The following is a 72,089-nucleotide window of genomic DNA, read 5'->3' as shown; positions in this document are numbered from 1 at the left end:
CTAACCAGTTGCTGCCACAGTTTCCTGGATCCTTTATTTACAATAAAGACATGAATTTCCTGGGCCACTGAGTGAGGATAATGTATTTCTCATGGCAACAGCACAGTCAGAATCTTAACATTTGTGTCTGTTTCCTGGCCACTATTTGCAGAGGTTGCCATGTAGAGGACCAGGTGATCGTTGCTTTATAGATGAGAAATTCTGAGCTTAGGGAACTCAAGTCTTTTTTTTTTTTTTTCTTTTCTTTATGGGCAGTAAGCCTGTCTTTTGATCCAGAGGCAGACATTATCTTTTTTTTTTTTTTGAAGATTTACTTATTTTACTTATTTATTTGATAGCCAGCACAAAGAGGGGGAGCGGCAGGCAGAGGGAGAGGGAGAAGCAGACTCCCTGCTGAGTAGGGAGCCGGACTTGGGGCTCGATCCCAGGACCCCAGGATCACGACCTGAACAGAAGGCAGATGCTTAACCAACTGAGCCACCCAGGCTCCCCAAGACATTATCTTTTTTTGTATTGTATAGCAAAATATAACCATCCTTTACTTAGAGGGGGAAACTCTATCTTCCAAGGCTGTTTGTTCTATATGAGTCTATATGTGTTCTCTATGTTCGTTCAGCACAGAGATCGTTGGAAACAAAAGCAGTCACTGCCTCTATTTGCAAGAACACAGGAAGTTCGAGGGGGAATTTAGTGCTCGTCATCCTGGTTTTGTCTATGATGAATAAAGCTGCCGTGGACTTTAGCATACACATTTTGTGTGGACATATGTTTGTATTTATCTTGGTGAGATAGCTGGGAGTGGAATTGAGTCGAGTGGTCAGGATATGTTTGACTTTATAAGAAAATGCCAGGTTATTTTCCAAAGTATCATTTTGCATTGCTAACAGCAGTGTTTGTGATTTCCATTTGCCCCACATCCTCACCAGCGCTTGCTATTTAAAACTTTTAGCTCTTCTAGCTCTTTAACCTCTTTTAGCTCTGGGTTGGGGTTTTATACTGTGAATTTTAACATATATTTTTCCAATGACTAATGTTGAATATTTTTCACATGCTTTTTTCCCCATCTATCTCTCTTTTGGGTGAAGTGTCTGTTCAATTATTTTGTTAAAATTGTGAATTGTTGGTCTTATTATTGACTTTTGAGAACTCTTTATATGCTCTGGACATACTTTCTTCATTGGATATTTTTGGGAGATAATTCTCTTTAGAATTCTCATGTTTCTGCAGATTTTATGAGCAGAGACACTGACGCCTATTATTCCAGACTCTGTTTTTAAACGTTGTTGTAAAGCAAAAAAACCTTGGAAAGTTGATATAGTGTCTTCCTTTGGGGAAGGGAAAATTTGTTTGCTAAGGTAACAAAGAGTATCTCCCAGGTTTGCTTGCTGCTGTTGAAAAAAAAAAAATGGGCTTTTCTAAGCTTGGAATGACTGAGGTGTGATGCAGACCCTCTCCACGTGCAGCATTCCCTGGGACCCAGCTGCATGTCACTCCTGTAAGTTTTGCTGTGCAGGAGTCTTAGGTCTTCTGCTAGCATCCGGGAAACCATGGCAGGCTAATGTGTCGGTTTGCTAGTATAAAATTTCAGACCCTTCATAGCTCTTGACAGATACAGGTTTTCCCAAACATTTTTCTCTCCATCTATGGCTTGCACTTACATTTTCTTAACAGTGGCTTTTAAATATTTAAATTTTGATGAAATAGAATTTCTTCTTTTTTTTTTCTATTATAGTTCTTGCTTCTTGTGCCCTGTAAGAATAAATCTTTGTCTAACTCAGGGACAGAAAGAACTTTTTCCTCTGTTTTCTTCTAGAAGTTTTGTAATTTTAGGCTTTACATGTAGGCCTATGAGTTACTTTAAGTTAATTTTTATGTATGTTGTGAGGTTTATTATTATTTTTGCATAGGGATTTTCAGTTGGTCGAGAACCATTTGTTGAAAAGATTATCCCCTTTTTATTGAATCCCTGACATCTTTATAAAAAAGCGAATTGGCCACATATGACCTGCCTGTATTTATGTATTTTTTCTTCTGTTCCATTCATCTGTATGTATATATTTAAGTCATACTCTCTTGATTATTGAAGCTTTATAATAAAGTCTTGAAATCAGATAGCGTAAATTCTATAGCTTTGATCTTTTTGAAAAATATATGTTCTAGATCATTTGCATTTCTATAGAAATTTGAGAATCTGCTTCATAGTTTCTACAAAAAAAGGTTTCTGTGGTTTTTGTTGGGATTGTGTTGAATCTTTAGATCTACTTGAAGAAATGACATGTTCACAATACTGAATCTTTTGCTTTATTAACACAATATATTTCTTAATTTCTTTAGGTCTTTAATTTCTCTCAGCAATGTTTTATATTTGCCACTTACGTATCTTATAAATATTTAAGGTTTTCCTTGAAGAAGTTTTCTTTTCTTAGTTTGCTGAGAGTTTTTAGAATGCAGGGTTGTTAAATTTAGTCAAGGCCCTTTTTTGTATTTATTGAATTAATTTTATGGTCTTTTCTTTTTGTAGAACACATATAGACTCATATAGAACATATAGACGATGCCTCAGTGTCTGCGCCTTTTTAACAGGTACACAAAAATGTCAGAAGTCTACTGGCAGACTTCCCTCTACATTTTGTGGCCAGATTAAATCATCTGACTATTCCTAGTTGCAAGGGAGGCTGGGAAATGAAGGAACAAAATTGAATCAGTCTAATCATAATCTATCACCTGAGTCTGGGCACATTTCGACCCTAGGGAATCAAGTGTAGGAGCTAAATATTGGGTAGCAACTAACATTGTCTGTCACGTAGGGTCATACTTTTATCCTTTATTACTATGATTTAAGGAGTGCTCTTCTATAAAATACAGCAGTGTATTTATTCACCAAGAAAGAGTTACCCTGGGGGCACCTGGGTGGCTCAGTTGGTTAAGCATCTACCTTTGGCTCAGGTCATGATGTTGGGGTCCTGGGATCGAGCCCCACATCAGACTTCCTGCTCAGTGGGGAGTCTGCTTCTGCTTCTCCCCCTCTCTCTGTGCTCTCTCTCTCTCTTGCAAAGAAAGAATTACCCCGTACTCTAAAATTCTTTACAAATGACAAAATGCCTCTGTGAAATATCTTTATTTATTGGCTTTCTGTTTCTTCTACATTCACGGAGGAAAATCTCACTAATTTGTCAAAGATTTGATTACAGATCCAGAATAGAAAGGAAATAAAACCTATCCCTCAAAATATAGAAATACAGATTTTCATAAAACTTTCATGAAAGCAAAAAATACTCTGAAATTTAAGCTGTACAGTAGCACAGGAAATATTGGTGCTTTCACTTGCTTGATTTTAGAATCTTTGACAGTGAGCAGATACCAAGGGTTGGGGTCAGTCTGTGTTTCATCATTTAATCATCAGGATACTGAAGTAAGTCTTTGGAAATAAATTTAACAGATATATAGTAAACATCCACTTTGTTTCAGGAACATAGCACAATGGAGATAAAAGAGATGCAAATTAAATTCTTTCTTCAACCTTACAACAAAATGACATGAATTTCTTAGTAATACAGGGTACAGAGTATTCAAAGGCTAACCAGTAAGTAGGAAATTTTTGTTACCAAGACTACCAACTTTGATATGAAGCTACAAGTATAGGGCTAGTCGGTCAGTTTTAAACAAAATAGATAAAATTAACAAACATCACATCAAAAACACTGTTTTTCTATATTTGGGAATATAAAGATAGAACAAATACTAGGTGATAGTATTTTCCTGCTTTCAAGCGAATAATTTGGGTATTGTAAAGCCATATTTAAGTTACATAGGCAAAAGAAATAATGTTACATTTAAGAGATATGTTCACATAGGAGTTATATTCTCTGTTCATTCTAGAGGCATATGATTGAAGAAAAATAGTGTCTAGGCTCATATACATTTATTTTGAAAATATGATGATCTGAGCCCCATGCTAAAGCACATGCCTGAAAGCTCTTCTTCTCTCCATTTTAGAGATGTGGAAACTGAGTCTCAAGTGTCAGTCACTTGCCCGACTACTTACAGGTGATAGTCATGATGGCGGTTCTGGCAGCCCTAAGGGGTGGGGGATAAACTTTCTAAGTTCATTTTGTACAATTAGAATAGTAGGGCTCAACCCTAGCTCACAATGAGTCACCTAGGAAGATTTAAAAAAATATTAGAGCCTGGCCCCCACCCTATACCAATTAATCCAAATGTCTAGTGTTGGGAGCCCAGGCATCAGTGTTGTTTTAAAACAAAAAACAAAACAAAACAAAACAAAACAAAACAAAACCTCTTCAGGTGATTCTGTTGTGCAGCTGAAGTAGAGAACCACGGATTGTGCTATGGAGTTTAAGGTCGGAGTAATTGAGCTGTTGAATCAGGGTGATCCATAGTCAGCTGGTTCTCAAACATTTCACTCATGTGGTATTTCCTGACCTGAATGTGAATATAGACAAGTTCCTGGGTCTTATTGGAAGTATTCTTGTCATGAAGCATTACCTTTTCTAGCCATTCTTCTTTCTATTTTCAAATGACTCACGCTGAACAGTATACTTATTTCATGTTGCAACATAGTCCTTCACATGGTTGTCCCAATGCCCCATTTATCTTTGTGGTCTTGGGCACAGCTTGGAAACTGAGAACAATGCAAATCATTTAGACATTGAAAATATGATTTCTGGTAATGCTTCAGGAAGTATTTTAAAGTTAATTTTCATGTCCACAGTGCCCTAGACTCCTTTGTGAAATAGATTAAAAACTGGTTATTGGCAAGGAGAGAGGAAAACTAGGGGAAAGGGACTTGGGCTAACGCTGAGCTCTGTGTGATTAGTCTTGATTTAAATGCTGGAAATGACAATTGTGTCACTTATGGCTTTTCTAATTCTGAATCTTTCCTGGAATATTTATTTTAACACTATCTGGGTAAAGACTTGTAGGGGAGTTTAACTCATTCTTTTTAAACGAACCAAGAGTCTAGTTTTCTTTCTTCCTTCCCCTTTTTTCCTCCCTCCCTCCCTCCCCCTCTCTCTCCCTTTCTTTTTCTTTTCTCTTCTCTTCTCTTCTCTTCTCTTCTCTTCTCTTCTCTTCTCTTCTCTTCTCTTCTCTTCTCTCTCTTTTTCTCCCCTCCCTGCGCGCGCTCTCTCTCTCTCTCTCTCTCTCTCGTACACACACACACTCTTCCTTTTAGGTAAAATGGGGAAAAAGGCAGAGAGTAATTCTGTTAGATATAGTCTGACTTAGGATAAATTGTCCAAATATTATGGTCATTTCCAGACTGTCTTTACTCAAATCTTAGGTAGACTGCTTTTCATGATCTTCAGTTCATCACCCCTGGTCCTCACTAGTTTGAGATTTTGTGTGCGTATATGTGTTTTTAAAATTGCACACCACACTCCCCTCTCCTGCCAAGAGCAATGTTGTTTAGCTAAAATGACTTATTTGAATACCAAACATACTTTTTACCAGGCATGGGACTTTGGATAAACTTCTTAATTCCTCTGAGACTGAGTTCATTCATCTCTAAAATGAAGGTAATGTTATCTGTAGCTTACCATGGCTGCAGGAATGAAAATGAGACAATTTATGTAAAGCAGCTAGTACCAAGTTTGGGGCATGGTATTTCCTTAATAAATGTAATTTATTCTCTCTTCATTCCCCTTCCATCAAAATATATTTTCAGGAAGAACCTGATGCCATTCATTTATACATAAATGAGGATATTTTTCATTTCCTACAGTATTGCATAGAGTCATTTTTTTCATTTCCTGGAGTATTTTATAGAAGTAGACTTATAATAATAATGAATGAATGAATAAATAAATAAATAGTTACCATGCTTACTATGTACTTTGCTATAAGAGTTTTTAGTGAAATGACTTGCCCTCTATATAGAAATTTAATACCAGTGAGTGGGGAAAGGTTACTTGTGTGTGCGGCTGGTTGGAGAAGTCGTTCTGTGTAGGCAGCTTTCTACTCCATATACAAGCAAGATGTACCCCAAGTCCCATTCAGTGATGTGTTTGTGCAGGCAGCAGTTAGTGACCATCACAGGATGACCTATCATCAGAGTTCTTTCCCAGCTAACTCAGGGTAAGATTAATAATGAAAATCAGGATCTATAGGATGCAGGCTCTGGGAAAGAAATTAGGCTGCACTTCTATGAAGATTGTTAAAAAGTAAGGATAATCAGAAAAATGGAATATAACAATCTTCAGCCATTGGGCGCCCTGATAGATGTACAACAACACAGGCTGGAGGATGTGGGAAAATGTGTGCAAAGGAGCCTGAAGCTGTCATTGAAATATTTCTCGAAGACATTCCTGCTGGGGTACTTGTCAGAAGTGCCCGAAGTCTATTGTTCTGGAGACATGAAACCCTTTATTCAAGGACCTGTAGAGAGAATGCAGACAAGGCTTTAGATTCTGCACTCTCCTCCTCTTGAGGGCATACCTTATTTACAAAAGGAGATTTAGATTACACGATCCCATAAAACTTGGCATAGAGAAATCAAAAGCAAATATTTATCCTACAAGGATGGGTTAGCAGTGTTAAGGTAGTGAGACTTACCTTGCACAACCTAAAAGAAGTTTATTGAGTTGTTAATGGAATGATGTTATCTGTGATTAACAAATGTTAAACGGCTGTCAGATTTCTGGTAAATATTTAACAACACTTGTGAATCAGACAACAGAAATGGAATAAATTCCTCCCCCCTTCCCTTCCCCACCCTCTACCCCACCCCCCCAGCCCAAAGCCACATTTTTCTTTTGGCTCAAAGTCAGTTATAATAAGATGTTATTCATAATAAGATTTTTGTCCCATGGAATTGGTTTCTTTGTTACTGTGTATCCTCCCAAGTTTTCGGGTCAGCACAATGAGAAAAGTGACACAACCTCAAAGGACCCTCAGGTAAGTTTGCTCCATTTTGTTGATTCCTATAAAGAAATAGAATATCTAGTTTTTACTGAGAATACCCGAAATAATGCTTTAATCCTGATTTGGACTATGGAAAACTAGAAGTCTTTTTGTTTCTTCCTTTTTCTCTCTCTATAATATGTGCGTGTGTGTGTGTGTTTGTGTGTGTGTGTGTGTGTGTGTGTATATATATATATATATATGTATATATATATATATATATATATATATGTCTGTGTGTGTTTGTATACATTTTCAAAAAATATTTGCAACTTTACTGAGCTTCCTGAACACCTAGACAAAGCTTCCCTAAACACATGACTGTGTTGTACTGAAACGTCTCTTGGTGTCGATTCTACCTGATTGGTTTCAGCTCTTTAATAGCCTGCAGGTGGTGATAGTTGATGTCACAGAGGTCCAGAATACTGGCACATGACTTCAAACAAGAGATCAAAGCAGATTTCCAGAGAAGTTCCAAGTGTGTTCTGTAACTGCTGGCAAAAATTATCACACATTCATGATTCATTAACTGTATCTACACCACATAAAACAGAGTAGAGATTTCGTACTTGCCTAGTCATTAATTTGTTACCCACCTACATTGACAGAACACATTAATTAGATTAATTGGTTAATTGACAGATGTCTACTTTGCTTTTTGTTTTATAGATGGTCCTAGTATGTAGATGCCAAAAGTGTTGTTCTATCCATGTGCACAATTCTTAGGGTGACTTTTGGTTTGTCTAAACATTGCCTGGGAATTGTTTATCATGGATGATTTAGTACCCCTGAAGCATGTATACTATTAATTTCTGCTTAAGAATCTCCAACAAAGCAAACATTTACACAAAGAGGGTGATTCCTTTCTAGCTGCAGGGATAGACCAAGCCAGCGGTACCAAAATAGATATGACTGTGTCTGGGTCCCCAAGACTTTAATCACTTTTAATGACTGTACAAGTTGTGTCAGGAAGAAGGAAGATGTGATGTCCCCCTGCGGTTATGCAATATATCTTGCTTTTTATTTACATGGCTACAATAGAGGGGTTGTACTGTGGCTTTTCCCCTAAGTCCATTTATCAGCTCTTAGTAGAAAGCCATATTTGGTGTATTTAAAAACATTGAGGATAGGGCAAGGCGAAGGAAGAGGAAGGATGTTTGGACAAAAGAAAGTTTCCCACAGGAATTACCAAGAATTCATTCCAGGGAGGAAGTCTTTCTCATTTGCTTCTTGCTCATGGAAATCTTTTTACCTGCATTGCCAAGTTCTTGATACTGATATCTGGGAGGTATTAAGCAATACAGAAAATGTATTCATCAGCTGTGATTCATCTTAATTATGAAAGAGCAGAGAAATCAAAGTTATTTCCCTCTCTTGAAGGTTCAGGATGTGTAATGCTTAATGGCCTGTTCCCTACTTAGAGCAACACATTCATCAAATATGGTATACTAATTGATAAATCACACACTAGAGCCAAACATATTCTGAGAAATTAAGACTCCCTCTTGACACTCTAACTTGGCTTTGAATTTGAGCCAGATAAACACCAGTTTTTATTTAAATGCCACATTGGGAAAGTAAGTAGAAATATACAGGGAATAAGTGATCTCTTCGTCTCTCACAGATATCACTGGATTTAGGGCAAGAAGCCTTGTGCATTTGGGGCCCCACTGTAAAATTAATGCCCTTCTGTAGGGCTCTTGACTCAGTGAGTTTGAATTCGATGCTGGGGGTATGTTCTAATGGCTCTGGCTGTTGCAAGGAAACAACGGAGAGGCATGGAGTCTGCCTTCCAGAGGCAGCTCCTGGTCCAGTGTGAGGAGCGCCCTTGCTGCATAGAATTAAACCTACGCCCTAACACCTCAGAGACCACTACACTTGAACTGTTAGAACCAAACCTTAAGAGCCAGGATGGATATAATACACATGATCTGCAGCCATGTTATTTATTTTGGTAACTATGAATCATCAGTGATAGAAATACTCTTTTTTAACCTCTTTGAAATCTGAAGAAAGACCTGACTAACAGCTGATTCATGTCGCTAATGGAACACTTCAAACAAGTTACCTAATGAAGACAATGTATTGCGTGGTTTTCTATAGGAAAAACAAAACATCTGGTACTTTTCAATTAATAAACTAAATTTAAAAGCAGAGTTTTCTTTTTTAAAATTTAAATTCAATTAGTCAACATACAGTACATCATTAGTTTCAGATGTAGTGTTCAGTAATTCATCAGTTGCGTACAACACCCAGTGCTCATCACATCATGTGCACTCCTTACTGGCCATCCCCCCACACACCTCCCTTTCTGCAACCCTCAGTTTGTTCCCCAGAGTTAAGAGTCTCTCATGGCTTGTCTCCCTCTGATTTCTTCCCATTCAGTTTTCTCTCCCATCCCTTATGATCCTCTGCCCTGTTTCTTTATTCCACATATGAGTGAAACCATATGATAATTGTCTTTCTCTGATTGACTTATTTCACTTAGCATAATACCTTCCAGTTCCATTCATGTCAATGTAAATGGTTAAGTATTCATCCTTCCTGATGGCTGAGTAACTGTCCATTGTATATATATATATATATATATATATATACCACATCTTCTTTATCCATTCATGTCGAGGGACATCTTGGCTACTTCCACAGTTTGGCTATTGTGGAAACTGCTAGAAGTAGAGTTTTCTTTCTCTCCAAATCCTTAAAGTTGGGAGGATATTAATCTCATTTCTTTGTGGGAATATAAGATTTTAACTATCTTTATAGATAGCTTTTTGATATATTTATAGAAGTTTTCTAAACAGATATTTCCAACTCTTGTAAATATAAAAGCCACACTCAGTTGTCTCATATGTCTTTAGAGTTGCCTGTCCCTTGTTTACCACCTCATTTTTCCTACAGGGTCTGGCTGACATTTGTGTGCTGAAACCCATGAAAACCAGACCCTGGTTAAGAGGAGCTAGACCATGTGAACAGTTACCATGTGACAGTAGACCATGCTTGCCATGAATGGGAAGCAAAAATTTAGGGATTGTGGCAATACATTTGATGAAGCCAATTAAATCTGGAAATCAATGAATAATGTATCTATTGAGTAATTCAGGTTTTTTTTAGCATGAGCATCTACTATGTGCCAAGCACAGTTCTATACTATCTCTTAGTGCTCTTGACCTCATACACTATAATATACCCTGAGTCTTTCCTTTATCACCTATATTGACAACAGCATAGTCTAATGAAAGTAGGAGGACTTTAAGGCAAGAATTCTAAGTTTATATTTGAGCACTGGTCCTCTCTTTTGTGACTCTTTGCTATTCAGGTTACCTGATTCTCAGAGTCCTGATTTATAACATAAGAATAGAAATCTCATATTTAAAATAGTTGGCAAGCTCAGTAACTTTTCCTGGATTTCTCATTTGTATATGAGGAGAGAAAGGGAAATGGAAGTAGTAAAAAAGAGGTTTAAAAAAATGGAGGTAAGTCTAGAAAATACTGTCTATGAGGGGAAATGAAAGACTGATTATGACAAGTGCAGCTTTGAACCGAGGTGAGATGTCTCACCTGGGAAAGGACTCCGAAAGCAGGCTGCTAAATGAGCCAGTTGTAGCCCAGCACTGGGGTCCAGACTTTCCTGCCAGTGTGTGTGGTCTGATTGATAATAAAGGGGCCATTCTGATTCTGTTTGCCAGAACAATCTGTTACAGGACAGAGCTCATCCTTTGCGTATCTGGAACAGTAGGCCTATACTCTTGGCAAGAGGACAGGTTGTTGGTACAGAACACTGCCCTATGCCGAGTTGGGAGTTTAATATCTAGGGTTTGTGGGACCTGAATCATAGTTGGGAAGTATGTTGCAAAGTGCTCTTGGGCATGGCCTTTCCTTTCTGCCAAGGCCGCACGAGTTCATATAAAACTGAGAGAAATAGAAGGCACTAGGTAGGCAGGTTCTTGGAAGGGGAAGAGATCACTTGTTAAATACTTTTTGTTTTTCCAGTTTTTATCTCTTGTCATGTGACATAATGCTTCTTAATTTGTTTTGAAAAGTGGACATACTCTACTTGGCTGGAACAGAGTTAGCACTGATCTGGCAGGAGTCCAGCCAAGGAGAACAATAGCAGTGTGTCAAGTCAGGGCACTGTTGGCTAAAGCAGAGTGAGTGTGGAAGTCTCTGGGATCTACGGAGGTGGGTAGGGCACAGAATCTCTAATGTCAGAGTGCCTGCTTCATAAATGGAGTTAAATAATGACCCCAGCACAGAATCTGTTTATATTCTACTGCTTTGTTATGGCCTTTAGGGATGGATGCCGACAGGCAGCCTGCAGCCAGAAAGTTAAATATCTACAGGTGCAATTTAACCTGGATCACCAAAACACTAAAGTTGCTTCAGTTGGCAGGCCAGGGAGGAGTGGAGACTATGGGGAAGGAGATGGTCCGGATGAAGAGAAGAAATGCATGAAGTGTGTAATCCATGCAGAGGAAATTGAAAATTGATTATGTTCGGATGGTTCATGAAATGTTGATTAATTCCAACAATGATAGTAGCCAGTTGCAAGAATGATGTCCTTCAGCACATGCTAAAAACTAGTTCCCATGCACTGTGCTAAAAACTAGTTGAACTAGTTTCACCTGGAGGGGTGGGCTTAGAACAGTAGATTATCTGGGAGAACAGCAGGGAAGGGAGAGTACACAGGCAAAGATAGAGTTAGGTGGGTAGACCAGTGGATGAAGAATAAGGAAATTCTTTTCTTATTTTTTCTAATTTTAGTGAAATAGGAAACCAGGTCATCAACTGATGGTGAGAGGGGAAAGGATCATGGGAAGTATGACCAGGAAGTGAGTGGCAGAGAGAACAAGATCACTGGAGGTGAGGTGGTCAAGGAACTGCAAAGCCATGGTAACAGAAAGATTTCTACAGGGATATGAAGATCACAAGAACTGTGTAAAGACCGGTGATGGAGAGAGAGACAGACAGGAGCTAAACTCTTTAAGAGATGAGGGGTAGTCCGAAGGATCTCTGCAGATGATTGCAACAAGGAGAAATACTGGGTGCTACAATCCCAGGCATGACTTAGATTGCTGAAAGCTTTTTCTTGAGATGGAAAGAACAATGATTTGGAGGCAACAGTAAAAGCAGGGACTACAACTACTGTACTTACTGATTGGGTGGCACAAGGGTTTGGAGATAAAACAGCAAGAGGGTGAGAAGGCTGTAGGGGAAACAGTGACATCAAGGAAATCCAGATTTCAGATGCAGCAAGGAGGTGCAGGGAACATTGCCATAGGAAGTTGAGGATACATGGGGATTTTGCTGATGACAGATGGGAGTGTCCGAGAACAGAGAAGAACAAGGAAGATGAGTATGAGCAAGGAAGAAGTGGGTCAAATTAGGGAAAAAACAAAGCCATATGGAAATGACAATCTGGATGATGAGGGATGACCTGGAATTTAATTTCATTTTATTTGTAATTTTTTAAATTTAAGTATAGTTGACACACAATGTTACATTAGTTTCATGTGTACAGCATAGTGGTTCCACATCTCCTTACCTTATGCTCTGCTCACCACAAGTGTAGGACTATATTCCCTCTGCTGTGCCCTTTATTTCGGTGACTTATTTATTCGTACCTGGAAGCCTGTATCTCCCACTCTCCTTCACCCATTTTGCCCATCCCCCCCTCCCCTCTTGCAACCATCAGTTTGTTCTCTGTATTTATATGACTTGGGCATTTTAGAAGAGTAAAAATAGAAGAATAAGAATATTCTTATGAACATATTTTTTGGGGGGAATCTAAAGGCTATAAAATTTAGCTTAATCATCATCATCATCAGACTGGTTCAGTTCTTAGCACTTTAGATACATCCTGTATTAGATTTGTTCTGTTAGTATAGGGTCTGTCTTCTGGAACATGTTCATTAATATGGATTTGCTAGGCTTGAAATAATCTCAGAGGCCTTTTAGTTCATTCCTCTGTGTGTGTGTATGTGTGTGTGTGTGTATGCATGTTTGGTCAGTTTGATGGAGTTATACATACACTAACAACTGACATTGACTCTTTTTAGTACATTATTTTATGAGCTATGACAAATGTATGTAGTACCAAATTAAGATTTAGAACAGTTCTAAGAGCTCCCAAATTTACTTCTGCTTATAGTCATTCTTGTTGTGTATGTTAGTAGTTTGTACCTTTTTCTTTTTGAGTGTTATTCCATTATATGGATTTAACACAGTTTATTTGTGAATTTACCAGGGGAACAACATTTGGGGTATTTTCTTTGTTTTTGGTGATTATGAATAAAGCCACTATAAATATTTGTGTATACATTTTTGTGGGAACATGAATTTTTATTTTTCTTGGGTAAAAAATGAAAAAGATTGATGGATCATGTGGTAAATGTATGTTTAACTCAAAAGAAACTGCAAAACCAGTTTGCAAAGTGGCTGTATCGTTTTGCATTCCTTCCAGCAATGCATGAGCTTTTATTTTTTCTCATTCTTGTCAGTGTGGATATTGTCAGTTTTGTGGGTTTTTTAATTTTTGTGTTTTATTCAATCAAATGGGGGTATAGTGTTATCACATTGTTTTAATTTGTACTTTCCTAACGAGTAGTGATGTGGAGCATCTTTTCATGTGCTTATTTGCCATTTATTTGTATGTCTTCTTTGTTCAAATATTTGCCTACTTTTTAAAATTGCTTTTGTATTGTTACTGAGTTTTGAGAATTCTTTACATATTCTAGATACAGGTTCTTTACCTAACTTCTCTGTCAAAATGTTTTATCAAGTTGTATTTTCATTTTCTTAACAGTGTATTTTGAAGAACACAGGTTTATATTTTAGATAAATTTCTGTTTATCAATTTCTTTTTTAACGGTTTGGCTTTTGGTTTTGTATTTGGCGGATCACTGCCTAACCCACCTCACAAATACTTTTTGCTGTTTTCTTCTAGGTATTTTACTGTTCACAGTTTTACATTGAATTCTATAATCCATTTTAAGTTAATTTTTGTGTGTAGTGCAAGATAAGGGTCAGGAATTACTATTTTTTAATATACTGACATCCGATTTTTCTAGCACCATCTGTTGAAAAGACAAATCTTTCTTATGTGAATTCTTTTTGCATCTTTAGTGAAAAATTAATTGGCCATATTTGTGTAGGCAAAATTCTGGACTCTATTTTATTCCTTTGATATAATTAATACCACACTTTTTTGATAGTACTGCATTATAGAAAGTCCTGAAATCAGGCAGTGTGAGCACTCCAACAGTATTTGGTCTTCCATTACATGAATATGGTATATATCTCCATTTATTTAGGTCTTACTTCATTTCCTTCATCAGATCTTGTAATTTTTAGCATATAGATAGTGATCATCTTTTGTTAGATTTAGACACCATAATTTTATGCTTTTTGGAGCTATTCTAAATATACTTCAGAAAATATTTTACTATAATAATTTAATTTCCAGTTGTTTATTGTAAATAGATGAAAATGAAATTGAATTTACTTATTGGCCTGGATCTATGACACTCTACTAGAGTTTTTGTAGACTCTTACCGGATTTTCTTTGTTGTCTGCAAATAGTAGCCTTATTTATTTTTTTTCTTTTCCAATTCTTACACCTTTCATTCATTTATTTTTCCTTATTTCACTAACTACAACTTCCAGTATGGTGTTAAATAGAAGTGGTGAGAGTAGTTACCTTTGACTTTTTCATGAACTTAGGGGGAAACCATTCAGTCTTTCTATATTAATTATCATTTAGCTGTACTCTTCTCATGAGTGTACTTTGTCAGCCTGAGGAAATTCTCTTTTATTCCTAGATGTCTCAGAATTTTCATGATTAATGGATGATTAACTTTATCAAATTATTTTTCTGCATCAATTGAGATAGTTGTATGGTTTTCTTCATAAGTCTTTTCATGTAATGAATCACACTGATTGATTTTCTAATGTTGAACCAGCTTTGTGTTCCCAGAACCACCACACTTGGTCATGATATATTATCATAGTTTGTATATAGTGCTGGACTTTATTTGCTAAGATTTTGTTGAGGATTTTTACATCTACGTTGATGATAGATATTGGTTTGTAGTTTTCGACTCATTTCAATTTCTTCATCTGCTTTTGGTATCAAGATAATGCCGGGCTCATAACATGAGTTAGAAAGTGTGCCCTTCTTCTCTAGTGTTTGGGAGATTTGGGGTATGATTCATATTATTTCTTCCTTAAGTATTTGGCAGAACTGATTGCCAATCAGTTCATCTGGTCCTAGAGTTTTTCTTGCTGGAAACTTTTAACTACAAATTTAATTTCTGTAAGAGACGTATAATTATTTAGATTGTCTGTTCTTGAGTAAATGTTGGCAGTTGGTCTTTCAAGGAATTTGTCCCTTCCTTTTGAGTTGTTGGATTACTGATATTTATATATCCTCCCTACCTTGGTATCACTTTCTCCCTCTCCCCCCTGTCTTTGGTCAATCTGCTTAGAGGTTTATTAATTTTATTCATCTTTTTAAAAACCTAGTCTCATTGATTCTTTCTGTTATTTTCCTTTAGATATTTAATTGATTTTTCTCTTCTCATTTTTATAATTTTCTTCTACTTGCTTTGGGTTTAATTTGTCCTCTTTCTGGTTTCTTTTTTTTTTTTTTAAGGATTTTATTTATTTATTTGAGACAGAGGGATACAGAGAGCATGAGCAGGGGGAGAGGCAAAGGGAGAGGAGGAGCAGACTCCCTGATGAGCCAGGAGCCTGACTTGGGGCTCCATCCCAGGACCTGGTATCATGACCTGAGCCAAAGGCAGACATTTAACCATCTGAGCCAGCCAGGTTCCCCTCTTTCTGGTTTCTTAAACTAAAAGCTAGATAACGGATTTGAGCCCTTTTTTTCTTTTCTAATATAAATATTTAATGCTGTAAATTCTCTTATGTTCTCTTTGACCCATGAGTTATTTATAATATTTATGTCTATTTGATTTCCAAATGTGTGGGAGAATTTTCAATATCTTTTCATTACTGATTTCTAGATTATTTTAGTATCATAGAACAGACTCTATATGATTTTAATTATTATTAATTGGTTGGGATTTGTTTCATGAGCCCAAATGTGGTCTATTTTGTTGAATATTACTTGTGAACTTGAAAAGAATGGATATTGTGCTGTGGTTGGATGCTTTGTTTTATAAACACTAATTTCTTCAGGCTGGTTGCTAGTTTTTGTTCAGGTCCCATATTCTCACTGATTTTCTTGCTACGCATTTTATCAATGACAGAGACAGAGGAACATTTAAATTTCCAGCTCTAATTGTGGATTTGTCCATTTCTGCTCTTAGGTCTATCAGTTTTTGCACTTGCATTTGGAATCTTTGTTGTTAGGCACATATACTTTTAGGATTGTAATGTCACTCTTTAACCCTAGAAATCCATTTTGTCTGACATTAACAGAGTCACTATGTCTTTCTTTTGGTTTGTGTCTGTATGGTGTATCTTTTCCATACTTTTGTTTTTAACCTATTTGAGTCTTTAAATTTAAACTGCTTTTATTGTAATCAGCATGTATTTACATCTTGCTTTTTTTCTCCTTTAAGAATCTGATTTTTATTTAGCTTGTTTTGACTGTTTTCCTTTAGTATAATTATTAGTGTGGCTGGATTAAAATCTACCATCTTGCTTGTTTCCTTTTTCATTTTTTCTTTGTTCCTTTTTTCTTCTTTTTCTGTATGTTTTTTGATTATTATTATTATTATTATTTTTTTTAGGAAGAGAGAGAGTGTGTGCACCTGCACACAAGCAGGGCGGGGAGGGGGTGTTGCACAGAGGGGCAGAGGAAGAAGGAGAGAGAGAATCTTAAGCATGCCCGACGCCCAGTGTGGAGACTGAAGCAGGGCTCAGTATCATGACCCTGAGTATTTTAAAAATTTCCATTTTACTTATCTCCATTATTGAATTACTATTTTTACTACTATTTAAAAATGTTTTTATCTCATGCCATAGCATTGGCAATATACATCTCTAATTAACTGCAGTCTATAGTCATATAATGTTATACCTCTTAATGTATAGGTTTGAGAACCTTACCAACAACAGTATACTTTGACTTCCATCCTCCCAGTCTTTGAGTTATTGTTGCCATAGATTTTACTTTTATATATTTTATAAACACACAATAAATTTGTACTATTTTTGCTTTACACAGTCAACTTTCTTTTATGGCATTAAAGATAAGAAGAATCTTTTGTATTTACTTTCATTTTAACCACTTCACAGAGATCTTTAGTTCTTGATATAAATCTAAATTTCTGTCTTACCGTCTTTCTGCCTGGAGAACCCCTTTTTACATTTGATAATGTTTTGTGTACTGGTAATTAATTTGCTCATCTTCATCTGAAAAATTCTTTAATTTGGCTTCATTTTTGAAGGATATTTTCATTGTGTATAAAATTCTTATTTGCAATTTTTTTTCTTTCAACCAATCTTGTTCTCATACTTTCAGATGAGAAATCTGTTGGCAGTTTTACCTTTGTTCCTCTATACGTAATGTGGCCTTTTCATTCTCGTTATATGATTTTTCTTTTTCTTTTGGGTTTTTAACACCTGTGTATATGGCCGGGTTTTTTTTTTTTTTTAATTGTGTTTATTTTGCTTGGAAACCTCTGAGATTCTGGGATCTGCACATTGGATATCCTTCATTATTTTTGGAAAATTCTAGTGAGATAACTAGTACCATGCTTGGAAATGGGCTTATCTGTGTTCTGCTAGGCTGTTATGGTAGGGTGGTAGGTCAACCTACTCAAAAGTGAGCTTGGTTTGAGTTTGGTTGTTGCTATGGGTTCGTTGACTGTATCCCTGGCTACAAATTCCTCTTGCATTACCTTGTGTTTAGGGTGGGGTCCCATTTGCCTGTGAATTGTTCTTAATGTTACTGTTCCATCCTTAGCAGTAGACCTTCTCTGTGTACCTAGACTTCAGAGAAAGTTTCTCTTCATTCTTGACACTCCCACAGTGGTAGACTGCTGTTGATGTTTATTTGGTTCTTGCTACCCTTGGCAAGAAAGGTGTTCTTTGTTTTAATAGTGGAGAATCACAGAGTCATAGAGAAGAATAGCTGAGATGGTATAAATTCTCCTTACATCTGCAATTTCCAGGGGTTCTGTATCTTCATATGGCCCACTCTTGGATTTTAGGAATTTATTAAAAATTTTAACTGGATATTTCTTATCCACTTGTATGGTAGTCCTGGCATTCTTCTATTATCACTAGTAAGCCCATGCTTATATTTCCTCTCTCCTTAAATATATCCATCTCTTCTTAGGCTTTAGACTAGCTGGATACCATATAAACCTACTTCTCTAGGCTCAAGAAAAATCAAGATTTATAGTTTATCCAGCTTCTTCTAGTTGATGGAATAGAAGTGACACTCTCCACATTTCTACATCTGAGGCAGAAGCCAAAGGTCAGTATAAGCTTTTAAGTAAAAGATTTTTTTAGCATTTTTCACTTGCATTCATACTAGAAGGGATATTGAAATATTTTGATCTTGATTATTTTGATATTTATACTGATAAAAAATACAGTTTGGCTTATGAAATTCTGAGCCCAGCCTGTACAGTTTCAAAAACTGTACATTCTACAAAAGGTGATTACACAGGAAAGAACCACATCCTTATACAATGACTTGTCTCCATAGCCACTGGGGTAATCTTCCCCTATTTACTGCCAAATTATGGGCATAATGAGTCACAGGCGCATTTCTAAATATATCAACAGCCCTGCAAAGTGTTTTAGGGGCACATCCATCAATTATGGTCATGAGAAAGGTCATAATAGTACAGGCTTTCATCATAATTCAGCTTTCCCTACCCAGTTTGCCTTGAGTGTGTTGAAATACTGTGATTGTTCAGTTAGAAGCAGTGTTCATTTTTGAGGAGGACTTACTGGAAATGAGCAAAATATCTGAGAGAGGCCATCCCATTTAAAGGCCTACTTCCTCATTCAAAAGCTTTTTGTGTAATAAAAGTTTCTCAAAAACTCTTCTGTGAGATTCACCAACCTCATTCCTTCTGAGCCACTGATTAGAATCCACAACTTCAACTGAAGAAAAGATTAGCTGTATAGTTGGATGCCAGCCATTTTCACTGAATTCCCCTCTTATATATTCCTGTTAATAACAAAAGCATTGTTAATAACACTGCTGTGTTCCTTCTTCCCACCATGGTGGGTATTTCTGTATCTTTGACATCATTGGGCAATCTGTAAAGTCCATTGACATTTTAATGTGATTACAAAATAGGATGGAACCTTATAGAAAGCTACCCCAAAAATTAACCTTGGAACAATTATCCAGGCAATTTCCCACAGCCTATGTAAATAAACTCAGGTAACAGGAATCAGGAAATCAGAAAACATTTCACAATTAAATATGAAAAGATCATCTAGAGCCAGTACTCTTAACTCAGCATTTTTTCGTTTTATTGTCTTCTGGGTAAACTGTAATGTAAAGCAGTTCATACTTTGCTTTGCTGACTTTTAGTCCAAACTCATATGGATTTGTCAAACCTCAAGAAATTATTCATCAGAATGGTTAATTTCAATAACCTGTTTCCATGTTTTGCTCATGTTATGGCCTATCAATTTCCCCCTGAAGATGGAGGGTCATATTTTCCATGGACTGTTTAGATAGAGAAAGAATTCCAAAAAGAAGTCAGTCTGATTATCATTTGCAATGCATACATTTTCCCTTCCAATTAATTTGGAGTTCTTTTCTTTCTCTCTCTCTCTTTTTTACAGTACTTGATCATATATTGTTATTCATTCTCAATATATTTACACTAACGATGAGTGGTGAAGTTCTTAAACCACCAAGTTTGTGATCACCCACAACTCTGTAAAGGTCTGAAACCACATCAGAAGTCTTTTAACACAAAAGTAGAACCTATTTATTTTGGAAGAAAAGCAACATCAGTGAAGACCAAGCCATTTGGACATATTTTTGTTTGCGCTAGAACTAAATTAATCAAACCAGAAAAAAATTGCCTAGCAACATCTGACATTAAAAAGATTCCATAATAAAAACTAAACCACATGGAGGATAAGATAGGAGACAGCCCACGCCTCCTCTAGATAAGTGTCACAGTCTGTAAGTGGAGCTGATTTAACCTTAAAAAGAGAAGATAGAAAAGAAATTAGAATTAGATACCGAAGAACTATGTTAATGTAAGCTAACATATCTTCAGTGCTTCCTAGATTTCATATCCTGTGCTAGGAGCGTTAGATACATCTCATTTAATTCTCACAAAACCGATTATCTTCATTTACAAAGAAGCAAACCAATTTAGTTAAAGACTAATCAACTCTAAAGACCGACATCTATCTGTTTAGATTCTTGCTACGTTGTCATCACTTATAAAGGAAACTAGCCAGAAAGTAGTGTTTTTTTGGTAATACATATAACAGATTAAAGTAGAAAGAGAGAGTTAACTAGAATGTTCAACTTTTCAAACTTTCTAATTGAATTCTTTCTATTGAAACAGACACATTGGCAGTGAGCCATATTTAGGCAGACTCCCACAGAAGTAGCACTAATGCGCAAAGCTGGCCATGGCTACTCTCACTTAGTAGGGAGGGTGGTTTTTAGAGTGAGAACAAAGAAGTGATATTTAGTGCTGGGATTGGAGAATCTTGCCAACAATAAACTTTAAATCTTGGAAATAACAGAATTAGGGTTACTTATTTGTTTATTTTTATTTATTTATTTATTTGTACTGAAAAAAGCAGAGAGAGAGATCAACGTCAAGTTGTAGCAGAGGAAGGAAGATAGCAGCTAAAAATAAATGAGGGGATTTTTAAGATACAACATTCTACTAGGGCAGGGAATAGGGAACATATATGGACTAACATGAAGGCAGTGTGAGTAGTAGATAGAAACTCAGCAGTGGTCAATACTTGGTGGCATAGATGACCTGCTTTCTGAGACATCCGGCCTATAGGACATTGATTTCTCTTCCATTTTATGTGAGCCATGGGGAAAGTAGGCACAAGTGAAAAATGGTAATTTTGTGAGCATTGTGCAGTGCTGGATAATCTTCATACTCAGTATTTGTCACTTTATTGTTAATGAATCCTTTGTTATTTGCTTCAAGAATGATGTGACAAGCTGTATGGTATTGTCCATATGGTAACATTCCTGAGAATGCTAGTAGAATATGCAGAGAAGAAAGTAATAACCTGTTCAGGACTTTCTGAATCTTTGACTATGATTGGGTTTCAACATGTGTTCTATCCTCTTGTGGTTTGATATTTACATGGCTTTCTCGGTTAGTTACACTTTTGGTTAGTGGGTGCATGTGTGTGTGTGTGTGTGTAGTTGTTTTTTTTTCCCCCCTTGTGCCATGATCTAAGCCCCCAGCACCCTATACATTTTTACCTTGCTAGTCTCAAGGAATTATAAGGCTCTGAACAAGTTAAGAAGTAGCAGATAGCTCTACAAAGTTACAGCCTTCCTGGTATACTTGGTTCTTCTCTACCACCCCCATCTTCTCTCCTAACAGGTTACTGTATTTTCCATAGAGTAAAACTAGACTTCCTTTCAAACTCTTCATCCAATGTACATGGAGCTGTCAAGAAGGTCATTTTATCCAGGCAAGGAAGCAAAGTCAGAAGGAGATAGGAGTGGGATCTTAGAAATGCTTAATGAGTTTAATTCTGCTCTTCAAACTTGGCAGGAGAAATATTTTGTCTCTCTTGGTAAATGGGGAGAACATTCTCTGTTCATCTTCATACTGAATTCATCAAGAATGAACAGTGTAATGAATTGGCTCCCCTGAGAAACACTTGGCCTCACTTCTAACAGTATTATGAAAAAAATCTATTCTTTCTACTAAGTCTCCTCAGCTTTGCTCTTTCTTCATCCTGCTTTGTACTTTCTCTCCTCTGAAAATATACCCAAAGACATCCCTCATAGGTAAAGCATTTCACACTGGGTTAGTGGACCTAGGGACACAGTTCTCCCCTTCCTATATCACTCAGAGTTATCTAGAAGTACCCCTGTCAAGCTTCCTAGATGGTTTGTTTGGAACTAGCCTCAAGGAGTCTGTAATTCTCAAATCCACCCTAAGAATATTACAGAGCAATCTTCAAGGTTTATCAAATTTGTCTTCCAAGAGAAATCTAGTAGTTATGATAGTCTTCTAGCATGTTTTCTAAAAATTACACAGGATTTAAAATACACATATTATCCTCATGGGTAAAAATATTTTTATTTTTTTTGCATAAGTAAAAATTGTTTCCTGCAATCAGAGATCCTGAGAAAGTTTGCCTTTAAAAAGAAAAAACGACAACATTTGGAAAACGTTCAGCCATGTTGTCTAAATCCTGGGTTTTTTTCCCTCCCACTTTATTTCTTTATATTATTTTGTGATAATAACACCTAACATTAGATCTAACTTAGCAACATTTAAAGCATACAATACAGTATTGCTAACTATAGGCACTGTGCTGTACAGTAGGTCCCTAGAACTTATTCATCTTGTATGATTGAAACTTTATACCTTTAACTAATACTTCCTATTTGTCTTTCCCTCCAGGCTCTGGCAAACTTTCTTATTCAGACCCGCCTCTTCCACCTCTGGTAGTAAGTGGCCTTATTACCAAATAAAGATTTCTCTGGAACTGTTTGTGTGTGGGTGTCTGTGCACACATGTGTGCATATAAATGAGAAAACTGAAGCCTGGGAAATGTGAGGAAATGGACTGGTGCCTGTGATCTTCACACCCAAATGTTTCATAAGTGACTATGGCTTCTTTTCTTTACACATTCTTCACACACAAGCACTCATGGAGAGTAAATTTGTTAAGTACAGCATCATAGGAATGTTGGTTTTCTGTTTACTTATTGCAAATTGACTTAGGGGCTAATTCTACCTGGAATCCTAAATTTTCAAACAACATTGAGCAGGTAGGTTGATGGCTTGGTTTGGTGAGGAGGACATACCCAACAAGGAAGACCCATTCTCCTTGTCTCCAGACCTTCCTTAATCCCCACAGCTGAATGCTCCTTTGGAAAATGTTTCAGTAATTACATTGCATTCTTTAATCATTGACAGTCCTTTGTTTTGGAAACAGACACACTGTCATGTTGATAATAAAGGCTTTTATAGTGATGCTTATAAAGGCTATTCATTTTATTCCTTATTATAAAAAGGAATAAAAGTTCAACTCCAAAAATTTAGATAACACTAAAGAATGGAAAAAGAGACAGAGAGGTAGACTATAATCTCACCACCCAGAAATAATTTTTATTAATACTTTGGTGACTATCCTTGCAGTCCTTTAAAAAAAAAGTTCTCTCTTTTTTTTTCCTTTCTGAGTGTGTGTGTGTATGTCTGTGTGTGTGTAAAGAGAAATATTTGTCATACTCCTTTGTAGCCTCCTCCTTTCATCTTTAGCTCATTATGGACATTTTCCCATGACCATAAATATTGTTCTGTAACAGTGATTCCCAACCAGGCAGTTTTTACCCCCTGAGGACATTTGGTAACATCTGAAAACGATTTTTGCTTCTGGCATCTACTGGGTAGAAGCTAGGGATGCTGCTGAACGTACTACAGTGCACGGCACAGCCCCCATGACGGAGAACTACAGTGCACGGCGTAGCCCCCATGGCGGAGAACTACAGTGCACGGCGCAGCCCCCATGACGGAGAACTACAGTGCACGGCGCAGCCCCCATGACGAAGAATTATGCAGTCCAGTGTCAATAATTCTGAGATTTAGAAACCCTCCTTTATAATATTATTTAAAGCAGCTACCTATTCTATCCTAAGAATTATCCCTTGCTCCATTTTTGGAAATTTAAACTTTCCATATTTTTTTTTTTTTGCTGTTATAAACAATCTGTTGAATATTTTTGGTCACACATTTGTTTATACTTCTGTTTAGATTGAACTAGGAAAAACTCTTAGACATGAAAATTGGATCAAAGGAATTGTACCTTTTTGCACCTTTAAACACTGTTTTCGATTTTTTTTGCAGAAAGGTGATTTCAATTATTATTCCCAACAGTATGGTATCCCTATTTTTATGCCTCTTTCGTTAGTAAAGTCCACCGTCTTAGAATGTGTTTTAGTGTATTTGAAGGGACTTTCTAGCTTTCGCTCCATTCTTACAAAATTCATCAGAGCAGGACAGGAAAAGTCAAGTAGCATCTCTAAGGCCCTGGCTTCACTCTGTCCACTCACAGGGCGATCTGGGGAACAAAGAAGGTATACATAGAGGTTTGTAACAATCGCATTAATTTCTGATCCACCTTTTGACTCAGAGGATTGAGTGTCTAGACCTTGCTATGTATGGTCAGTGGGCAGGAAGCAAAAATGGTTTGACCAGAATTTACATACAAGCATTTATCAGACCAAAATCTAAATCATCAGATTAAAATGGATTGACATTTATGAAGTGCTTGGCATAGAGCTTGAAACATAAGAGCTCAATACATTTTGGCTCTTATTACTATTTAAGGCTTAGAACAATAAAGTCCTCTAACTTACAAAATTTTCTGTTAGGTCCTACAGCAAGTCCATACTGGACTTCATTATTTCCTTAGTCATTATTGATTATTTCCTTGGTCATCGATTATCTTTTGAAGCATGACATCTCTTAATTGGAGGCTCCATTGCTAAACTCAGATTCAAATCACTGATAGGTGCATCTGAGCTGGAGAAAAATGTTGATCATAAAACAAAATTCCTAGCTTTTAAAAGTACATTCTCCTATGACAGCACAACATATATTTACAAAAAGACCAAGTGAATATAGGTACGTTTCTCTACTATAAATTAGTCTTTTAAAAATTTTTTCTTTAAAATATTAATTTGCATCGTAGTCTTACTGTTTTCCTTTATGTTTATCTTCATTAGGAACCAGGCATAGGTATATCATACCAATTTTGAGTGAAAATCCATTTTGGTGTTAAACATTTTTACATAAAGTATTCATAGTATTTTTAAAAGTGTCTCTTGATCTGTACTCAGACGAATGTAAAATGCCTTTTAGTTGCCTAGAGGGCAATATACTTCCAATTTCCACTAAGTTCAAAACCTCTTCAGAGAACGGTTCTTGCCGTTTCATCTCTATACACAGTGCCCAGAATTGTGCCTAAAGTATCTTAGGTGTCAGTTGCTATTTGCATCTCTGATAAAGTATATTAACATTGGAATTTTGAACTCTGCTGAATTCTCTATCCATTGCCTAAATGCAGAGTGTGTAAAACTCTGCTTGGTGCAAGATGAGCACCGTGCAATTGTTAACCTCTGTGGGATGATGGCAGGTATACTTGTCCGGTTGTTGCTTTTATGAAAGGAATGCATTCATGTTTTGCCATCAAGCATCGTATTGGCCATAGCTTCTGTAGACACACTTTGTCAGGTTCTTTTCTATTCCAGTGTGCTTACAGTTTTTCAAAATAATGGATGCCACTAAATTTCATCTACTGGTTTTTCTGCACCTATTGGAATGATGAAATGATTTCTTTCCTATAATCTGTTAATGTATTGAATCATCACCTTTCTTATATTATGCTAACCTTCTATTTCAATCCAATTGGTCATGATATTCAGACTTTTATATTCATTGCTAGATTTGGTTTGCTAGTATTTTATTTAGGAGTCTATGGGCATAGTATCTATGTTCAAGAGTGAATTTGGCCTCCAATTTTCCTTTCACTTAGAGACCTTCTCTTATTTTGATCTCAAATTTTTATAAGTTTCACAGATCAGTTGGGTGGTAGTCTTTGTTTTTGTTTTCTGGATTCATATATAGGGATCTTAAAATGATTGGTAGACCTTGCCTGTCACATCATTTAGTCTTGGTGTTTTCCTTGTGGGGTAACTGTAAACTACTGATCACTTAGTTTTAATTTTAGTGTTTTAGTATTTTTATTATTTCTCCTTGAATTGAGAGTGTTGAATTTTTTTAAAAACTGTGTTCATTTTAGCTAAATTTTGAAATTTTATGATATAATGTTGTTGAGGATATCCTCTTAAACCTTTTAATCTCTGTCATTATGCCCCTCTTTTGATTTCCAATATTTGTGAATTTCCCTTTGTTCTCTTGATAAATTTTATCAGTATTTTTCCATTTATTAGTCATTTATTTAAAAAATTTCTAGATATTTGATTATTGTGTATTTTTCTATTTAATTTTTATTAATTTCTGTCCTCATTAGTTTCTTTTTATTCTTTGGGGGTTTGTTATATTGTTGCTTAGTTTATTAATTTTCAAATTTTATATTATAAAATTTCTTAAGGCAGTCAGTGTCTAAGTACTGCTTTAGCTATGTTCTACAACATTTGATATGTGCTACTACTATATTTTATCTTTTAGCTCTAAATATTTTTAATTTCCATTATGATTTTTTAATTTATTGGTAGTATGCACTTAATTTCCAAATATTTGATGGTTTTCTAATTATTTCTCAGTTATTGTTTTGAAGTCAGGTAATGTGGTCTGCATGATATAAATCCTTTGAATTTTTTTGAGGCTGGTGTTCTAGCAACTTTTATAAATTTATCTTTATACATGAAACATTTATTAGGTATAATGGATTTTGTGTGTCATTGGATTAAAATAAGTAAACTTGCTGTTCAAATCTTCTATAGCTTGATATTTTTGTCTCCCTAATATAATAATTACTGAGGACATTTAAAAAATCTCCCACTGTGTTGACAGATTTATTAAATATAATTTTGTAGTTCTATAGATTCTTGATGTATTTTATCTATATTATTGCATAAAAATCTAGAAGTCTTGCATCTACCTAGTGATTTAATTTTTTTCTTATTATATCATCACTTGATCGTTTTCTGGTAATGTTTTATACTTAAAATCTGTCCTATCTTTCGTTACTTTAGCGAATCCACCTTTCTTTTGGCTTATGTTTGGCTGATATATATACCATTTGCAATTAATATCTATCTCTAGGCGCAACTGATCTGTGTTTTCCCTCTACAAATTTACCTTATAGACATTTTATATAAATGCAGTCATATACTGTGCAGTTTTTTACAACTGGTTTCTTTTTTTTTTTTTTTTTTTAAAGATTTTATTTATTTATTCGACAGAGAGAGAGACAGCCAGAGAGAGAGGGAACACAAGCAGGGGGAGTGGGAGAGGAAGAAGCAGGCTCATAGCGGAGGAGCCCGATGTGGGGCTCGATCCCAGATCGCTGGGATCACGCCCTGAGCTGAAGGCAGACGCTTAACCGCTGTGCCACCCAGGCGCCCCTACAACTGGTTTCTTTAACTCAGCGTAATTTTTTGACATTTATCCGTTTTGTAACAAGTTTGCTTCTTTTCATTGCTGAATATTATTCTGTTTCTGGCTGTATTTAAGATCTTTTCTTTGCTTCAGTATACTATGACAGTATTATTTATCCTGCTTGAGGTTCACTGGGATTTGTAAATCTAAAATTCTCTAACTTCTGCAGAATTCTTAGTCATCATTTTTTTGAATACTAACTTCCACCCTATTCTCTCTGTTTTTATATTAGTGGAACTCTGATATATTGATATTAGGCCTTCTTATTTTATTCCTCACATCCTTTAACTTCTCACCATATTTTCTATCTCATTCTATTTTCTGGACAATTTCTTTAGATTTTTCTATGAATTCAATTGTGTTCTCATCATCCATTTCTAATTTTTTGTTAAACCTATACATTGAGTTTTTATATCCAGATATATGTGTTTTTTTCCCCACTGGTAGAAATGTTATATTTCTTTGTCAGAACTGCCTTGCCATTTTCTTATTTATACATTATTTCCATTTTCTTATTTGTACATTATTTCTATACACTTATATTTGGTGTCAGATAATTCCAATGTCTGAAATTTTTGCACAACTAAATCTGCTATCTGTTGTTTCTAATAACTCTCTCTCATGCTGCCCCATTTCCTCATATGCATGGTGATTTTTTATTTTGAAGTCATGATCCTTGATTTAATGAATTCTTTGAGGTCTGACTGTAAATGTGTTGATTCAGAGCACGTTTACTTTTGTTTGTTCTTGACAAGTTTAGTTATAATTCACTGAAGTGGTAGACGCAGGTAATGGTACAGGGAAATGATATTACCCCTATCAGACATGGATTTGTTGTGACTTCCTTCTTTATTCTGTTGTTTTCATGTTATGTAAATAGAGTCTAGGAAAGCTAACATCGTATCCAAAATTTTGCCTTATACGAACTTTGTTAACTTTTTCATTTCTTATTTAATGTTTTTAGTTGCCAGAAAGAAGAAATTTAACATTTTAAGCCAATTGAGGGGTTTTGAGGCCAAGTATGTACTGGTGAATGCCTTAAATAGCCAATGTTGAACATCTTTAACTAAAGGCCAAAACTTGATGATGAGCTAATGAAGCAGACACTTGTCTCTCTACTTTATAGGGCATGGCTAATGACTGCAGTGTCCTCTTTATATCGTGCATGTTGTAATGAATGATGTCATCAGAAAATCATCTCTTTCTGCAAGGAGAGGTATTAGCCCTTGGATGTTGCTCAACCCACAAGCTAATTAAATCCTTATCTTCTGTGTCTTTTCTTCTCTTTCCAAAATTATATAAACCATTTAAATATAGTATATAAACATTTTATAGGCTTTCTTATTAGGGACATCATATGATCAAGTGGCTTCTTCTGCCCATTTGTCCATATATAACAAAAGCAGTATTTTATTCATGGATTGTAAATTGTATTTTATAGCAAAAAGAAGCAGAAGGACAGCATTAAATCTAAGTCAAATTCACAACATTTCCTATTAATTGCTTACACAAGACATATGTTTTTAGTACTTTTCCAGTACATTTCATGCTTTCTTCTAGAGGAAAACATTTCTGTGTTTAAGGTGCTATCAATATCTGTGGATTAGGGACTACTAAAATTGGTACATTGAAAGCCAATGCTGTCACGTATTATAGTTGTGATTTTAAAACAACTAACACAAGTGATTTTCTTCCACTAGAATCTTTCTTCCAAATAATCTAAAACTTTTTTATGACTATGGGATTTTTCTTTCTGGGGAGAAAAAAAGAAAAGAAAAGGAAAAGTCTGGCCAATTGTATGTGTTGAATAAACTTTTGTAGTGTGACTTAAATAAGTGTCCCATTTTTGATCAGGAAATTCATGTTACATATCTTACCCAATGCCATAAATTTTGGAGGCATAATTCCAAATTCTGTGGTCTCAGGAAAAATATTTTGTAATGCAAATAGTTATTCTTTGCAATACTTGTAGTATTAAGTGGTGGGGTTGAGGTTTGGGGGACCCTGCCTGTTATGACATCCCAAACTAGTACTGAGGCTCTATGTAGAAATTGGGTGTAGTTCTAGTCCAAATTATTTTCCCCCAGACCAAGAGAATATGTCCATTTAAATACATGTTTAAATTTATTCATGTACCTGATATAAAAAGGAATAAATATTTCAGATTCTTAAAGTTGTCCATTTTGTATTATTTTTGAACGGATGATCCTTACACAGCAGCATAAGTGTTCCTTTAAGCATGGCAAATCTTACTCTACATACCAGGGTACCTCGTGAAAAGGAATTTATTTCTCTTTTTACACAGTTAGCAATATATTTGCCATCTTTCTGGTGGGGTGGGGCAAGGCAGGATACAGGGTGTTTGTCACTGGCAATTTCAACTCCTAGAAATGAAAGCCCAGAGGCCAAACCATCTTGGGTTGGAGACAGTCACCAAGATTGACACTTGATTTACACAAATGTAGTCAGGCATCCACCACCAATCCCAGATTTTAAATAAAACTGAAGCAGTCCTCTGTCCGAATGCAGATACTGGGTCCTGGTATGTTATGGTTTTCAGTTTAGCAATATGAATGGAGGTGGTTTAACTATGACTTAAAGGGAGAAGAAATGGTTTTCTGAAAAGAGAAGATTATGTTAGATTGTCATGGACAGAGGATTATTTAAAATGGATTAAGCAATACTTTGAAGAATATACTGAGCCACCTGTGATAGGCCAAGTTCCTCCATTTAATCTTCTAGTTTTGCAGCTGTATCCTTCATAATGGTCAATCTATTAAATTATTTTTAAAAATCTTTTCTTTTTCATAGAAGCATCTTCACTCCTTGTCCCACCCCCTCACCCCAGTCCCCCTGTGTCTGATTTCCAGGATCCTCTCTGTCTCTTTGAGGATATTTTGTATGCCTTACTTTCAAATTTTATGTTTGTTCTATTCTGCTTTCATAAATGTTATAATTTTTCTTGTAATGATTGTGCTTCTAAGATGCCACATTGCTCTTCTTTTTGAGTTCATATTTCCCAGAGCACATTAGCTACCTAATGTGTGAGGGGACCCCCTTGATGAATTTACCTGGTGGGGTGGTAGTGGTTGTTATTTTTCTCTAGGAGAGCTTTTAGGAAAGCCCTTGGGATGTGGAGGAGGACAAAGTGGGAGGATGGGAGAAGGAAATGCTTAGGGATGGAGAGATTTGCTTATTCATGTTGTTAATACTTGACTTCGCAAGCCAGCTAAAGCTGTGCCCTAATCATACTCCACGATCTCCCCAGCAGGTAATGGACTGGCTCCTGCTTTCTTGACTCATGGTGGTGTTGGGTAGGGCAATAATCTGCCTGGAGAAATGGAGGAGAGAGAAAAACGCACACAGAAATCCTCTGCCCTCTATACTGTATCCTTGGGTCTCAAGGGTTGTCTAAGTTCTAATGGAAGAAGCTGGGAAGATGGAAGATTGCAAGAAATAAGAGAGTGGCTGCTGCTAGATGACTCAGTGGTGTGGCCAGAGCTCTGGTGCAGCAAGGAACAAGGAAGTGCGTATTCGTGCAACACATACCACTACTTACTGGTTTTTGTTATTAGTAAATTGGTTCTTGAAAGGACTCCCTCCCCTATTTCTCTTTTTCAGTACCCTTACCCTCCTGTATAATCCATCCTGCCTGGAATGAAAAAACAATTCCAGAAAAAACAATTCCTTGGACCCTTACCTTCATTGTCCCATGGTCCATAGGGTGTTATGTAATTACTAGTAGATCTTTTGTGTTTCATCATCTGTGTTCCTGTCTGATGAGTAATCCATTTTATTTTTGAAGCAGCTGATGTGGCATTTGTATCAACAGGCAGTTATAAAAACCAAGCATCTGTAAATCCTTCTGATAAATATTTGTGAAGTTTCAAAATCCTCAGGTCTGATCAGTGTAAGTCAGTCTGCAAGACTGTCTCCTAGAAAAGCCATCTGGAGACACAGTAGCACTTTCTGGCCATGGGAACTTCCCCATGGGGATGAGGGGTAGGGAACTCAAAAGAATCTTCAGCAAAGATAAATTAGCCTTCCAAGAAGGCAGACAGTTTCAGACACAGATAGTAAACTTGATGGAGATGAGACAATACAAGCCTCACTTTTGGGAGCGGGAGAGTTGGGGGATCAAAAGTCTTGTTTAAGTCCAGCTAAACAAGAGTCCTAAAGAGCAGTCCCTGAGGTTTGCTCTCCTGTTCTCATGGAACAGAGGCAAAACTCTATATAAAGTATTATTATAAGGAAGAAAAATTTAAATGAAGGTCACATAAATTTAAAACTATAAATATGCAAAATATATCTTAAAATAACTATAACTTTTGGGATATTTTCCTGAATTTTAAACATGGACAAAAATATCCCCCTTTTTTATTCAAGCTCTCCCTAAAACTAGCTTATTACCTACAAAGGAAATATAGTAGAAAGTACAATTCCAACTGTATCAACTAAATGGTCAGGACTCAGTAACATAAGGTTAGAAAATAGCTTTATTTTTCTCCTACCATTTTTGAAAACTTCTCTGTCAGATATTCCTTCCTTATGCCTGGATGATATTTTCTGGTCACTTTCGGTTCATTTTTCAGGTATTAAAAGAGCACTCTGATCTAAACTGAACTTTTCATATCCACGTTCGGGCTTTTCCTTCTCCCTTTGGCCTGACCACAGTTGGGAAGGGGTGTGTTGACTCTTCTCTCTCTTTTGCTTCATATCTTCCTGACTTGCCGTTCTTTGCCCCTGGATCCTTCAAGGTTGGATGGACAGAGGAGTAAGACCTGTGGGGCGGGGGGGGGGAGAGTCTTCTTTATTTAGCTGGTGCTGCTGGGAGACCTTACTCAGGTGTCACGTGCTGTCTGGAATGGCAGGCTCCTAATGCTGGCTCTTTCTTTAATAGGGCACCATTGTGGTGTTTTTATCATTAGCACCCTGCCCCTCCCCATCTCTGACACTTCGCTGTCTCTTGCTCTGAGAGATGTTCTCTCTGGCTAACCCACTTCATCTTGTTCTCTTTGCCTGATCTGGTACCCAACATTCCACAGCTTTATGTGTAATGCAGTCACTCAGATGTGGCAAGTGACAGGTTGTCTTGGGTAAAGCTCCTCAGGGTTATTCAATCCAGTCGCCTCCTATACGCTTCGAACTCTGGTAATCCAGCCCCCCTCCTCCAAAAACTTTATCACCCTTTCCATTAGTATCTTGAAACAGGAGCACAAGTTTCTATAGCCTAGGAAGTAGGAGGGTAGCAGGGGTATGTGTATGAGAACTCAGCAGTCTCCCCTATCCAGTCAAATCCCATAAAAGGTTCAATTTATGTGAGTGGAACAAAGCATACACAAACAAATTGGAGACATTTACATTGTTTTAGTACAGTATTAAGCCCAAAGTGTAACATTAAGTTTTTGTTGAACAAATGTGGATGGGATGGGAGTGTGGGAAATCAAGATGACTAAACATTTGATGAAGATTAGCTTTGGAGACAAATGGATGCACTTAAGACTCAACTGAAACTACACTAAGGTCTGCCTTCTATACATGACTACAATGAAGACTACTGATCATCAGTTTGAATCTAAACAGGCAGGTGTTCCTGGTTAGGTGAATGTAAGTGTTGCAGTTATGAGAGTTGAGAATGTTTTTCTCTGAAAGTGCCTGTAGATGTCACTAAAGCAAATGATTCTTTTATCCTTGATTTGATAGTGGGATGGAAAAAAGCATGAAAAGAGTAAAAAACGCTATTTTGTAAAGACCATCTATGCTGTTACATTAATGGCATCGTAAACATAGCAAAACAATACCACTATAGAGCACAGTAAGTTTGCAAATTTTCCTTCCATTTTACAGCTGTGATTGATCTTCAACAATGAAAGTATACTTAGCAATACTCTTTAGTTTATAGCAGGGAAGGAAAATTCCCTCCTTCATTCTCTATTTCCCCCACAGATACCTCTTTCAGGGCTAGAGGCACATCTTTTCTCCTTTACCATTAGAGACAGTGTCCTCAAGCTAAGAATACTGATGCCTTATGAAGGAAAAAAAATCACACAGGCATTGACTCTGAAAGAACAAAGGTGGACAAAACATTTTAAAATGTGCTCGGGGCAGTAGTCAATTCTAAAAGCATTATTATTTATTTTTCCTGCACTGGTTTTAAAGACAACTATAAATTTAAGTCATGCAGAAATTTTGATCCCTGTCCTTTTAGCCAAGGAAACTTTCTCAGTGCAAAATGATGAATTAGGAACTCCATCTTTGAATAGCCAGGGAGTGTATTCAATAACATGATTTAATAACATTACCCAGGAAGCATGTGGCACCTCTATTTTCATACAGTGGAGAGTATGCTTTCAGCTGGGGCCATATTCTGTATGTCATTCTTCTCATCAAGAGGCTACAAATTTCATCACAGGATGGCCAAGAATGAGACCTACTGAAAGAAGAATGCTCAAAGAAGAGGAACTGACAGAGCTTCAAGGCCATGTTAATAGGGAGTGAACAGCCTTTCTTATGTTAGCAAGAATTTTGTAGGCCTCTCTGGAAAAAGAATCCTCTTTAGAAAATCATGGCACTTTAAAATGAAATCCAAGCAAGTCTAAAAGTAGACATGGAGAAGAAGTCCTCTGAAAATAAGTCATGTGTTAATGAAAATAGCTCAGGGCGGGGGAGGCGTAAAACACTGAAAGTTATTAGTAGGATCTAGAAGACAAAAAGTCCAGACAGAACAGAGACTACTCTTGTTGTTATTCTAGAATAAGTATTATTACCCATTCCATGTGGGGAAGAATTGAGCATTGAAAATTGTATATTTCTCATATGTTGTGATAAGCATACACAAATGGTAAAACGTGATATATATTTCCAAGTAATATATTCAGATTCTAATTCTAAGGATTTAAGCATTTTTGTCCTCAGGAAGTCCTATGCTGAAGAACTCTTTCTGGTATAGTTACTTATAGATATTTGAAGAGAATGGACCCTACTGGCAGAGCCTCATCATGATTCTTGTGTCCAGATGGGAGAAAAACCAAGTATAAACATTATCATTTGCAAAATTCTGTCTTAATGAGATTAATGCTCATAATTATTTTCTCTTTGGTAATATTACTACAAAAAAATTACTCCATTTATTCAATATAGTGAAATTTAAAAAATATGTGTTAGAGGTTTCTCCAAAAGTTAAACATAGAATTATCACACGGCCCAGCAGTCTACTGCTAGGTATATATCCAAGAAAATATATATCCACATAAAAAGTTACACATGGGTGTTTATAGCAGCATTATTCATAATAATCAAGAAGTAGAAACAACCCAAATTTCCATCAGTTGATGAATGGATAAAATGTGGCATATCCATACAATGAAATAATATTTGGCAATATAAAGGAATATAGTACTCATACCTGCTATAATATGGATGAGCCTTGAAAACATTATAGTAAGTGAAATAAACCATTCAAAAAAGACAAATACTGAATGATTCCATTTAGATGAAATGTTCATAGTAGGCAGGTCTATAGAGATAGAAAGTAGATTAGTAGTTGCCAGGGGTGGGGGTGGGGAGCAGATGTGGGTATCGAGGAAGTGACTGCTTGTAGGAATGGGGGCTACTTTTGAGGGTAATGAAAATGTTTTGAAGTTAGTGATGACTGCACAACCATGCAAATATACTTAAAAAATCCCTGAATTGTACACTTCGGCAGGGTAAATTTTATGGTATGTGAATTATATCTCCATTTGAGATAAAGAGAGTGATGGATTGTTTGCTGGGCATCGTGAAGTCAGTTTGAGGTTCCTTAATTAATGCTCCCAGGAAGGGAAAGTTTCTCATTTGCTCAATTCACGAGTAAAATGTAATTGATAAGATTCTACCTTTCTCCTTTTTTTTAAGCAGGGGTAGGAAAAAATTTCTGGGAGACATGTAATATGTTTGGGGAGAAAGAGAGATGTAGTCTTTAATTAGTCACTCTGAAGAGGACTGTTTTTCCCAGTACAGGCTAATCCATGAATACAAATGAGTCACTGCCCAAAGTAGAAAAGAGTTATATTAAATTTGGGGGATGGAGGGAATCCCAAAATAGACAGTGGACTCATGCTAAACAATGACACATCTCCAAGGTTTTGTATGTAAATGCATAAAAATTATATGGGAAACCAATGGAATAATTGTTTCTGTTTTTGTTCCTTCTGGGCAGAATATAAAATACCCCCAAATGTCTTGATAAATCACTCTTAAAAACTACAGGTATTTTAAGGACAATAAGATTTTAGTGAAAATCAAGTTAAAATGGTTGGTGCAGTAAACTCTCCCTTCCAAACAATATGAAGAAGTTAATTCAGGTCAAGACAGTCCTCTTGATTACATCTTATACTCCCGTAGCTTTAGGTAAAAATGTGTTTCCGAAAATCCAAAGCCCCAAATATGCTCCTAACATGTGATGTTCAATCTAGACTGATATTCTGAAGTATTTTTTTATAGACCCAAGACTTCCTCTGCTGTTGCTCCTCAGGCTCTGGATGGAGTCACAGGATTTGGCTTTTAGGCATCAGGAGTTACTGAATTAGTAACTATACCTGTGATGATACTTATTTTCATGTTTCTTTCACTTAGTATTTTTTTAAAGCACACTTAAAAGGTGCTTAAGCATTTTTTTTCCTTCAGGAACAAAATAATAACATAATTTTTACATAGCTGGTTGTGCCAAAACTCATTTAAAAATATAAACTGAGTTATCATCCCTCCTGTTTCCCAAGGACTTAAAGAAGCTGCAAGTTATTTCACTGTGCTAATATAAAAAGATAAAATAGAAGTCATACAATAAATAAAGGTACAAAAATAAATACATAAATGCATATATATGCAAAGAAATGAAATAGAAATTTAGTATTTTTTTAATTAAATTTTTAATCCAATAATGAATGATTTTGATAGGCGTTTACCAGACATGCAAGATTTTTTTTTCCATTTTTATTTAACACTGAACAATACTTCTGGTTTAAGGTGGTAGATTTAGCACAAGCATGTCTATTCCCTTTCCTCTTGAAATCCCAATATATGATAGCAAATAAATCAACTCATAAAATGGAAAGAGTGGGAGAAGAAAAATTATTGAAAAGGATTCCAGTACATTTCTAGAAGACTCAAGGAAGATAAAACTGTTGACAAATTTTTTAAAGGAAATCATTGCAGCCCAGAATCCACAGGAGGGAATGCCATACCAAAGAGAAGGCTGAACTATATAGCAGAGCTACAGAGATGATCCTGGCTCAGGAGCGGTAAAAACATAAATGAGAAGGAAAGCAAAATTGCGAGATTAATTGAAAGACTGACCACTGAATGAAGAGTAGAATTGCAACATTCCTTTCTCGCTGACCTTTCTCATCCCAAGATGGGTGGAGCTCAGGCATTTCTAATCAGCCTAATATATAACTTGAAGGCAAAAACAGGGACAAAACAGTAACAACAAAGCAACCCTAAAGCCATTTCTCTAAAGAAATCAAATGAATTGCAAGTCTAAAATTACATCTTCCAGTATAAAATTCTCCTCATTCTGGCATTTGGAGGCTCTGTCTTTGCCCCAGCCTACATGCCTTCTCTGTTATTGCCCATCCTAATATGAAGCCTGCACTGAGCTTTGAGCCAGGCATCATCATTGTGTGAGAGACCTAGCCATGAAATTAAAATATACAACAACAACCTAGGAGGCTCATAGTTTTTATCTTAGAAATTCAACCCTCCACTGTTGTTCTTTTTAAAACATCAGCCAAGAGATGATAGAAAATTATGAATAAAACCAGCATCATGAAAGAACAACTCAAACAAAAGCATTTGCTTTTCTAGAAAAAAACAAAAACAGATATTAGGGGAAAAGAAGAGAACTTTAAAAGAAACTAATTCTCATCCTAATGAAAATTTCAGAGGATATTGCATCTAGAAGGAAACTGTAAAACAAGAACAATGGAAAACAAAAATGAGTTCTGTTTTTTGAAGATATGACTGCAAAAATAGTTACGATGAAATTAAGAAAATCAGAAAAAGAGAAGAAAGATTTAAAAATGGTAAGAATGAGAAAAAAGAAAATGGAGGATCAATGCAGGAAGCCTGACGTTGACCCAGTAGGATTTCTGAGGGGAGAGGAGGGAATGGAGAAAAACGGAGAGGGTTAGCAATGAAAAAAATGAAAGAGAACTTTCCAGTACTTAAACACAAGAATTCTTTAGATTATAAATATCCAATGAATTTCCAGGATGATACCAAAAAAAAAAAAAAAAATCCATACTTGAATTTTCAGAACACAAGGAATTAAAAAAAACTTAGAAGTTGGGATACAGGGACATGTCATATTTATGATTCATGAAAATGAATCACATTGACGTCAGACATCTCAGCAACACTTGGTCCTAGATGCAGTGAAACAATGCCTCTGGAGTTCTGAGGAAAAATTCTAGGCTTAGTCACAATGGCAATTGAGTATGATAGTAAAATAGAGCTATTTTCAGACTTTCAGAAACTTCTAAGGAGGTTACTTTTGAACTTCGCTATATTTATAAACTTTTATGAAATTCTCTATGGAGGTTACTTGAAGATTTGCTCCAGCAAAGCAAAGGTGAAAACTAAGCAAAGGAAAGACACCAGGTGGGGGTGGACTGAAGAATTAACCAGGAATAACTTGAAAGCAAATCCTAGTACATCAGTTATATGGACAATCTAAAAAGCTATTGGTCCCAGTTGCAGTCAGGCAGTCATGACAAAGACTGGCAGTTCAGTTATCAGAGTAAATGCCTAGGGTGAGAGGAAAGATAAAGAATTAAGGACAACAGCAAGGAACAAGGCTGCAGAGTTGTAGGAGATAAGTTAAATTCATTCAGATTGTGTAAGTTTTCTAAGAGTAAATGCAGGCTAAATATAAGAAATAAAAATTGAGGGGCGCCTGGGTGGCATAGCGGTTGGGCGTTTGCCTTCGGCTCAGGGTGTGATCCCAGCGTTGTGGGATCGAGCCCCACATCAGGCTCCTCTGCTATGAGCCTGCTGCTTCCTCTCCCACTCCCTCTGCTTGTGTTCCCTCTCTCGCTGGCTGTCTCTATCTCTGTCAAATAAATAAAAAAAAATCTTTAAAAAAAAAAAAGAAATAAAAATTGACAGGTAAAGACAACGTGTTAATAACAATTAGATTTGAAAGCATGTGACAGCAAAAATCCAAAATTAATAGTGGCTTAAAAAGAGGTTTTGTTTTCTCCTACAAACCAAGTCCAGTAGTCAGAGTCCGAATTTCCACGAATTCATCAAAGCCCCAGCTCCATACAGCCTTTCTCTCTGCTGTATTGAGGATATGACCCTTGTCAGTACCTTGTCCATTCCACCAGGCAGGAAGGATAGAAATAGTGATGAAGTGCATCGTGCTTCCTTGGTGGAGATTGCTCACACCTTTTCCGTGTATCTTGTTGACTAAAACCTGGTCACATGACTATACCTAAGGGCAATTGGTGGGAGGTATACCTGCTAATATTTGGGGAAGTTGGGGGAGGCTATTTTTGAAGGAAGAATGGAGAACAGATAATTGGGGACCATAGAGAGCCTTTTCCACAGACCCCAAGGAAAAATCCTTATAGGTCTTAATGGCCATAGTTTATTACCCACTTCGTTTCCTTAAAAACTTCTATTGTATTTGGACAAAAATTCTAATTTGAAGATAGACACATACCCCGATGTTTATAGCAGCATTATCTATAATAGCCAAATTATGGAAAAAGCCCAATGTCCATCAACGGATGAATGGATAAAGAAGATATATGTGTGTGTGTGTGTACACACACATATGTATATGCACATATATATATACACACATGTATATGGTGTATATGGTATGTATGTACAATGAAATATTACTCAGCCATAAACAAGAATGAAATCTTGCCATGGATGGACCTAGAGAGTATAATGCTAAATGAAATAAATAAGTCAGAGAAAGATAAATACCATATGATTTCCCTCAAATGCGGAATTTAAGAAACAAAACAAATGATCATGGGGGAAAAAAGAAAGAGGCAAACCAAGAAACAGACTCTTAAGTATAGAGAACAAACTGATGATTATTGGAGGGGAGGTGGGTAGGGATGAGTTAATGGGGGATGGGCCTTAAGGAGGGCACTTGCTGAGCACCGAGTGTTGCGTGTAAGTGTTGAGTCACTAAATTCTATACCTGAAACAAACACTACACTGTATGTGAATTGGAATTTAAATAAAATTTTAAAAAAAGGACAAGAAAAAAATTAAAAAATAAAAGTTCATTGTATTTGGGGAGATGTGGAACACAAAGATCTTTAGAAAATGAATAGATTTGCTAAGTTAGGGCATTGGACTTTTTAGAAAGGTCCATGAATTGATTTGAGTATTAAATGTTTTCATTAGATTAAATGATATCTTACACATTTAGGTATTACTACTTTTCAGGTGAATACATTTCTAACTCGTAAAATAGAATTTCACTTAACTGAATTCATTGTTGTTTACTGTCATCTAATTCATCAGAGGATACTTGTGCAATTAACTGTTACCATGGTTGTAGGGGGGTGGATTGTAGTTTAAGGGCATGAAAATTTCTGATTTTAGAAAAATCAGTCCTATCCTAAAAAAGGCTGGGAGCCATTCTTACCAGATTTTATTGTAAAAATGTATTTGTGTGTTATTCATTTTTGGTTTTGTTTCATAAGCTCTGCCTTATTTTCTTTTTGCAATAATTCTTTCACTTCTAACTTTTATTGACATGTTGCAATGTTACTATTTTACATTTTTTGTGATTTTTTATATTGTTTTTGGAACAAGGTGGGTATAAACACAAAATATGATAATAGCTTCCCCTCTCTCCATAGCCAGGTTCTGGCTACTGGAGTCAAAGACTTTCATATCTAGGAATTGCAAAAGACTTTCTCATCCAGTGTAAAATTGCAAAAGGCTTCTCCAAGGGTGTAAATGAGGTTAGTTCCAAGTTGGATTGGCAGTGAACTTTGGATGTTTAATTGTAATTTGAATCCGTATTCAATTTTGCTCTCTTCTTTGAAATGGCTTGAAACTTGTCAGAGTTTCCAGCTGTTTTCTGGTTTCTAGTGTCCCGGAATTAAGGTTTCCTTCAGAGTCTCTTTTGGTACTCACTGTCCCCAGAATTTTGCAGCGCCTTAGGTCCTTCACCCCCTACTGACGATGTCTTTTGAGTGTTTCATTTCCCTTCCTCATGTCTTCCCTTTTGTTTTCTGGATATTTAACATCCAGAAACATTGTGAATCCTGCGTGGTACTTTTTAAATGGTACTCTTCGCTTTGTCTCCCTTTTCTTTTCCTATGATAGGTGTGAGATACTAAGTTTTTTCCCCTGCCCGGCGGGGATTGTCAGTTCTCTTTTACATTTATTTTTAGCCTGCTCTGGGGCTATTAAATCCGGATTTCCTCTCAGTTAATCCTGTGTTACTATGGATTATCTCATCATCATAACCAAACTTAACTGCCAAATATACAATCTTCATCTTGGCCTGGGTCAATCCTCCTTAACTTTATGAGCTGCACTGAGACCTTTGAAGTACTAGTTCCTCTCCCCACTGATGGCTGCTGGCAGAGATTCAGGCTGCCAAAGAGGTGTGGCATCATAAACAGTGCAGATTACCTTGCCAAAGACTACACATTGACCTTATTTGGCTCCCAGAGTGAGGTGGTAAGACTAGTCAAGTTAAGTTTGAGATGGTGAAAGATTCGACTACTATCAAATACTTAAGATAATCTTAGCAGAGGATGGCAAGAAATTTTCAAAGGGGGCCTCCTGGGTGGCTCAAGGGGCGCCTGGGTGGCTCAATCATTAAGCATCTGCCTTCGGCTTAGGGCATGATCCCGGCGTTCTGGGATCAAGCCCCACATCAGGCTCCTCGGCTGGAAGCCTGCTTCTTCCTCTCCCACTCCCCCTGCTTGTGTTCCCTCTCTCTCTGGCTGTCTGTCTCTCTGTCAAATGAATAAATAAGATCTTTAAAAAAAATTTTTTTTTTTTTCTGAAGGGAGAAATGGTTGTCATTCTGTATAAACTGCAGATTTCCTTTTGGCTTGAAGAATTTGACATTTGTAGTGATTTACCAGACTGTGTTTTGATGGACCCAAGCTGGATATAACCTGAAGTAACTGTTTAGTGGTTCCCATCACCTTCATAGATAATACAGGATGCATGGAAGACACAATAATAAGAGGAGGGATCATATGGAAAGAGACATTTAACGTGGTGTTAAACATCTATAATTTATATAGGGTGGGGGGGCAGGTTTTGTTAGGTTAAGTGATAAGCCAGGTGCTTATCAACAGTGCAAAAGTCCAAAGAAAGCCTGCTGATCAGGAAGTCCACACTCCATCAGGGGCTAGTACAAGTGTTTCTGTTTTTTTTTTTTTTATGCCTGTTAATAAGCAATATGGGAATTGACATAATAATTGTCAGAAATTAGCTTTTATTGGTGAAATCAGCAGCTTATTAGGATAATCAAACTGCTTAGTGAAATTAAAAGTCTTCAGGGAAAATGATTTAGTTAAAACATTCTAGGGACACTCTGCACACTTACATGAATGTAGAATAAGAAATCAGCAAGGCCTCTACTCTTTACCCCTAAAAGGATGCCCTAATGCTTGATCCCCAAATGGTCCTGTGGCCATCCATTTTTTAAAGATAATTTCAGGTTGTGTGCACTTGACTATTAGGGTACTGGGTCCTGCTTCTGGGAGGATGTTTGTTTAATAATTCTAAGTATGAAAAAAATGTTGTATGAGACTTGCTTTCATTGTAACCTGGTAGATCACTTTGCTAAATGGTTAACTTCCAAACGTAAGAAATAAGCAGTAAACGTAAGAAAATATTTAGTATTGGCTATTCTTATCATTTAAAATGTCTACTATTTTGAAAAGTAAAAAATGATGTTATTTTCTTAAATTTTTTTTACTATGATTTTTAGTAAGGGAGAACATTATTTTTAAGTGTTAGCCATGTGTATTTCGGTTTTGCCAATGCCAAGTTCATGTTCTTTGTTGATTTATCTTGCAAATATTTTATCTAGTTGTTTATTGCTATTAAGGTTTATGAGCTTTTTTTTTTTTTGATTGGCAGAATTTGGAGCATTTTAGATCTTTAAATCTAGTAAACTGGTCCTTTGTTTTTGAGCTTTGGCTTTTTTTCATCTCACAATTGGAGAATTTGCTTACATAAGTTTTATTATTTTTTTATGATGTAATTTATTACCAGGTTTTTTCTTTCTTTTTTTTTTTTTTTTGCATTTGACTTTCATTGTGCTAGAATTGTTTCAGAACCATTTATCAAATAAATCTTTCCTTTTTTTCATTTTAAATGCCTCATTTATTACACATTTAATTCTTGCATATTGATAATACCATGCTCTTCACATTATTAAAACTTTATTTTATAATGTTTTAATATTTGGTAGGGTTAAAGTCCCTTCACTTGTTGCTCTTCTTTTTTTCAAAAATTTCTTGACCCTTTCATCATTCATTCTCTTTTATATTGAATCTAAAAATATTTTTTCTAGTTCCAAAAGAAGCTCCTCTTGAAATTTTGAAATAATTGCTTCATATGTATAAATTAATTTTAAAAGGACTAACATCTTAGTAATTATTTTCACTATACATTCAAGCTTTTGTTTATATGAATAAGCCAGAGAGATGCCCATGTGTTTAAAGGCTATTTGCACATATTCTATTGTTATTTTCTGTTACTGTGGTTTTTCCATCTTATTTTCTAATGGTCTCCTGCTAATTTGCCAAGGAGTGATTGCCTTTCCTATTTTATCTTGTATCTATCTGATTTACTGAAATTTCTTATGAAATCTAGTAACTTTTCAATTGATTATCTTGGATTTCCTGGGTAGAATATTACCTCTCTTTTCCATACTGGAAACTTAAACTTCTTCCACATAGTATCTGAAATACCCAGGGAAATTCTTAATGTTATTGGAAATTGTGGGCATCCTTTGTCTATTCTGGATTTTAATGTATTAGGACCCCTAATAGAGATTCTCTTTTAAGAAAATGGCTGTTGATTTTAAGTAGGTTGGTATTTTGGCACATAAATAAAATATTTTTCATCCCAGTTTTTAAAAAAGAATGAAAAACAAGAATGGGGCTGACCTCTACCAAAATGATTTTTAACAGCTGTGTTGAGATAATCAAACATTCTGTGTGTTTGTTTTGGGTCTTTTGATAGGATATGTCACAAGAAACCATTCCCAGTTATCAAACTCCAATTATTCAGAGGGATGTTTGCAAAGTTAAAACTCAATGAATCCCAGAATACATAATAATTTATTAAACCTCTTGCATAGAAATCATAATATCATATATTTTTAAAAGTGAATTTTACCTAAATGTATCTTTTCACTTTTATTAAAAAGCTCCTCAATCATATTATAAACATGGAAAACAAAAACAGTTTTTATTCTTTTTTAATATTAAAACTGAGCTTTCCCCTTTCATTTATTTATTTATTGCCTCAGGCTCAGAAATTGATATTTAGTTTGGAAAGATTTTTCTCTTTTCAATTATATTTGGAAATTTTACTGTTTTACAAAATGACTCGCTAATGTTTTTCTTTCACATCGCTATTCCTTCTCATACTGGTTTCAGGAAATTATCTGTGGCCAGGGCTGTTTTGTTATTTTTGTTAACATGTGACTCACGTCCTTCTATCTTCCTTCCTTCATTTAGTTTTAAACAAGCTTAAAAGGAAAGATCAAGGGATTGAGTTTATGTGGCAATGATAACAATTAAAAAAATAAATGTATAAACTTTGTTAATAAAAGAATTATTTAACTAGTGGTTTTGTTTTTTGTACAAATGTATTACATGTAACCAAGGTATTTTGTAAGCAGTTAGGGACCTAAAGATTGTAATCTTTTAAAATTGAAATTTGTGGGTTGAGGTTGTTAATACCACCTTTCCAGGGGCAGCCCAAATTAGTACATTTTTCTTGGGGATCAGCTTTTGTGTCCCTTGGTGGGCATTCTGTACACATTCAGTATAAGTAAATAAGAGGCAATATATGTTTTAGAAAGTCTCTTCAGCAGGCAGTATGCCTGGGATAACACAAAGACTCCATATATTTCTATAGAATACAAAATACAACTCTTTAATATAGACATTTGTACCATTATACATGGACCAAATTATCTAGAAGACATTCATTCCATAGGTAAACTGTATATATTAGTAGCTGGCATTGAACATGATATTGATTAAATTCATTATAACTCTGGGGCTATGAAGTATTTAGGAAACTGAACAGTTTCTTAAAAATGGGAAGTTAATCCTATCATGAGGAAAAGAAATTCAACATTGTTATTTATTTTTTACTAGATTAAAGTTTATAGGTTGAAAATAAGAATAAAAACAACTTCAGAGATGCTGTGTCATCCAACGGAAAGAGTAAAGGAGAAGACAATTATCTGCCACTTATTTACATAGCTGGACAAGTTAACTTCACTCAACTTCAGTTTTCTCATAGATAAATTAGAGATAATAACCATCTCATAAATTTAATTTATTTCATGAGTATGTGTGTGTGTTTTTCTTGTCCTTTGGTGTTCAGAGAAGTTCAGACCAGTTGTATAGGCATTATGTGGAACTGGGTTAGAAATACAAAATCTCAGTCCCATCTAGACTTACTTAACCAGAATCTGCATTTTAACAAGGCCTCCCAGAAAGCTCCTTTATATATTAAGTATAAAAACACTGCCCAGTCTAGCATAGACCATGCATGGGGTTGTACTCCACTAGACATTCTAATTACTAAATTGAATTTTTGTTTGTGTTAAAGTGACCATAGGACTGTTTATTATCTGAGTGAGCCTGTGAGTTCTCATCTGGTGCTAGAGGAAACCACCAGTACCAAATAAAGTTTAGAGGATAATTGTGGGAATAAAAACCAATTTCTATTTCAATTAAATCATGAATTATGCTAGTTCAATATACCAGCTATACACATACCTTCAAGTTCTACCTTCTAGATCGAGATTTAACCCATAAGTCAAACTTTATGTCGTACTGAATACTCCCTGACATTGCCTTAACTATCAGGATGTGTTTTGTAGCATATTGTATAGTAAATCTTTATTATGTTCTTGTGAATTTTTGATTTTTCAAAATTTCTGAATGAATGTTATCCTCCTAAGATTAAATAATCATTTCTTCTTAGTAACTTTCCCACCTCTAGTAAAACCTTCTAACACTCTTTTCCTGGCAAAGGGTGTGGTTGGCTAACTGCTTGTTAAAAGAATGGAATTAAATTTTATTTTCCATGACTTTTTTTTTGGTTATTAAAGCAAAAATGATTAAAAATCACATGAAAAGGAAAAATATAAATTGGTTACAAAAAAAGCAGTGTTTGGCCCTTAACATAGGGCACATTACAGGGAAAAATAAGACTATTTTAAAATTCTCTGTGTTCTTCTAAAATGTCATGTTTGCAATGGACATGGCTACTGAAAATATAATTTAGGAATTAATACTTTTTAGGTTTATAAATTTTAACATTTCATTTGAATATCTAGCTTCATCCTGTCCTCCAAATAAACAAGGAAGTTTTAGGTCCATAATGGTGGAAAATAAGGTGTATAGTAAAAAGACATTTTATGCTATGTCCCATATTTATTTAACAATATTTAGTATTAGAGATTTAATATTCTTTTTTTTAAAAGATTTTATTTATTTATTTGACAGAGAGGGAGAGAGACAGACAGCCAGAGAGAGAGGGAACACAAGCAGGGAGAGTGGGAGAGGAAGAAGCAGGCTCCCAGTGGAGGAGCCCGATGCGGGGCTCAATCCCATAACGCTGGGATCACGCCCTGAGCTGAAGGCAGATGCTTAACGACTGAGCCACCCAGGCGCCCCTAGAGATTTAATGTTCTTTTACTAAATTTTATTTTTTAAAAATATTATGATAGAAAATGTTAGAGTTTCTTAAAGGTATGACAAGTTAATTTGCCTTCACCACAGTACTGAGAGTAGTGCTCTGTGCCTAGCCTTCCATAGTAAGTGCTCTACATAGTAGGTGCTCTCTTACCTTTTCTGTAAATATGATAAGATAAATTTTATATATTATATATAATTTATAATAGATATAATATCTGTATTTCTCTATGTATCTGTACCTCCCAATATCAATGTAATGCCTGTCCCCAGAATTCTTACAAAACTAGAAAGGTTACTTCAATCATCTGTGAATAGGAGGTTAGATCCCAAGAACTTTGTTCAAGGAAATTTGTACCATGGTTCAGGGAAAAAGGCAGACAATGACTGTATTGAAGGGAGAGGAGGAAAGAATTTGATACTTCTTCAGAGAAGGAAAGAGGGGACGAGAGACTGTATCCAGTGAAGGGCAGAGTGAACCAACAAGTTGAAGAGAATCGAGATTATATAAAGTGAAAAGTCATTGCAAACCCTGGTGGAGATATAATCAAAGGAAATTTTAATGCAGATGACACTTATTGTTTAATTTCAAGTTGATTTTTGTGGCTGGAACATAAATTTTGTGGGCGGAACATCTGTTTCAGAAATCATTTAGCAGCTATTATGCCTTTGAATTCTTACTGTGTTGGATTATTTACTTTTGTAGAAATCAAAGATGTACTTCAAGTTCGGGTTGGGACCAAAGAGAAATATTAAGTGTAAAAGCAGAATTCTAAATCTATAAAATGAAATCTTCATCTTCTCTCCCCATGGCTAAATTAAATTCTTTGAGAATCTGGGGAGGATTTTTTATTTCCAAAATACATGTACTTATTTGGAGTGAAGTGGTAGGTCAAATTAATGGGGCGGTGTGCAGCAGACATTTGGGTTACAGAAAAATCTCCTATTATTTCCTGTGTTTATGTTTTGGTTTGTGTTTTGACAATTCTTCCCTTTGAAGAAGACAGCTAGCAGACTTGTAAATCCTCAGCATACATCACAGCAACCTTTTTCTTAACCATTCTTGAGGTCAAAGCATTAGGAATTAGGAAACAGTTTTCTTGGGAAAAGCTTAGCCCAGATATCTTGAGTCATTAATTAGAATGAGAAAATCTTTGTGTTGCAAATTAATGGCAATAAATAACTATAAATCAGCTGTCCATGTTAGCAACATGACACCGTGCCTACATCTGGATCTGTAGTGTGCATCAGTATCTTCATACACATGAAAATTAGGATTCAATGAGCTGGAAAACTCTAGTGCTCCTATGCAAGTCCAACAGAGCTAAGTTGCTCTAAAATATTAAATTATGCACTAATGAAGGAAAAAAGACCATATTTCTTTTCTTGTAGTTTTAGTACTTTTATTTTAAGCCTCAGTATTTTAAGGCTAAAAAATGAACTTCCTAGATTTAGTTTGCTTCTTTTCTACCTTCCTCAAAACTTTCTTTTTCTTTTACATGTATCTTTATTTTCACTTTGACATAGTCAATGTCATTCAGTAGAGGTCAGAAGAAATAACTTAAATGGAAATAAGGTATGGATAATTGAATTTCTCAGGTGTTTAGTGACTATACTTATGAAAGAATAATAATTAGAGTCCTTATTTAGTGAAGAAATCTCAACTTATAAAATTATAAAAAAGTTAAAATCTCTCTACATGGAAAAAGATAAAAAGAGTCTGCAAAAGAGAAGTAGAGCAGTAAATTGGTTTACCTTAAATTTGGGGTGCAGTTACCCTTGAACTATTTTAATTTGTTTTTCAGGAAATCAGACTTAAATCAAGGAAACCACAGGTGTTACATAGGGAAGTTTTAAGTAGGTCAAAAATTAACTTGTGCTGTACATTAGTTTATTCCTTATTCTGTTTTGTTGCATTTTTACAGTATTAAAAGTGGAATCAACATTTTTTTTTTTGAACAAAAGTTAAATTTTAATCTTTAGTTTTTGACTCTGGAATTTTTAAATAAAAAGATCAGGTAAATTCCCTATGTTATTTTTATTTATTTATTTATTTATTTATTTATTTATTTATTTATTTATTAAAGGTTTTTTATTTATTTATGCGACAGAGAGACAGCCAGCGAGAGAGGGAACACAAGCAGGGGGAGTGGGAGAGGAAGAAGCAGGCTCATAGCAGAGGAGCCTGATGTGGGGCTCGATCCCATAACTCCAGGATCACGCCCTGAGCCGAAGGCAGTCGCCTAACGACTGCGCTACCCAGGCGCCCCACCTATGTTATTTTTAGAGTCTGTTACTTTTAAGAAATATTTTAATGCTCCCTTTTCAGTAATTGATTTAATAAGTGAAATGAAAATCAGTAAGGATGTAGAAAAATTGATTGGCATGAATAGCCAACTAGATTTAATTACCATTTAGAGAGCGTTCCATTAGACGGCAGCAGAGTGTATGTACTTTTCATGTGCCCATGCATCATTTACCAAGATGTACTATATATTGGATTATAAAATATGTCCTGACATATATATAAAATAATTGGAAAATATATGCAAGAGTTGAAATCATGCAGTTTGTTCTCTCATTACAGCAATTCAGTTGAAACAAAAGGCCAAAGGTAAATATATTCAAGTATTTGGAAATTAAACAATATTTTTCATAAAAAACACAAGACCAATGGAAAAAAATCACTAGTAGATTTAGAAAGTTCTTGAAATGAAACAAAAAACAACATATTGAAGTGTGGAATATAGCTAAAGCAGAGATTAGAAGAAAATTTATAGTTTTAAATGCTTATTAGAATTAGAAGGAATTGTAGAGGGGGAGGCTAAGATGGCGGAGGAGTAGGGGACCCCTTTTTCAGCCGGTCCCCTGAGTTGAGCTGGATAGGTACCAGACCAGCAGGAATATCCACGGAATCAGCCTGAGACGCAGGAAGATACATCTGGATCTCTACAAATGAACATCTCCAGCGCTGAGTATCGAGGTACGAAGCGGGGAGCCGTGAAACCGCGCACAGATATCGGAAGCTAAACAGAAGGGGGAGGGAGCCGCCGTGTCAGGGCGCCGGGAAGCGGTAGCCACCTGCAAGGGGGAGTGGACAGACCGCGGACCCGCACGCTTGAGACAGCAGGCTGAGAAGGGAGCTCCGGGAGCGTACGCGAGAAGGCTGGCGGTTGGCGGGCCACCTGCACGGGGGAGCAGGCAGACTCGCGGACGGCACCCGCGAGACAACAGACTTAGAACGCGAACTCCAGGAGCGCGCGCAGGGCGGCTGGCGGGCCACCTGCACCGGGGAGCGGGCGGACCGCGGACCCGCACTCTGGAAACGGCAGACTGAGTCCGTGAGCCGGGAGCGTGCACCACCAAGCATCTCACGGAGCTCCGGAGCTCCGGTGTGCTCACAGGATCGAGGCTGAGACTGGGAGCTCCGGGAGCGTCCGCGGGGCGACTGGAGGCTGGAGGGCCACCTGCACGGGGGAGCAGGCGGACTCGCGGTCAGCACCCGTGAGACACCAGACTGAGACGGGGAGCTCCGGGAGCCCGCGCGGGGCGGCTGGCGGCGGGCGGGGTTGGAAACACAAAGGACAGAGACGTGCCGGCCCTGGAAGTGAGGGCTGGGACGCCGGGTGTGGGGCGCACAGCCCGGGATGCTGCAGGGTTGAGCAGCACCAACAGAAACAGAGTTAAAGTGGCCAGAACATCAGTGGAGAACGATCCGCGATCCCTCTGTTCTGAGACAGAGGCTGAATTTCAGCCGCTGCTGCTCTCTCAGAAGAGGCATAGCAAACCGCCAGGGAAAGCCGCCAGAGAACAAAAGCCCGGAAATACCGGCTCACAGGGTGCCCATCCCCATCCCCCCTCGCAAGGGACACAGAGACTCTACCCAAACAGGGTTTTCTGAGTACCTGCAGGCAGGCCCCTCCCCCAGAAGGCAGGCTGAAAAATCAAGAAGCCCACAACCCGGAGCGCCTGAGTGGCGCAGTCACCAAGCACCTGTCTTCGGATTAGGGTGTGATCACAACGCTCCGTAAGGAGTCCTTCATCGGGCTTCTCCACCGGGAACCTGCTTCTTCCTCTCCCACTCCTCTGCTTGGGTTCCCTTTCTTGCTGACTGTCTCTCTCTCTCTCAAATAAATAAATAAACTCTTTAAGGAAGAAGCCCACATCCCTAAGATCTCTATAAAACAAGGGCGCACGGCCTGGGTCCCAGTCAACACTTGGGCTCTGGACAACCCTGCAATCTCTCTTCATCAGAATGACGAGAAGGAGAAGTCCCCCCCAGCAAAGAAAAGATAATGAGTCTGTGGCCTCTGCCACAGAATTGGCCTCGGCCACAGAATTAATACATATGGATGTATCCCAATTATCAGAAATGGAATTCAGAGCAACAATGGTCAAGATGATGAGTAAACTTGAAAAAAGCATCAGAGAAAGCGTTGCTGAGAATATAGAATCCCTAAGGGCAGAAATGAGAGCGAATCTGACAGAAATTAAAAACTCAGTGGGCCAAATACAGTCAAAACTAGAGGCTCTGACGGCCAGGGTCACCGAGGCAGAGGAACGCGTTAGCGAATTGGAGGATGGGTTAGTAGAAGAAAAAACGAAAATAGAAGCTGGTCTTAAAAAAATCCACGCCCACGAATGTAGATTACGGGAGATTACTGACTCTATGAAACGATCCAATGTCAGAATCATCGGCATCCCTGAAGGGGTGGAGAAAAACAGAGGTCTAGAAGAGATATTTGAACAAATTGTAGCTGAAAACTTCCCTAATCTAGCAAGGGAAACAAGCATTCGTGTCCAAGAGGCAGAGAGGACCCCATCCAAGCTCAACCAGGACAAACCTACGCCACGGCATGTCATAGTGCAATTCGCAAATATTAGATCCAAGGATACAGTATTGAAAGCGGCCAGGGCAAAGAAATTTCTCACGTACCAAGGCAAAGGTATCAGGATTACGTCAGACCTGTCTACAGAGACCTGGAATGAGAGAAAGGCTTGGGGGGGCATTTTTAAAGCTCTTTCAGAGAAAAACATGCAGCCAAGGATCCTTTATCCAGCAAAGCTGTCATTCAGAATTGATGGAGAAATAAAGACGTTCCAAAATCGCCAATCATTAACCAATTTCGTAACCACGAAACCAGCCCTACAGGAGATATTAAGGGGGGCTCTATAAAGGTAAAAAGGCCCCAAGAGTGATACAGAGCAGCAAGTCACAACCGATACAAAGACTTTAAAGAGAAATGGCATCATTAAAATCATATCTGTCAATAATCTCTATCAATCTAAATGGCTTAAACTCTCCCATAAAACGCCACAGGGTTGCAGATTGGATAAAAAGACATGACCCATCCATTTGCTGTCTACAAGAGACTCATTTTGAACCCAAAGATGCATTCAGACTTAGAGTAAGGGGATGGAGTACCATCTTCCACGCAAATGGACCTCAAAAGAAAGCTGGAGTAGCAATTCTCATATCAGATAGACTGGATTTTAAACTAGAGGCCATAGAGAGAGATACAGAAGGGCACTATATTATTCTTAAAGGAAGTATTCAACAAGTGGATATGACAATTATTAATATATATGCCCCCAACAGGGGAGCAGCAAGATACACAAGCCAACTCTTAACCAAAATAAAGAGACATATAGATAAGAACACAGTAATAGTAGGGGACCTCAACACCCCACTATCAGAAATAGACAGAACACCCTGGCAAAAACTAAGCAAAGAATCAAAGGCTTTGAATGCCATACTCGACGAGTTGGACCTCATAGATATATATAGAACACTACACCCCAGAACCAAAGAATACTCATTCTATTCAAATGCCCATGGAACATTCTCAAGAATAGATCATGCTCTGGGACACAAAACAGGTCTCAGCCAATACCAAAAGATTGAAATTATCCCCTGCATATTCTCAGACCACAACGCTCTGAAATTGGAACTCAACCACAAGGAAAAACCTGGAAGAAACTCAAACACTTGGAGGCTAAGAACCATCCTGCTCAAGAATGACTCGATAAACCAGGAAATCAAAAAACAAATTAAACAATTTATGGAGACCAACGAGAATGAATACACAACGGTCCAAAACCTATGGGATACTGCAAAGGCAGTCCTAAGGGGGAAATACATAGCCATCCAAGCCTCACTCAAAAGAATAGAAAAATCTAAAATGCAGTTTCTATATTCTCACCTCAAGAAACTGGAACAGCAACAGAGGGACAGGCCTAACCCACTGACAAGGAAGGAGTTGACCAAGATTAGAGCAGAAATCAATGAATTAGAGACCAGAACCACAGTAGAGCAGATCAACAGGACTAGAAGCTGGTTCTTTGAGAGAATCCATAAAATTGATAGACCACTGGCAAAACTTGTCCAAAAACAAAGAGAAAGGACTGAGATTATTAAAATTATGACTGAAAAGGGAGAGGTCACGACCAGCACCATTGAAATTGCAAGGATTATTAGAAACTTTTATCAACAGCTATATGCCAAAAAACTAAACAATCTGGAAGAGATGGAGGCCTTCCTGGAAACCTATAAACTACCAAGACTGAAACAGGAAGAAATAGATTTCTTAAATAGGCCAATTAACTATGAAGAAATTGAGTCAGTGATAAACAACCTTCCAAATAATAAAACTCCAGGCCCAGACGGTTTTCCTGGGGAATTCTACCAAACATTCAAAGAAGAAATAATACCTATTCTCCTAAAGCTATTTCAAAAAATAGAAACAGAAGGAAAGCTACCAAACTCATTCTATGAGGCTAATATTACCTTGATCCCCAAACCAGGCAAAGACCCCCTCAAAAAGGAGAATTACAGACCGATTTCTCTAATGAATATGGATGCCAAAATCCTCAACAAGATCCTTGCTAATAGAATCCAACAGTACATTAAAAGGATTATCCATCATGACCAAGTGGGATTCATACCTGGGATGCAAGCATGGTTCAACACTCGCAAATCAATCAATGTGATACATCATATCAACAAGAAAAGACTCAAGAACCATATGATCCTCTCAATTGATGCAGAAAAAGCATTTGACAAAATACAGCATCCTTTCCTGATTAAAACCCTTCAGAGTGTAGGAATAGAGGGTACATTTCTCAATCTCATAAAAGCCATCTATGAAAAGCCTACTGCAAGCATTATTCTCAATGGGGAAAAGCTGGAAGCCTTTCCCTTAAGATCAGGAACACGACAAGGATGCCCACTCTCGCCACTATTATTCAACATAGTACTAGAAGTCCTTGCAACAGCAATCAGAAGACAAAAAGGGATCAAAGGTATCCAAATCGGCAAAGAAGAAGTCAAACTGTCTCTCTTTGCAGATGACATGATACTCTATATGGAAAACCCAAAGGAATCCACTCCCAAACTATTAGAAGTTATAGAACAATTCAGTAAGGTGGCAGGATACAAAATCAATGCCCAGAAATCAGTTGCATTTCTATACACGAATAACGAGACTGAAGAAAGAGAAATTAGGGAATCCATCCCATTTACAATAACACCAAAAACCATGCGTTACCTTGGAATTAACTTAACCAGAGACGTAAAGGACCTATATGCTAGAAACTATAGATCACTTTTGAAAGATATTGAGGAAGACATAAAAAGATGGAAAAATATTCCATGCTCATGGATTGGAAGAATTAACATAGTTAAAATGTCCATACTACCCAGAGCAATCTACACTTTCAATGCTATCCCGATCAAAATACCGAGGACATTTTTCAAAGAACTGGAACAAATAGTCCTTAAATTTGTATGGAACCAGAAAAGGCCCCGAATCTCCAAGGAACTGTTGAAAAGGAAAAACAAAGCTGGGGGCATCACAATGCCGGATTTCGAGCTGTACTACAAAGCTGTGATCACAAAGACAGCATGGTACTGGCACAAAAACAGACACATCGACCAATGGAACAGAATAGAGAACCCAGAAATGGACCCTCGGCTCTTTGGGCAACTAATCTTTGATAAAGCAGGAAAAAACATCCGGTGGAAAAAAGACAGTCTCTTCAATAAATGGTGCTGGGAAAATTGGACAGCTACATGCAAAAGAATGAAACTTGACCACTCTCTCACACCATACACAAAAATAAACTCCAAATGGATGAAAGACCTCAATGTGAGACAGGAATCCATCAAAATTCTAGAGGAGAACATAGGCAACAACTTCTATGACATCGGCCAGAGCAACCTTTTTCACGACACATCTCCAAAGGCAAGAGAAATAAAAGATAAAATGAACTTATGGGACTTTATCAGGATAAAGAGCTTCTGCACAGCCAAGGAAACAGTCAAAAAAACTAAGAGACAGCCCACGGAATGGGAGAATATATTTGCAAAGGACACCACAGATAAAGGACTGGTATCCAAGATCTACAAAGAACTTCTCAAACTCAATACACGAGAAACAAATAAACAAATCATAAAATGGGCAGAAGATATGAACAGACACTTTTCCAATGAAGACATACAAATGGCTAACAGACACATGAAAAAATGTTCAAAATCATTAGCCATCAGGGAAATTCAAATCAAAACCACACTGAGATACCACCTTACGCCAGTTAGAATGGCAAAGATAGACAAGGCAAGAAACAACAATTGTTGGAGAGGATGTGGAGAAAGGGGATCCCTCCTACATTGTTGGTGGGAATGCAAGTTGGTACAGCCACTCTGGAAAACAGTGTGGAGGTCCCTTAAAAAGTTAAAAATTGAACTACCCTATGACCCAGCCATTGCACTACTGGGTGTTTACCCCAAAGATACAGACGTAGTAAAGAGAAGGGCCATATGCACCCCAATGTTCATAGCTGCATTGTCCACAATAGCCAAATCATGGAAGGAGCCGAGATGCCCTTCAACAGATGACTGGATTAAGAAGCTGTGGTCCATATATACAATGGAATATTACTCAGCTATCAGAAAGAACGAATTCTCAACATTTGCTGCAACATGGACGGCACTGGAGGAGATAATGCTAAGTGAAATAAGTCAAGCAGAGAAAGACAATTATCATATGATTTCTCTCATCTATGGAACATAAGAACTAGGATGATCGGTAGGGGAAGAAAGGGATAAAGAAAAGGGGGGTAATCAGAAGGGGGAATGAAACATGAGAGACTATGGACTATGAGAAACAAACTGAAGACTTCAGAGGGGAGGGGGTGGGGGAATGGGATAGACTGGTGATGGGTAGTAAGGAGGGCACGTATTGCATGGTGCACTGGGTGTTATACGCAACTAATGAAGCATCAAACTTTACATCGGAATCCGGGGATGTACTGTATGGTGATTAACATAATATAATAAAATAAAATTAAAAAAAAAAAAGAATTAGAAGGAATTGTAAATTACATTCTCTACCCCCGCCATGGTCTATAAAAGGAAGAGCTACTTAAACTCCATTAAGTAAAAGAGGGAAATAATAAAGAGCAAAATCAGTTAATTTGAAATCAGGAAAACAAGAGAGAAAATAATGAAACAAAGCATATTCTTACCTCCAGTAAGTTGGATAAAGAAAAAAAAGTACATAAACTACTAATATTAGAAGTTTTAAAAAAGAGAATCACTACAGAGAAGACAGATATACAAAAGAACAATGAGAGCAAGTCAGCACTGTCTTTATACAATAACCAAAGACATACAAGAAAAAAAAAACAAACCCAAAAAGAATAGGCCGATATTCCTTATGAACATAAATGCAAAAACTCTTAAAGAATCCAGCAATATATAGATGGTATAATACTTTTTGACCATGTAGGATTTATCTCAGAAATTCAAGATTGGTTTCACATTTGAAAATCAATCAAAACAGTTCACATAATTAATGGAATAAAGATGAAAAAAACCCATAAGACCCATCTCAATAGATGCAGAAAAGCTGCTTGATAAAATTTAACACCTATTTGTTATAAAAAACGCACAACAAATTCGCAATTAAAGGAAAACTTATCTACCTGATAGAAGCATCTGTAGAAAAACCTATAGTTAACATCACTTCTAAAGGTGAAGGGCCAAATGCTTAACCTTCATGATAACAAAAAAAGCAAACATGCCACTCTGAACACTTAAAAATTTTTCTGAAGTTCTTATGCAGTGTAATAAGGCAAAACTAATGAAACAAAAAAACCTCATATTGAAATAAAAGGTAAAAATTTTTATTTGTAAATATCACCAACTATGTAGAAAATCTAATACAATATACAAAAATGCTAATACCAGTAAACGAGTTTAGCTATCTATTAACCACAGTGGCAACTTAGCAGAACTGTTATTTCAAAATAGAAACACCAGATTTGAGTTTATTTGGATGTTGGTTATCCGAATGCTACTTGTCCTTCAATTTTGAGTATCTATTTTTGACTATACCATATCCCACGTGCACACCACAACTGAATTAATCTCATCCCTGTATAAAAGCTAAACAACCTGACTTATATCCGTATGTAGATTGTTTTCTGACAAAAATATTTGGTAAATGAGATGATAAATACATTTTGGATTTATGAAATTTAGTCCATGTAATACTTCTAATCCCAGACCTGGTTGTTAATTTATATTTATATATATATATATATATANATATTTATATTTTGAGGGAGAATGCAAAGGAGATATTATTCATTTAGGTAGAATTATTTTCTGATAGTGAAAACTGTCGTTTTCTTGCTTTTTGAAATGTACCCCAAGCATTATCTTATACCTAAGAATCAACATATTGGTATTATTTTTCACTGAGAGAATTTGTACTTCCTCTTTTGGCCAATATCCCATCTTGAAGTTAATACTACATTTCAAACATACAATTTGGGGAACATAGCATGGTATTAACATAACCAACAGAAAAATGTCTTAATTGCTTGGTTGCATTGATATTTGTTTATTTCCATCATAACTCAAATCTGACATTTTCAAAGAGACTAAACTCCAAACATCTGTGGACATTCCCTACATCTATTTCTGAAAATAATCACTGTGCATCTATAGTTTACAACTATTGGCATAGAATCTGATTCTTCCAGTATTTATATATTGTAATTCTGCCAAGCTGCCTCAGAGTACATGAATCGTCAGTATTTGAAGGGATAAAGAACTAAAGGAGAGAGTTAATGGTTAGAAATTTGTAGAAAGTTAAAAGCTTTCTTGTTGGAATGAGATGAAGGATTTTAGAACCTAGCAACAAAAAATGAGTCAGGTTGATGCTATGTCATTTAATTGTTCCTATTCTGTTGTAGAATGTGTACCCATAAAATTTGAATCCGCTTAAAGGTGAAGAATGGAGGGTATGGTGGCAGTTTATAAATATTCAAAGGATATACATATCATGAAAAGGCAGTCTTTAATGGAAAACATGGAAAAAAATTGCAGATCTTGAAGCAGAGCCATCATTTAAGGTAAATGAAAATGTAGCTCAGGTATTTAGAAAAAAAGTTGTTTCATGAATAATCATGTCTTAATCATGTTGACTTGAAATGCAGCAACAATATATGAAGGTATATGGTGTTTTCCCCATAGTAAGAAGAGACACCCCACGTCTCTTCTTATTCTTTAAATTTTAAAAAGCTCTGGCCCATTTAGAGGTGTAAGAGCAAAATGAAAGACATTTGAGCCTCACAAAGCTACGCTACAGATTAATTGGGCACCTAGTCACAAAATATTCCCTATGAATAGAAAAAGTTGGAAATATAGTTCTAGCACTGTTATCAATACGACACTGGGATGTTTATGGAAGGAGAGAGTGGCATCTTAAAAAGCTCCATAACTAGATAAAGCTCCCTGTCATTTCTCCTCTGAGATGGCTTATCTCAAAAAAGCATGGAGCAAGCAAATGAGTCGCCAAAATAAAAATACAGCAAGATCTTACATGTGTCTCCCTAGAACATATTTTGTCGTCCCACAACTATGTCACATTGGAAATCATTGTAACAACCAATGGTAGTTCCAAGCTCCATTAGCTATTCTAGTCAGATTAAAGAGGAAGCCCGTGTCATTCATTGTCACTTCAGCCATATCTGGATTTTGTAGCTGTATTCAACTACTTTCTTGAACTACTACTCTTTAACCACTTTCCTGAACTTGAAGTTAAAGCACACTTGATATGCAAAAACCATTCTGTATATTACTTTAGAAGAATGTCTATGTCCTTAAAATTATTAACTATGAAGAGGTAGGTCTCTTTTTAAACATCATACTCTATAATTTCTTTCTTATGAAATCATCTGGTTTGTATTGTGTTTCGGATACCATGAAATGGTAATTGTGCTAGTACATGGAGCTTAGAGAATTTAGAGTTAATATTTTAAACAATTTAATATTTTGGTGACAAATAATTGCGAGTCACCTCATATTTCGGAATCACAAATCTGTCTTATCATTAAAAACATACAAAGCAATTTTGTACCTGGAGGGTAAAGACACAGTTTTTCCAAAGTAGGGACACACAAACTATTGCCGGCAAGTCCAATCTGGTCTGCCAGGTTGGTAATAAAATTCTGCTGGCACACAGCCATGCCCATTCATCTAGGTACTGTCTACGGCTGCTTTCATGCTACAATGGTGAAGTTGAGTAGCTGCAACAGAGACAGTATTGTCTGCAAAGCCTAAAATATTATGTGCCCTTTTACAGAGAAAAATTTTGCCAACTTCTCCAAAACAACATTAGAGTATTAGTTCTTTAAGTTATAAGCTAAAGAGGAAAGTGAACTTAAAGCCATCTTTAAAATTTTCTGTCTGGATTCCATTCTGCCTGATCCATTCTTCTGTTGGTTTTAAAATGCAAATTTTGCAGCTGCTTGAAGAGTTGGATCTTACATTAAGCTCTCATAACTTACTCCACATTCAAATTCTGTTCTCGTAATCAAGGCTAAAGGTGGTTAAGTGAAAGCTGAAAGCAGTCTTATGAGGCTCTTGGCAGAGTTCTTATGGTTAAGGATATAGTAACAGGGGAATTGAACCTAAAACCTGCTGGATCCTAATGTAAAACATTGATGAGAGGGCAGAAATCTCTCTCAAGAAGTCTCAAGGGAATCCACCGAACATCCAAAGTTTGTGGAGAGTCCCTTGATCTATCACAGCCATCCCAACCCTTAAATCTATGTATTCTAGTTACGTTCACAAGCTTGGAGGTGGCTTTAGTGAAGTTCAGACTGAGTGAGAAATAGTCACTTTAACTATGGCCTGAGAAACCTATCAATGGTGACAGTAAGCAAAGACAAGTTCACTATTAAGGCTTCTGGGACCATTTTTCCTGATTGAAAATGTAAATGAGGTTTCTATTAGTTATCATTCAAATTGTTATAACTCTAAGTCTCACTGGTTTGATGTTTTTCTAGTTAATTCACAATAGCACCTAGGAAAATGGCCCATAATAGAACAACCCTCTAAAACCCCAGTCATTTGTGTAGTTTTAGGAAATGTCGTTAATAATTCCATTCTGATTTTTTGAAAGAAGTCATGTTTAAGTTAGTGCCTAATATACACAGAATTTATAAGATTTTTGAATTGATATCAGACATCAAAATAATCTTATGAAGTGTATAATCATACACTTTATAAGAGGAGTATCATGGTGAGGACCCACAGAGACCAAAAAATAGGAACCAAAGTAGAAAATTCAGTTTCAAAATGAGTAGGAGCTTAGTTAATAACTTGCAACACTTTCTGCAAGACATTTTGTAGCAAAATACATGGCCCAACTACAGCAAGCTCATAGGACTCTATGGGATGCAGGTTTTTTATTTGTATGACTCATGATTTTATTTTATCCTTTCAATGTTTTTTATTAAAAAAAATTTCTATGTATACTTTTTGCTTTTGTATTTCATACACTCTCGTAAGCTGCCTGTAATTTTGGATAAAGGGCGAGAAATAAAGTCTTAAATGAAGTGAAAATCATTTTAAAAATAGCTATGCCAATTGGCCAGGTTTTTCACTCACAAAGCCAATAAAGTAAAGAAACTCAAAACTAAGATATAAAAGAATTAATTTTGTATTGGCAAATGTTTTTAGACAGGTTAATAAGATAGGCCTTTGCATCACAGATTTCTCTATGGTATAGACAATGGAAAATGCCATGTAAAAATATTCAGCAATACTCATTACACCCAACATGTAATAGGTGCCTTACATATATGATCTTAATGAATTGGTCCAAGAACACGATTATTATTCCAACTTTGCAATTGGAGAAATTGAGGCTTGCAGCAGTTAAGTAATATTATAAAAAGTTGAGAAGTAGGGTCCACTTTCCAAAGTTTTTGGAGAGGTTTGTAGCTCTAGATTGGTAGCTATGGCTTAAATTACTCCACTTTCATTCCAGCATTCAGATCTGGTTCTCTAAAAATCATGGTGAGGTATAACTGACAAATTCCTAGTGGGAGCATCTCTTGGTTCCTAAACCAACAGCTTTATTATGGACATTATAATTATTTTACTTAAAAGTTTTGCATATAAATTTATAAGTGAGACAGAGCTGCAGTTTTTGTTAATTTCTAACAGGTTTAGTATTAAAAGAATGTCTTTATCAAATGATTTGGGAATATTTCATTTTTTATGGTCTGTAGTGATATAAACCTATATAGACATTGAATTGTCTGTTTTTATTATTTTAATTTTTAAATTAAAAAAATTATTTGAGAGAGAGGAGAGCAACTGTGAGGGAGAGCGAGGAAGGGGTAAAGGGCGAGGGAGAAGGAGAAGTAGAGAATCCCAAGCAGGCTTTTTTCTGAGCCTGACTCAGGGCTCGATCTCACGACCCTGAGATCATGATCTGAGCTGGATCCAAGAGCTGGACGCTCAACAGACTGAGCCACCCAGGTGCCCCATGTTTGTTTTTATTTTTTGAAGTATGGGTGAAACTAAATCATAAAACCATCTGATCCTGGTATGGTTTTAATAAAGGAACTTTAACAAGTATTGCGACATCTTCTTCGGTAATAGCACATTCATACTTTCTACTCTTGGGTTCAATTTTGTAATTTATATTTTTAGGGAGCTATATTGAAAATAATACAATACATAATACAATATGACTAAATAACTTTCATTCCCACTGCATTAAGCAATTTAAAGAATAAAAATCCAAATGTCATGGAGTAAATAATTGTGAAAGTAGCTGTCAGTTTTACCTCATGTTCTCCACATGTTTGATGGTAATAAAAATCCCAATTTTAGTTGAATATGTGGTCTCCCAGAATAAAGAATGTATTTCTGACTTCCGATTTCTGGTTCCACATGTAAGGAACTGACAGTTGGTACTGCATCCTGACAACAGGCTGAAAAATGACTGTACTTGAATCCATAAGAGATAGGAGGCCACAGGGCACACTGCGGCCCCAGAGATTGGAGAGACAGGTGAGTAAGGGTGCTGCCACTTACCTGAGCAGACTCAAAAGCAGAACCGGCTGCAGCAACCAGTGCTGAGCTGTAGTAGAAGAATTGCCAGAGGTCCAGTGAGGACAAATGTGAGAGTTAAAAACCTCTGGTGAACTGAGTTATAGCTGCCGCCGTCCCCCGCCCCCCACCAATATTGTGCGATTTACTTCCAGGAGCCTCACCAGGTACCCAGAGTAAATATTGGAGAAAAATTCCCTTATGCTTTTGGCAGGGGGAAGAGAATAGGAACCACTTTGAAACTGGCCAGAGCATTGTGTTCTTTTTTATTTTTAAAAAATATTTGAGAGTAAGCACGAGAGTGGGCGTGTGCACATGTGCATGCGCGCAAGGCCGGGTGGTGGGGGATGGAGGGGCAGGGGCAGAGTGGGAGAATCCTTCAAGCAAACTCCCCACTGAGCAGGGATTGTGAGCTCAAGATCTGAAACCAAGGGTCAGATGCCCAATGGATTGAACCACCCAAGTGGCGCAAGAGCACTCTGTTCCTAAAAGAGGGGCACTCAAGGTAACGAGTTCTCCAGAGCCTAACTAGCCTGGGGGGAGGGAAATATCTGACTCCAGCCCACTGTAGCCATCCTGCCCCACCTAAGCAGGAGAAAAAAAGCAAGTAAAGTTCACAGAGGCACAATCTCCGTAGGAAAGACCTACTCACAGGATCATAGAACACTTCCCCCTTACCCCCCCCACCCCCAATTTCTAAAAGCCTATTACAGGAGTTCCTTTTACTCAGTACATAATGGTTGGCTATCATGAAAAAATTAGAAGGCATTCCCAAAGGCAAACAAGCAAAAACAAAAACCACCTGCAATTAGAAAAGAGCAAGCATCAAAAGCAGATATGGCAGGTAGGTATGTTGAAATCATCAGTCTAGCAATTTAAAATATTTATGATTAATATGCTAAGCATTCTATTGGACAGGTAGACAGCATGTAAGAACAGATGGACTATGTAAGCAGAGAGATGGAAACTGTAAGGAAAAAAAAATTATAGAGATAAAAAAACACTAATCAAAATGAAGAATGCCTTTAGTGGGCTTATTAGTAGACTAGACACAGCTGAGGAAAGAATCCCCGTGCTTGAAGTTATGTTAATAGGAAAGGAAAGAGAAGAAAGACAAAAAACAGAATAGGTGAGAACGGTGGGACATTACAAAAGGTGTAACATAATGGGAATACCAGAAGAGAAGAAAGAGAAAAAAGAGCAGAAGAAATATGTGAAATAATGACTAAGATTTTCCCTAAATGAATGCCAGGGACCAAACCACAGATCCAGGAAGCTCAGAGAACATCAAGCAGGATAAATGCCAAAAACTACACCTACACGTATCATTGCAACCTAGAGAAAATCAAAGAGAAAGAAAAATCCCGAAAGAAGCTAGGGAAAAAAAAATACCTTATTTATGGAGGAACAAAGATAATAATATCCAATTTCTTCTCAGAAATAAGAAGAGAGTACAAACAAGAGAGCAAAGTGAAATATTTAAAGTGTTGAGAGAGGAAAACAAAACAAAAAACTACCAGCCTAGAATTATGATTAATGTGAAATTATCATTCACAAGTAAAGGAGAAATGGAGATTTTCTCAGACACAAAAATTGAGGGAATTTGTTGCCTGTAGACCTACCTTGCAAGAAGTGCTAAGAACTTTTTAGAGAAAGAATATTAGAAGTCAGAAACTCATATCTACATAAGGGATGAGCATTGAAGAAGAAATACATGAAGGTAAAAGAAAACCTTTTATTTTTAATCTAACAGATAAGTTTGTTCAAAATAATATCATCAATGTATTTGTGTATGCTTATGTAGATATCTTTTGTGTGTATATATATATTTATATGCTTCAGTAGTCCTATATATAAGTGAAATGAATGATAGCAATGATTCAAGGAATAGACAGGAAGAATTAGGAGTATTTTCTTATCATAAGGACTCACAGTACCTTCAAATTGGCATGGTGCTTTTTGAAAGTAGACTTGGCTTAGTTGTAAATGTATATCAAAAACTTCAGGGCCACTACCAAAACAAGTAAAAAAAGAAAAATAATTGTTATACTAAGAAAGGAGAGAAAATGGAATCCTCTAAAATACTCATTTAAAACCACAAAAGGCAGAAAAAATAGAGTGGAAGACTGTATTTTCCAGCCTCCTAGCATTTAGGGCATGACCATAAGACTAAGTTCTGACCAGTGTAACGCAAGCAAAAGTAGTGTGTGCGTCTTTGGACAAGGCCTATCAAAAGAAGGGAACTTGCCCTTTACTTTTGAATCTTCATCTTCCTGCTGTCTGGAATTAAAACATGGTGGTTGAGCCCGAGGCAACCCGGCACCACATGTCGAGGTGGCAAAATAATAGGATAGAAGGAGGGAAGTTCCAGTGACTGTGGGTTTGTCATTACCAGTCCTTGGCTTCCCTGGTTTATCTAACACAGGAAAATCAACTTTCTGTTTTAAGTCACTGCTCCTTTTGGTTATCTGCTCCTCAGAAGTGAACTTGACCCTATATAATACAATGCAGAAAGAGAACTATAGTAAACAGGGACTATAGTTCAGCAACTGTTAAAAAGAATACTCAAAATAGAGAAAGAATAAAAATAATTTGAGTGACATAAAGATCATATGCCAGAAACCAAAAGCTAACATCTTTTTATATGGTGAAATTTTAAAATATATTTTAATTAAAGTCAGAGACTAGTTTGACAGCGATTGCCATTGTACTGATGGCCCTAATGAATGTAATAAAACAAGAAAATGTAAAAAAAAAGTTTTCTTTATGGGAGCCATAAAAATGTGGAAATGAAATGGAAAACATTTCATTCACAATAGCAATGAAAACTACAAAATACTTAGCAGTAAATTGAACTAGAAAGATTCAGAGCCAATTGTATAGAATTTTATTAAAGTTCAGAAAAAAATTCATCTTAGTGGAAGGCATACTTATTCTTGGATGAGCTTACTGATAACATAAAAATATCAGTGTTATGTAAGTATATAAATATAATTCCTATTAGAATCCCAACAGAGTTTTCTGTAATGGATTGCAGAAAGTGATTTTTAAAAATTATGTGGAAAAATTAATACCCAAGAATTGCTAATAATATTTTGGAAAAAGAAAAAACATTATTAATGAGAGGGGAGTTGCCTAACTACAGATGAGAATACAGAATAGAACCACCTATGAAATTGTGCTTTTGACATACACACAGAAAAATAGATCAGTAGAATAGTATAGAAAATCAAGAAGTGATCCCCATTATATGTAAAAAAGTATATTTTAACTCTGAGAGAAATATATAGTTTATTTATTAAGTTGGACAACACACTGACTATCCTCCTGAAATAAAATAAAGTAGGGCTCTAAATTTCCATCTGTGTCATACTATGAGGGACTTGAGCTCACTTCTTTTTTTTTTTTTTTTTTTTTTTTTTTAAGATTTTTTATTTATTTATTTGACAGAGATAGAGACAGCCAGCGAGAGAGGGAACACAAGCAAGGGGAGTGGGAGAGGAAGAAGCAGGCTCATAGAGGAGAAGCCTGATGTGGGGCTCGATCCCATACCGATGGGATCACGCCCTGAGCCGAAGGCAGACGCTTAACCGCTGTGCCACCCAGGCGCCCCAAGCTCACTTCTGTGAATAGTCCAGCCCATATTTTCAAGCTCCATCATTCCCCGCAAACATCTAACCCTTGGCTACCTCTTGGGTTAAGGGGTACATGCTCCTACAATCTTGTCTGCCCTCAGAGAGATGACCTCAGGGAAGTGGCCTTCACAGAGCCCATTTGGGCAGGAATTCTGGGATCCCGGTATCGGCAGCACAGTCCAGATTGGTGGCGGCGGGGGGGAGGCACAGGGACATAGAGGGGGCATGGCCCTTTGGCCCTTCAGACTGCTCCATTAGAAAGCACATGCCAGGAAGGCCCAGATCAGTGTTTCCTAAAGAGCATGCACTAGGGCAGGGTACCCCTTGTCTACATCTTAGCTCAGTGGCATCACCGTATTATTTTTCCTTCTGCCACCACAACTGCAATACCCTCCCATCAGCCAGGATGTAGGAGGAAATTTTACTGGGAGCAGGACTGCAGCCAGCCTAAAATGGAAGTATATCATAATCAAGAAATAAATGGCTGCTGTTTATATTTTGGGGTCATTTGTTACAGCAGCATAACCTAGCCTTTCCTGGGGTGTAGGTATGTCTATGTGTATGCACACATGTGTGTATATATGTTTATGAGCATATATGTAAACATATAAGTTTTAAACAAGTTTGTTAACATGGGCTGCTGGTCAGGAATGTGTATAGAAGTATATAGAGAATAGAAGGAAATGGGAAAGGGTAAGACAAGCCAAAACATAAAAGAAAGAAATAGTAAGAAAACAGACACGTTTTAAAAACATTCAAGATATAATATCATTTATCATTTATCTAAAATGCCATATGTCCATGGGTATTTGTGTATAAGGAGACACATGAAAAGATGGCCACTAAATGTTAATGGTCATTATTTCAGGGTGGTGGGAAATCAAATGAGTTTTCACTTTCTTGCTTAGAACTTTATGTCCTTTGAGTTTTCTAAATGATCCTGTTATGAAGTAGCAAGAGAAAAACAAGAAAGCCAGTCAGCTTATAGAGGGAAACCGGGATAAAGGCTGGGGAATGTGAGCCAGTTTCTTTCTTTGACTGGAACTGCCTGACCTCCTTCTGGTCCCAACTCCTGTGACCATCTTTCTCCTGGCAAACTGTGGTTTTCCCCCAGAATTTACTGAGAATCCAACAGTTTTATAGACCAGAAATCATGAAGTTTTCTCAGTTTTCTTAAATGGGTTGGCTAATTGGTGAGGGAGGAAGACCAAATTTGGTAATTTGGTTTTTCATGTGTGCTGTGCACAGGGGCATATTATCCTGATGCTGAGGGGATATTTTTGGCTTGTAGGCTGGTTGGGTTCCTTAGCATAAAGCGTTCACGATGGTAGTCAAACTCTCTTTTCAGACTGATTTCACAATCAAAAGATTTATGTTGGGTGGGAATTCAGGAATTAATTGTGGAGATCTGGAAGAGATGTTGTAAAACCCTTAAGAGGGAAAAATATCTCAACATTCCTTGCTCAGGGCCTAGATCGACCTCCCAGATGCATCCTTTTAGCCAGTATTTCTGCTTGCCATTTATAAAAGTTGGGTAATATTTAAAAGAAAACAAGAATTATATCTTAAAGTAGATGATAAAAATAACCAAGATAACATAATCAAATGAAACAGTAAGATAAAGTGGCATTAAATAAGCACTTTATATAAAGTGGCAAAAACAAAGGGAATTAATAAAATATGGCGAAAGAGATGAGACAATAAAGACTTGAAACAAAAAGATGAAAGAAAATAAAAGAGTTAAAAAGAAAATAATTTACCACAGGAACAAACTAAACTCATAATATAGAATACATAAATAAGCTTAGAAAATACAGTAAGAAGGGTTAGAATGATACATGAGGACAGAACCCACGGATTAATTGGGACCTTTTGGGCTAAGGCTGCTTCATACAGTCCCTGACCTCCATTCTTCTTTTTAGGCTGGAAGTGTGTTGGTGGGATTTCTGTGCTTTGAGACCCCCACATGGATAATTTCGGGACAGCAGAGAGCCCTGAGTTTTTGGTCATGAAGCTCCCCTCTTGTATTCTCCCTATCATGACCCCAGTCTGCACTTCCAGTCAGGCAAAGGTGAGCCTGATAGCTCCTCAAACATATGACTGATGCAATCTTTATTTTAACAGATACTCAAATATTTGCTAGTTTCTTTGTACTCAGTACTAGTTTCTTTGGGCAAAGGGAAAGAATACAATGAAACTTCAATTTAGCAAAAAGCCCCTAAAGTTTACAATTAGACCTTACTCCCATTTTCAAAAGAGAAATCACTCTACATATCAGTTCCTCCCAGTTTGTACAGTAGGTTTAAATTACTTCTGTGCCATTGCTAGTTCATATTACTAAGTTCTGCTGTTTATTTCACATACATGAAGTTCTTAAAAATCTGATTTCTCTCACAGTATCTACTGTGTGTAATCCACGTGGCATAGACTGGTTTGGGTCTCAAAAATCTATGACTAATTTTAAGGCTTGAAGTCAGCAGTTTTGTTTTAGCTCTTTTAGCAAAAAATATCCCAAACTTTTCTTACATGGAATTGATGTTTCTGAGATATGAGCAATGGTCAAGCTTTTTCTTGCTTGGAATAGCTTGAGATCATTTTATTTGATTAACCTGCAATGATTATTTCACAAGCAAAATGATTGGAAATGAACAAATGTCCTTGAATAAAATTTCGCCTTGACTTGATTCCCATTTGATGAAATCTGTTTTAGTAAGCTTACATGTTGCATATAAGCAGTGCCACATGCATGCATTTCCTATAAACAGGTAACAGGTGCTAAACATCATACTGAAAATGACATACAAGAACAAATGTGGTTTAGAAAGATCTTGAAATTTGGGCAAATTTGATAAAGGCTGTTGTTCAGTAAAAGAAGGCCAGCAATGTGTCTGTTTGGAAAATTATGCATTGACTGCAGTCTCTGATTCATTTATTTCTGAATTAATGACCTTTTTAAAGGTAAGGTTTCAGCAATATAACCTATAATACCTCTCCAGAAGTAGTCATTTATTCAAGAACAACAGACCTAGGATTGTCTTTTAAGAACTAGCTATAGTTAATATTTTAGTTCACAATTTCAAACCTTGAATGAGCTTGTCTCAAAATAGTCCTAACTGATTTAAACAGGTTTTGAGGTCTTTGCTCTTTTTTTTATTTTTTTAAAGATTTATTTATTTATTTCACTGAGAGAGAGAGAGTGCACACACATGTGCAAGCACAGGGAGGAGGGGGAAAGAGGAGAGGGAAAGAGAAACCCAAGCAGACTTCCCTGCTGAATGCGGAGCCCCACAAAGGGCTTGATCTCAAGATCCTGAGATCAGACTCAAGCTGAAACCGAGAGTCTGACACTTAACAGACTACGCCACCTCGGCGCCCCTTGAGGTCTGTTTAAGGCAAGCCTATGTATTGGTGAACCTTTGGGAAGCTGAGGAAACAACAGGCATGGTTTCATACAATCTCTGGTTTCCTGACTTGACTCTTGGTCCCCAGATTCTGATCATCTCTTGCATTTCATATCTCTCTACACCACACAGACCTGTGACAACACTACCTGGCAGAGTCTGGAGCTGCCTTGAAAGCTGCATAACTCAACATATAGTGAAGGGTCACCCATGCTGCCAGGGATGTTGGCACTCTTCTATGTCACTACTCACTTTGCTGAGCCAGGTTAACATGAATCTCAGATGTTTCTGAATCACCACAGGCATTGTTGATTCCTAAGTGCTTTGGGGAATGGTATTGTTAAAATTTATTTTTAATTCCCTTTCATCACAAGTTCTCGACACCATCATAGTCATGGTGGTAGACTGACCATGACGGTCCAGGTTACTCTTTTATAGGACATCGTCGATCTCAGACAAAACAGCACACTTCCTATAGGAAGCATTTAGCTGTACAGCATACCCAAAATTGTTGTTTAGACCCTGGGCTCCTCATCATGTCTTCATTTCAGAGAAAGTACTTGGAAGAGTTTGCATAATTATTTGCAAAGTTTTCTATACCCTGGAACAGAACAGGCCCGTTCCCTGGAATTCTAGATGTTACAGGTGTCATCTATAACTTCCCTGCTTTTCTCAATGAACCTGGATTATGTCCAGGGCTTAGAAAAGTTTCATACAATCTCTGGTTTCCTAACTTGACTCTTGGTCCCCAGATTCTGATCATCTCTTGCATTTCATATCTCTCTACAAAATTATGGTTAATATTGACCTCCTCCCCCTTTTTAAAATCATCCCTATACTTCCATGCCTGTGTACCATTCTTGCAAACAGTGCATTTCTTATTTAAGGAGCAGGCATGGACAAGGCTAAGATCATGAGAAAATTGTTGAAAATGGTTCAGTCCAACATAAATTAGTTCAATGCAGTTCTAAATTTAACAAACCGGATTTAAAATGATTCAAATTAGATTAGAGTAGTGAAAACTTACCTTTTAACCAACTATCACACTTCAAATTGGAGATCCAATTCCTCTTCATCTGGTTTCAGTTCTGGTCAGTAGCCTGTTGAATATGTAATAGGAATAAATCAGAAGAGCAATGTTTTCTTCTTTTGCACCTTAAAGACTTTGTAGTTGTGAAAGAATTATTTACTCAAAAATTTATCATATTTGTATCATCAATTTTGAGCCTAAGATAGTAATCTTATTTCAAGAAACACCAGATGAAGTAACTTGATCAAATAGGAAAAGGAGATCTGAAATCTTAGAAAAATGTAGATTAGAAAATACATACCTCTTCTAACATTATTTCTTTGAATTTCTCAATTTAAAGGTAAGATCAGCCATGTCTGAGAATATGAAGACAAAAAGCAGCATAACTTTAAAATCCAATATTATTAAGGGAAATGGGAAAAGAAAAGAGAATGTGGAAACTATGCAAACTATTTTCATGTGAAATGTAGTTCTTAAACTTCCAAGCTTTGACCTACACTTCTCAAAACATCTAATCAACAACAAAAATACATAGTTTTAGGTATCAAGTTGTTCCAAAGTCTAAAAAGAAAAGAGTCTTTTTCTATTAAAAGGATAAAGTATGGTGCAAAAGTCATTTTCCTTTCAAGCAATGGTTGTATCCAGGTTTTTTTTTTTTTTTTAAACGTACCTAAACATCTTCTCATGCATCATGTTTTTTCAATCAGTTTTTGGCAACCTATCTTAAATTGAGAATTGAAACTGTTCCATTGAAGGCTCCCAGAAAAGAGAAAATGAAAAATTAAGTGCTGATTTCAGGCTTATTGAAGTCTCTGCCTAAATCTGCTTTGGAGAATTAATAGTGCCAAAGTTATTTCATTTGTGGCTTATTTACCATTTGGCCCAAATGAAAGACTAGAAATCATTATCTTATCACATCTTTGCCTCCAGGGCCAGTAATTTCCCTTCAGTGAGTGCCTCCTAAGACAATAATTTTTTACAGAAAAGTGATGTTTATATTAGAAAGTGGATAGTCTCTTGGTCTCTGTTGGAGATGTCTCTTCACACTTAATGGATGGATGACACTTAAACTTTGTGCTGTCTTTTGTGAAAAGCTTAGTTATTTTGGTACTTCTTGTATACCATGCAAAAAACGATCAAGTTATTGTGTAACTCATTACCATTAATGTATGGCCTAAGTAGTGAAAATAATTGGTATCACCATATGAATCTAAGTGATTTGAGGGCACATGCCTTAGGAAGGGGAAGAAAACTGTATATTATTGAATCGGAACATTAAGAGATGGAAAAGATCTTTGAGATCATTCAGTCCAAACTTATTTTAGTTAGAGTCAACAAAATTAAAATCTAGATAGTTTTGGGTTGTGCTCCAAATCCCACATATTGTTTAAAGCAAGAATCAAGCCCAGCTTTCAGAGTCCTGTTCTGGAAATGAATAACATAAATATCCTCAGTGTACTTTCAAGCAAAAAGGAATCTCTAAAGTTGTTCACTTGCCCACAAGCACTGTCAGTCAAGCTATATATTGTGAATATCATGATTCAGTTAGAAAAAAAAAAAACTTCTGTTTTCATTTGAAGTTGGGCCACAAATACTCAAACATGCGGTTGGCAAAAAGCTAAATTTCCATCAAAGAATTGTGTTTTGTTTAGCTGATTTTTCCCATCTGATCCAATGGCCAAGCCAGCAAATTCTGAACTTAATTTAAGGGCAGTATTGAATAGCTCTAGATGATAGTGATAATAATTACTACATATGATTTGTGAAGCTTACTACAGTTCTTTGTGTTGAGTTTCATTCTTGGGATATGGCTAAGGCAATAGTTCCCTTCATCTTGGGTGAACATTGTAATCACCTAGGGGGCTTTGAAAATGCAAATGTCTGCATCCCAATCACAGAAATTTTTATCTCATTGGTTGGGGATACCAGACAGGCATCAGATTTTATTTTGAAAACCCTCTGGGTGATTCTAATGTAGAGCTAAGGAGCACTGGGTAAGAAAATGTGGTGAATGACATTGTAGCTGGTTGGAGGCCCTTGGAAATCTCAGCTGTTGCTCCAGTCCTCTTTAGAATCTCTGCTTCTTTATATAAGACTGATGAATCACTGATCTCTACTTCTGAAACTAAAAAAACAAACAAATGAACAAAAAAGAATGGATGTCCGGGGGCACCTGTCTGGCTCAGTTGGAGGAATGTGAGACTCTTGATCTCAGGGTCATGAATTTGAACCCCAAGTTGGGTATAGAAATTACATACATACATAGATAAATTTTTAAAAAAGGAAAAAAAAAAAAAAGAATCTCTGCTTCTGCTCTTGTGTCTCAAGGCTAATGTGGTCAGCTACTGTGTTAGAGATCTCGTAAGTAGGGAATGATTCCATTTCTTCTTTTGACCCTTAAGGATTCTGTTCCTGAGGAGTTTCTACTCAGATTCTAGTATTCT

Source organism: Ailuropoda melanoleuca, chromosome 1 (genome assembly GCF_002007445.2).
Source record: "Ailuropoda melanoleuca isolate Jingjing chromosome 1, ASM200744v2, whole genome shotgun sequence".
Taxonomy (NCBI): domain Eukaryota; kingdom Metazoa; phylum Chordata; class Mammalia; order Carnivora; family Ursidae; genus Ailuropoda; species Ailuropoda melanoleuca.
The sequence above is the reverse complement of the archived record's forward strand: the minus strand, read 5'-3'. Positions refer to the sequence as shown.